The sequence below is a fragment of the Lytechinus pictus genome, chromosome 6 (genome assembly GCF_037042905.1).
Source record: "Lytechinus pictus isolate F3 Inbred chromosome 6, Lp3.0, whole genome shotgun sequence".
In the NCBI taxonomy this organism is placed as follows: Eukaryota; Metazoa; Echinodermata; class Echinoidea; order Temnopleuroida; family Toxopneustidae; genus Lytechinus; species Lytechinus pictus.
In genome coordinates, this window is record NC_087250.1 from 5,037,210 (window position 1) to 5,109,298 (window position 72,089).

Genomic DNA, 72,089 nt, shown 5'->3' on the forward strand with positions numbered 1-72,089 from the left:
AGCAGAGTCTCGAGAACACCTGTAATCTTACCAGATTGCGTAATATTTTTAAACAGACCTGTTCCGTTAAATTGCAGAAAATTCCTGTTTTATGAATTTACAGAATGATTCTGTTATTGCTTTCTGCAAATTTTTTTTTTCTTCTCTAAAATCAAGTTTTTTAAAAACAGTGTATGAAATTGGATGTAACCTGTGTAATGTCAATCGGAAGAAAATAAATGTTTACTTGAATTGAATTTAAAAACCTTTCTTTGCCCCATTTATGAAACCTTTTAACATTCCAACGTTCATCAACAAAGCAGAAAATGGTTCTAGGCAGTCCCTTTGACCCCCCCCCCCTAAATTTATCAATTTACTACAGACCAAGTAGGTCTTTGCACTCATCCACTTCTGGCTTCCTTGTAATTCCAAAAGTTTCAAGAACTTGAGGGGAAAGATCATTTGCTTTTGCATGCCCCACTTTGTGGAATAGCCTTCCCGAAGACATTAAAAAATGTACCTCTGTCGAAACTTTCAAAAATCTTCTAAAAACTATTTTTTCATTTAACTCTTAGCTCTTTATGCGCCTTGAGCACTCAGAGTGGATTTGGCGCTTTATAAGTCACATTATTATTATTATTATTAAAGAACACCTACGGGATTTATACATGAATAAAATGATGTGAAGAGCCCTTGCAATTGTGTATAGAGCTTTTTACACCAGCAGCACAATAGGTTGCATAATGGGTTCCACGACATTCGCTCCGGCGACAATTCCTCCAATCGAAAATCTGCACGTTCAGCCGAACCAAATACCTAACCTCCAAAACTATATAAACATTATAAATAAACTCCAATCCTTGTCAATACATTTTTCTGAACTGGTAAAATATCATTACAATCCTAACTCTAACCCTATACCCTCTGATATATTAAGATCGGAGCAAATGTCGCAGGATTATATGTCGTGTCACCTGACTGGTTAAACCGTACACAGGGGTCGCGGAACTGGGAGGGGGTGGGGGGTCTTCAGCCCCCCACACTTTTTTTTCCAAACCGTGTACAAAAACGTAAAAATGACCATCCGATTGTGATTTTTTGCATAGTCAGCCCCCCCCCTACTATCATAACCGTTCCACGTCCATTGCTACATGGTTTCTTGTAATCGTACTGCACAGGGAGGGTGTTAAATCCTTGACGTAATAATCATTTAGGTAGTCTGCAGGCCTGGGACAGACCCTTGCTTTTCAAAATTCACATAGTGCATAATGCAGAGTCTGAAGTAGTGACACTAGATTCACTACAGTTTGGAGTCTAGTCTTCACTCTAGACCTGGATTCGATTAAAGTGACAAATTTGAGACTGTACTTGTAAACTAACATGACCATTGTGCCCACTGAAACACAAATGTTAGAATGACGTATATACTTTATCAACTGAAAGTTTTAACAAACTATTTTACTGTTAATTAATCAAACGGAACATAATATACTTATACCTAGAGTGAATGATAGAAGAAATCCCTATGGCGACCCGAGAGTATGACTCCATCCCCCAAAACAAGAATAAAAACAAAAAATAGATAGATTAAAAATAAATACAATAAATATAAAAAAGTAAAAAAAAAATCAATAAAGAAAGAATAAAAAAAAAATTACCGCTTGAGAAAAATCATAATGCTGGGCACGGGGCTGTCTCCCAGGCCTGCCCAACCCCACCCTCCACCCTTCAGCGCTGCCCTTCTGTTTATCAGGCTAGCTATATCGAGTAGTGTATAGGGCCTATTTAGGGTAACATACAAGAATGATATAAACTTCAAGGGGCAAAAATCGTGTGATTCACTATTATAATGCAGAAATATATATTATCTATCATTTCCTTTGGAGATATTTGCACTGCACTTGTAAAATCTTAGACCCGCGGAAGTGTTTACTTGTTACAGCTCCTTGAAGATGAATTAATGATTTAATGTGATAAAACGCGGTAAAGGTTACCCATTGTTCACATTTAAAAGTAATACACTATATTCATAATTGATTATCTGTATCTGTCTTTCTGATCTATACTAGTGTCCCAAAAGTGAGATACTTTGAATAATGTGGAACCAATCAGTTAAAATCTCTCTCCCTCTCTCTATCTATCATTCCTTTCTTTGTTTCTTTCTTCTTTCTTTCTTTCTTTCTTTCCCTCCCTCTCTCGTACTTACTTTGTCCCCTAATTTTTCCTTTCATTTTTTCTTCTCTTTCCTCCTCCTCCTCCTACACCTCCTCTTTTTTATCTTCTTCTTCTTCCTTTTCTTCTTCCTCTTTCATCTGTCATTTATCAAAATGCTTTATATATTATTCATACCAACGTGTTTTCCTGGTTTTTTTTAATGAAATGTTCACTTTCTTGCTGGTGACTGAAATTCAATCAATAATTTTTAATGAAAAGTACGTTCAGTGAACTACAAAGTCAATCGCCTGTTTTTTTAAAATTAATTACGATTCAACCAATACAATGGTAATTAGGGAAGTCATATATGTTGATTTAATCTGATATGAAATTAGGCATGGATAATACATGGGTGTCTTTTTCAAGTATACATGGCAATTATCATGAGTACAATTAGGAACTGAAAAAAATCATATCCGAACGCTTCAGACGATCGTGTTGTCGAAAGACGAAGATTATTTTTAACCAACCCCAAAGTTGGGTAATACATGAACCTACAAAGAAAATCCAAAATCAATTTGGATTCAATTTCGTTTTAGATAACAATTAGTAGGTTCATTATAGGGTGGTTAAATAAGTCCGAGAGAGAGTAGAACAACTTTATACGAATCACATGTTACCATGCTCCCTCCCTTATCCAAATTTAAGAAGTCAAAAAGACAAATTCGTCAGACCCTTTACCCCCTCCCCACTGTAAAATATGTTGGGTAAATTTTTACCACCACGAGGGTTATTACGTGTCCAATCAATTTGGGGCGGTATCTTACCCAATGCGGGAAGCATCTTGCTGGTGTAGCGGTTCTGTCCATCCAGTGAGGTTAAACATTAAGCAGCAGTTACTTTAGAATGGGCAAACTGGATAAATAAAAATGCCCCAAAGAAATGCCCAATGTTGGTTGGACACATAATTATCCTCATGGAGAACTTTTACCCAATATTTTTTCAGAGTGCCCCCCCCCCGGGGAGGGGCAGTTGGATTTGAAAACGGTAAGTGTGGCGAGCGGCCACAAAATCTTAAACTATACCCATAGGAACTTAAATTGCTATGAAATTAGAGATCAACTTAAGAAAATAGTTAACCCTCTGCTAATGGGGTGCTTGGAAACTGGAAATTAATATTTAATGTGGATTTTCGAGAACTGAAATATGAAATAAGGGGCGATCGCCCCACCAATGAAAATATTGGAGGGGCAAACATATCGTTTTGCCCCCCCCCCCTCAATAATTCCGGATGTGCAAAAATAAAATAAGATTGTAATGTTACACAGAAATCGGCAAGCGAAATTGAAATACACAACTCGTTCTTTATTCAAAATCGTGCTCAAAATGTCCGCTTTATGCTTTATGCATTTTCACCGCTTCCCAGCTGAGTATTTTGCTTAAGAATATTCCAATTATCGGGCTTCGAACCCCGCTTAGAAAATAGGCTTTATTGTGCTTTTCACCTGCCTCGAGACCGTGACGTCACGTTGTGTAAGAAGCGTCGTGATTCCATAGGTTTGTACACAGAAAAAGTGGGTGATTTTTTTGCTTTCCAGATAACGCATTTCATTCTCTTCACTTCTATCACAGAGGGATATCACATATATTTTTACCCACAAGCTTGAATTTATGAAATCTACAGTTTTGAACTAGTTTTTGCCATATTTTATTTCCTGCTTATTTGGCGCAGATTTCAATTCTATCTGCATTTAGATTATGTATAACAACTTTTCCTGACATAGCAATTTAGGCCCAATAAGAGCCAAACAAAGAAATCACAAAAAAGGTAGTGAATAGTTGCAGGTTTACAAAAAATTGAACAGTGAATAATTTTGAGTGCCATTTTCATCTGAAAACGAAAAAAAATAATGGATTCATAACATGGAAATGGAATAAAATACCCAATGCTTTTGTACACAAACCTATGGAATCACAACCCTCCTGACACAACGTGACGTCATCATTTCCAGGCGACGTGGGGGTGCTCAATCGAAGCGTACTTTGGAGGAGCAGTTTCTTTGATTTTTATTTTATATTTTTAACTATTGGAAGGAGATATATGTAATATTTTTGGTATATTTGTATTGTATGAATCATTACCTTTATTTTGATATATGATTGTTTTTACACCGGTCAGGGTCTTTAAGATTTTCAGCTCGCGCTTCGCGCTCGCGTCATTTCTTTATAAAAACCCATACTTTTCATGATTAAATAGGTGAATAGAATGTCCCGTTTTCAGTTCTAAACCTCAAAAGAACTCCCGCTTCGATTTGCAAAACTTTTTTGTTGGATACAATCTTGTTGTTTATTAAAAACATCCAATAAACTGTCAATTTTTTCAGATGGAAATATCAAAATTTTCAGCTCATGCGCTTCGCGCTCGTATCTATTGTTCTTTTAGATACCCATCTTAATCATTGGTACCCAAAAATGCTTGGAATATCAAGCTTTTAGGTCAGTATACTAAAAAAAAATCAGCTTGGGAACTGCTGGCAAAACGTTGAAAGGGTGTCTTAAGGGTAGTACATACCCACACTGTCATCATACGTAATTGCCCCCCGCCCCTTTAACAGGCGATTTAGCTCTTCAAAAACTACTTAATAAAATCTTAGCTTGTTTAGTGTCGAGTACGTCACTATAATCAATTAATGAACCCCTGATCTCCTCACAGTCAGATAGGAGTTATCTTATCATTGCCGTGATTGGTGTCTGGTAAATAATATCAACCCTTAGAAGTGTACCCTGACCAGTCCCACCTCTCCCTCTGACTCCAACCCGACCGATAGTCTGTCATTGGTAATAACGTGGTAGAGTTGATCGGTGTGGATCCAGTTTGAGGGGTGTGACTGAATCTTGGTTGAGGGACCACCTACGCCCTGGAAGCTTCAAGGTACCTTGCATTTGGCGGTGTGCAGTGGATAGGTCTGGGTGTGTTATAGGCGTGCTCCCTGGAAGACGATTGTGGTCAAATCTTTGGTTAATTTCATCGAGAATTTAAGGTACATTTTTTTTCTGATTCTTATTCATTTTGATTTTATTTTGACATTTATCATGCTAGACATGCATGTTAAAACCACATACTGTATTATTGCTATCGTTCTCCTTATATGTTTTTATCCCCCATCCCCCGTCCCATCTCTTTTTCTGGTTTGAAATTGGTCAGAATTGAGAATAACTCCGTTTTTTTTTACCTCCATCGTGCAACATAAATAGCAGTAGTAACATCAGTCGTAATAGTAGTAGTAGGAGCAGCAACAGCAGCAGCAGTAGTAGTAGTAGTAGTAGTAGAAGTAGTAGTAGTAGTAGTAGTAGTAGAAGTAGTAGATGTAGAAGTAGTAGAAGTAGTAGTAGTAGTAGCAGTAGTAGCAGCAGGAGCAGTAGTAGAAGAAGTAGTAGTAGTAGTAGTAGTAGTAGTAGTAGTAGTAGAAGAAGTAGTAGTAGTAGTAGTAGTAGTAGTAGTAGTAATAGTAGTAATAGTAGTAGAAGCATCATAATGACTTCCTATTGTTATTGGGTCTTTTTCGGATCCTCTGTCTTTCCTCGGGTACGCAATTGCAATTCTATGTTTATTGTTAGCTTTCTTATTTGTCAACTCTTCGTTTTCATGATTCTGAATAACTTATTTATATTTTTTTAATTTTCAAGTTTACTAGCTTGAATCTATTGCTATGTACCTTTCAATTGTAGTTATTTCAAAGGAAGAACAACTAACTGTTAATCGAAAACCCTAGTTTTCAAAACAGGTTAAGAATAATAAAATAAAATTGTTATCACTTTTAGCATGCTTGAAATCACTGCATATCAGAGTGAAGGGATTCACATGTACCCCCTCCTTCCAGAATATCCGCTTAGATGCTGGTACTGGTTCGTTTTTCTCCACAATATGGTTTGAATGATTGATGATATTCCATTAAAGCCTTAGAAAATGCCATTCGGGATCCCGTTATTAAGTTACTTGATAGATAATCGATCATCTTAACCTTTGCACTCCTGGAGCCCGTTTCAGGAAACTTGTTATAATAACAATTTTGCGATAACAGTTAAAAGCTACGGAAATAATTCAATCTGATTGGCTGATAGTTAATTTGTTATAGAAATGGAGCATTTGTTATTATAACATGCCTTTGTGAAACGGGATCCTGTGCATACACCCGTTATGACCGTACCACAATATAGGCCTATACACTAAAATAAATACAGGAAGGATATGCATAGTCGATCAACAGCAAGAAGTAACGCACTTTTCTATTAAACTTAAAAACACTAAGTGTATATGCCTATACTGCTAAAACTCTGGTGTTGATTTAACACCGGCCCGGAATCTACATATATATGTCCATACCAGAGAAGGGTTAAACAACACCAGTTTCGTTTTGGTCTAACACCAGATAGGTGTTTATACAATACTAATTAGTATCAAAACAGTGTTGTTTCAATGCTTCTCTGGTGTGGACATAATAGTTTCCGGGGTGGTGTTAAAGCAACACCGGAGTTTTTGCAGTGTATATGCATGGACCTATTTCGTAATAGGTCCATGGTATATGCCTTATAATAACTTATTCAAAATTAGCTTTGTCGAAAAGGACATACATACTTGCCAACCCTAGATTTGCCAATGAAAGAGTAGAGATCTATAGATGAGGGTCGGGGGGGGGGGGGGGGTGTTGAGAGCGAGAGAGAGAGTATGTGTGAGGGGGAGAGAGGGAAAGAGGGATTCACGGATGAGTCGGAGGAGGATGTGATGTGATAAGGAAGAGTGTCGTGTTCCTTAAAAAATGAAAAATGAAAAAAAAAATGAATAACGAGTTCAACTAATGATACGCTACCCAGGGGTCGCGAAACGGGGGGGGGGGGGGGGGGGTTGCAGTGGGAGGGGCGTCGGCCCCCACATTTTTTTCACGAAATAAAATGACAGTCAAATTGCAATTTAATGCAAGTTCACCCCTCATCTATCTATTACCCTTTCCCTATCATTTCCATTTCAGAACTTTCATTCAAGACCGTGTCAAGATGACAGCCAAGATGGATGTTGCCGTTGTGAAGGATACCTTCACCGCTGCCAAATCAGGCAATGACGTCGACTTTGTACCCTTCCTGAAGGGCTATGACGAGATAGCAAGGTGACGTATACATGCATCTCAAAATGTAGCCCCCCCCCCCCCGACATAAAATAGGAAGTTCTCAATTCTGTTCAGTTCAGTTCAGTTCTCAGTTCACAGTTCTGTGTGCGCGCCCTTCTTGGCGACCCAGATTGGCTGGCTCCTCCAATGCGCCTTTGAATGTCTTTGACAGATATATGGCGCTATACAAATGCTGTGCATCATCATCATCATCTTCTCGATCCGTGATGTATGGAGTATTCAAGACTAGAGAAAATGTATTGAAAATGCCCGTCAAATGACAAGGAACAGTTTGGATGTTTTTGTCGAAAACTGGTAATCCGGAACAGCAGTTTCATCCGAAGCTTCGGAGCTGACGAGAAGTTGCAATTATGTCGTTTGTCCAGAGTCAAGGACGAAACAGCTGTTTTGATTCACCAATTTTCGACAAAGACTTCTTGAATGTTCTTTGTCATGTAGGGCATTTGACAATACATTTTCTTTGTTCTTGAACGCTCCGTAAATCGCGGAGCCTACCCCTCCATATTGAAGCCAACGCAAAGTAATCATGATAATTTCGGTAATTGTTATTTGTTTTAAAATGCGTAATAAATAAATAAATGCTAATTCGAAATAACGAGAAACTCCTCCAGAAACGTAAAATATCAACTCGACGTAATCATTGATGGTGAGGGTTCAACTATAGAGAAATGCACAATCAGTTTAAGGAACCAAAGTAATAAGCAATTATTCTATTTTTTTTTACATATTACAAAAATTATATTTGTCAGAAATGAACGAAAATAGTGATAAAACAGGGGCATTTAATAATACTAAAATCCATTAAATAACAAATATTGGGACACAGTAAAAACTGTGGTGATAAACGGTGTACATAGAGGACCACATCAGTTCACTTTCGGTTGTTACATTTACACTCTTTGGTGTTATGTTCAATCTCTAGGGTGTAATTTTAACACCTCAGGGTGTGGTCCTCTATTAACACCAACTGGTGTCAGTTTTAACACCACAGTTTTTTACAGTGGACCTATATCTTCTATAGATTTATTTCTGCTAGTCTTGTGTGAAGACCCACTTGATGATAAAAGTTTCAATCAGGGTCTGAGCCTTCAGACTACATGGTTTGGGACCTATCCGACCCATTATTTAATCATGATAATGAAATGCAAAGTTCAATAATCAGATAATTTTTTCATCAAACCTCTCACCTTCTTTCATATCTGCAAAGGTTTTTGTCGTTTGTTTACTCGTCGCAGAATAAAGAATTTCGCTTTATCACATGTGGGTGCGTCGTGGTCTAGTGGTTCTGACTCTCGCCTTTCATACAGAGGGGCGTGGGTTCGAATCCTAGCCATGGCGTGTTTTCTTTCAGCAAGAAATTTATCCACACTGTGCTGCACTCGACCCAGGTGGGGTAAATGGGTACTGGCAGGAAGTTATTCCTCAAAAAGCTGTGCGCACCGGAATCGGTAGACTAGCTTAGCCGGGGTAATATAGGAGCGCTTTAAGCTCCTAGCAAGGTGGATACGTACGCTATACAAATCCTATATTATCATTATTGTTGTTATTTCCATAGACATGATAGAACCAATCCATATGCGAGCTCAGTCTCCAACTAGTCTGCAAGGCACATACTCATATTTGACACCTTTACCAATAAGTACCATGTCTAGAGTAAAGACAAGATTTCAAACTCTCTTTCTAAGGCAGTCACACTACAAAGGGAATTTAGTCTCACTACTTCAGACTCTGCATAATGCACTATTCGAATTACGAAAACCAAAGGTCTGTACTTGCAGACCATCTCCTAAGGGGTCATCTACATTTCGCTTGCATGGGTGGGGTACGTCCTCTCTTGCCGATCCATTCTAGGTCCCGTCCAACAAAGAGTTGCGATTGATCCAATCAACCACAACTATGGAAAGCCAGCAAACTCAACATCTAAAATACATGTTTGTTCAAAATATTTCCTAGAAATGATGTATATTCATACATTCACTGTTTTCTGGACAATCCAGTATGCTTTTTTTTTTTTTTCAAAGGACATTGGGCAACTTTTCAAAAGGAAAAAAATATGACATTAATGGATTTCCATATACGTGAGATTGATCAGATCAATCGTAACTCTTTGTAAGACGGGGCACTGATCTACGAGGAACCATGGCTAAAAAATTGAAACAAAATGCAAAGTTGAATAAATCAACGTTCGGGGCCCCGTTCCACAAATGTCATTAAATAATCTCTACTTTAAAACAACAAATCTGATTGGTTCCTAGTCAGTCTACTGAGCAAAATGCGCATGCAACAATGCTCTTGATAGGCCATCTTATTCAGCGATTAATCGCTAACCTTTGTGTTACGGGACCCAGTAATTTACATCAAAACCCTCACCGTCTAGAGGTAGAGCGCCCACCTCATGAACGGTAGGTCGTGGGTTCGATCCCCACCCTAAGAAAATGGCACCTTCTGCCTTCAGTTGTCAGGCGCCCGACTTATAGAATGGAAAATGGTTAAAAATGCAGGACCCGCTGGGGGAACCGTTCATTAGAGCTTAAGTAGCTACACTGGATATACTTATAATCATTAAAATTATTTCGTTATCTTCGAAGGTTGTACGACAACATGGGCCAGGTCTTCTACTTCGCTTCCAAGGACATGCGATCACGGATCAAGGCAGTCAACAACCTCACCAAGGAGGATGGGTCCGTCTACACCGCGGTCGTCAAGGCGCTCGATCACGAGAAGGCTCAGGGGATCAAGAAGAAGACCAAGGGCGGGGCCACTGCGGCGTCGAAGGTCCTCCTGGAGATGCACTGGGATGTCGCCTTCTTCATCTTGATCATGAAGGTATATAGACATTTACTAGTCTGCAAGCACAGACCCTGATTGAAACTTTGATCAACAAGTGTGTCTCCATGCACGCAAAGACTAGCAGATACAAAACTGCTGAGCGAGAGGGCCTTCAGTACACAAGGCATGAGATTGAGAAGGCTGCACATTCAGACCCTTGACTCGAGTGAAGGGTTTGCACAGCAGACTACTTATGGTCTGGTGTGAAAACCCTTCAGGTCTGACTGTGCAGCTTATAATGCCCTGTGTAGGTCTACTGAAGGCCCTCTCGCTCAAGTTTTGTATGATTGTGCTATAGTCTTTGTGTGAAGAACATTTGTTGATCAAAGTTTCAATCAGGGTCTATGCCTACTGACTATATATTTACTCTCACCCCCACCCCCCCCCCAAAAAAAAGGTATTCACACTGCAAATATACTGTTCATTGTGGCATATCGCCTGTTACTTTACAGAAAATCACATCATAATAAAGGGTCAGCCGATCGCAATGTGGTCTGTCCTTATTAAGGTTTTCAGGTTTTAACGTAACACTTTAATCATATTATTATTATCATCATTATCATTATCTTTATTATTGTTATAATTATTATTATCATTATTATTAATATTATTATCAGTATGATTATTATTGTTAGTAGTAGTAGTAGTAGTAATGGTAGTACTACTAGTATTAGTAATAGTAGTAGTACTCGTAGTAGTAGTAGTAGTAGTAGTTAGTAGTAGTAGTAGTAGTTGTTGTAGTAGTAGTAGTAGTAGTAGTAGTAGTAGTAGTAGTAGTAGTAGTGGTAGTAGTATTAGTAGTAGTAGTAGTAGTAGTAGTAGTGGTAGTAGTATTAGTAGTAGTAGTAGTAGTAGTAGTAGTAGTAGTAGTAGTAGTATTAGTAGTAGTAATAGTAGTAGTAGTAGTAGTAGTTGTAATAGTAGTAGTAGTAGTAGTAGTAGTAGTAGTAGTAGTAGTAGTACTAGTACTATTACTATCATCATTGTTATTATTATTATTTACAGAGAATGGGAGAAGCCCAAGACGACACTAAGATGTCACAGCTTGCAAGGAAGGCCTACGATGATTCCCTCGCCCCTCACAACGCTCTGCCTATCAGAACCGCGGCCCGACTCGCCTGCAAGACCCTGCCAGTTAGGAAAGATTTCGTTGAGAAGTAAGTTATAGAGACTTAAATTATGCTACATTTACATCAGCGAAGCCGATTACAAACTGACTGGTGGTATAAAGTCTTTGAAAATAACGTAGTGGATCGGTAAATTGCCAGTTCGTCTACTGCCAACCCCCAAAATGCTCAAAAGAACCGTGGAAACTAAAACAGGAGCCCTGAAAATCCCAATTTATTTCCATGTTAAAGCTTATCCAATTTGCAAAATTAGGCAGTATAACGCTGTAAAAAAAGTAGCACCCGAAAATAGAATATGTATATATTTATGTTGCCTATTCTACCTTGTGCATTTACAACAAACATCCGATTCGTCAATTGCCAACTCGTCCACTCACCACATGTTCTACTATCATTTGGTCTAGTGCAATTCCGTCCATTAATGTTTCGTCCGACAACCATTCGGTCCATTACCCATTTGGTCCAATCATCACTTTGTCTAATCACCAGTTCGTCTATGACCAATTCGTCTCATGACAAGTTGGTCTGATATCCATTTCATTATCACTCATTTTGCACAATTAACACTAAGTCCAATTAGACCAAATGGCTATTGGACCAACTGGTTATTAAACGACATGGTGAGTGGAATAATTGGTTATTAGACCATGTAAATAGTGGTAGATCAATTGATAGTAGGCGAGTTTGCATCATGACGAATTGGCATTGGATGAATTTGAAATAAACCAGTGGATGGGGCCTGTAATACAAAGCTCAATTATCAATCATCGTAAAACATTTTCACGATTGATTGCATTGACTACAATGTACAATTAATCGTAAAAATCAAGCTTACAATTAATCACCAACCCTGGTCGGACAGGACCCGTCTTGCAAAGAGTTATTATTGATCCGATCAACCATATTGAAATCCATCAATGTCATTTTTTTCCCACAGGAAATGTTGACGATGTCCTTTGTAAACTAAAAGAATCTACCTTAAATTTCAGGAAAACCATGAAATAGATGAATATACATCACTTACGTATCGAAAAAATTTCGAACAAACATGCATTTTAGATAAGGACGTTGCTGGCTTTCCATAGAATCTGATGTAGTTGATCGGATCAATCGCAACGCTTTGTAAGACGGGGCCCTAGAGTCAGTTTTATGGGTGTGAGTGTCATTACGAAGTGGGACGGACCTTCTTGACAAGAGCTCTAATCGCCGCCCCAAAGCAACGTCCTCTCCCTTCTCATCCTAAATCTTTCTTTTCCATTTCCTTTAGAGGCCTCCCCCAATTTCAAGATCCAAGCTTAAGATGGCGGTCTCCCACTTTTCAAATGTATTATGTCGTTATATATATTTTTATGCTCATATTCATGTTTCAATAATTTAAAAAGTAATTTTCAGGTGTAAATATATCTTGATTTGTATAATGTTATGTTTGTACAATGTTAATCATTATCTTGTCTGCTTATTGTTATATTATATGTTGAAAAAACTTGTGTATACTATTGATACTTTAATGTGGAAACCAAATCTAATCAAACCCTGTCCATTATTTTTTTTACAGGTACCTGAAACAGAACACCGCCGAGGCCATTGCCCTCCTCCCATCAACGGTGGGGGCGCTACAGACGATCCACTCAACCATGGAGGCGGCATTCATCAAGAACGATCTCATGAAGGAAGCCGAGGCTGAAGCAGCAAAGAACAAGGCGGAGGACGCATCACAGCCAGTGGTCTAAAGGCGTTGAATAAGACCGGGGACAGTGACGTTCCCTAAGGAACACCTAAATGATTTCCGTGCAATGTTGTATTCGAAGATGCGAATCAAGTTATTTTGTAATATTTTAGAATATTTTATAAGGGAGGGATAATTCGTGTCCGTTTATTCGTACTGGATCTGATTATTGCTTACTGAAATTTGTATAGTTTGCATAGTATCACCAAATGGGAAAACATCAAGCCTTTCAACCATCGGTCTCTTATCATCTGAAGTGCTGATTTGCTTGGACCAACACAGTAATTCCCAACAGGTGTTCAATTCGTGGTGTTAGTTCGACACCCGTTGATGCTATTATCATGCCACTTTTTTATATTTTAGTACTCTTAAGTGTTAAATAATATGATCAAATCCGAGGGCTTAATATATGGGCATGATTCTTTGAAGAAACCGACTGATGTCAGTTTTAAGACCACGGTTTTTTTTTTTAAGTGTAAGTTTTTATGATTGTTTGGGATTTGTTTGCAGTTTGGTCCAGACTGATGTTAGGCATGTGATTGGTGCGGGTGTAATGGACAATGGAAGGCCTAGAGGATCATCTAAAAAAATACTCGAACGAATCTTTTCACTGTGGCAATCCTCAAGCTGGTTTGACAAGCATGACGGCGAAAGTAACGAAGGATGCACCATTAATGTTCAGTCTCCTTTCGCAATATTTGCACTTTGTTCATCATTAAGACAGACCGAATTTTAATACAGGTCATTATGACACATAGGCCTATTAAATTTTGTACGTTTACATATCAAAAAATAAAGATCGTTCTTGCCGCCCATATCAAGAGCTCGTGTATGAAGTCTCTCTTTGTTCTGTGTCACGTAAATATATATTAATCGCCGATTATGAATTATTGAAGGTATAAGCTTCTGAAATAGGACACTGTGCTAACGCCACCGGCACTCATCAACCACCCATTTCTCTCCCTCTCCCCTATCTCCCCAACTCCTTCATAGTGGGTCTTCCACAACGTTGCCAGAACTGGCAAAATTATGCTTTCTGGCATAATTTCGACCCTTTCAGCATAATTCATTATGCCTGGCATAATTCTGGCATAATTATACTTTTTTTCTGGCATAATTTCGACCCTTTCAGCATAATTTGGGGCATAATTATACTTTTTTAAGCAAAGAATGTGGCATAATAATAGCATATTTAGCATAATTTTGATCTATTTGAAGATTGAAGACCTTTTTTTTTTGCTTGTCAATTTTTTTTCTGGTACGAAATCCTTTATTTGTGATTGAAGACCCCCCCTGTGGAAAATCCTAGGGACCAAAACGGTTTGGCATAATTTTTCGCGATTTAGCATAATTTCGCTGCTCCTCTGGCATAATTGGATTTTTTTCACTGGCCACGCTGGTCTTCCATTTCCTTCCGGGGCTGCATGGGGAGGGGCACTGCCGTTACAAGGTGGCTACCATGCTCGTGAAATTTCAAAGCGGACCCTATCCTCCGATTACATCAGGGCCCCGTCTTACAAAGAGTTATATACGATTGATTCGATCAACCTCAAGTGTACGGAAATCCATCAATAACATATTTTTATGTTTAGGAAATTTGCACAATGTCCTTTTTAAACAAAGAGAAGCATACTGAATTGTCAAGAAATGGTGAATATATAATATACATCACATCTAGAAAATATTTTGAACAAACATGTATGTTAGATGTTGCTGGCTTTCCATATAGTTGTGGTTGATTGGATCAATCGCTACTCTTTGTAAAACGGTGCCCTGATTACCCTGAAAAAGAAGTTTGTCATGTATTTCTCACCATAAATAATGCTCAATTATTTAATTTTCATGACAGTGGTTAAAGGTATATAATAAATGATTTTAAAAGGGTGCAATAGGCACCCTTTTATTTGGTTATTGATTTTTGCCTTTTAGATACTTCTTTTCACTGTACGCGAGTACATCGCCCGATCTTGGAGAGCAACCCCTTTTATACGTTTTTTTGTAAAGGAGTATATTGTCAACGTTGTTATGGCAATGCCCATCTTGCCTTCCCCTGATTTTTCTCTCCTTCGCCCCCTCCCTCTCTCCATCTCCCTCCCCCTCTCTCAATCTCTCTTACTGTGTTTTTAATAATAATAATAACAACGCGCCTCGGAATAGAATATTTCTAGATAGATGGCGCTATATAAATGCCTATTATTATTATTTTTTCACTGCAAACAGCATTTCTCTCTCCTAACAAACCACCTCTTCCTCACTTCTTCCTTCTTTCCCCCTTCTCCCCCCTCTCTCTCTCCCTTTCAACAATCATTACAATTTTATCATGTTTATGTAAGTAATATTCCCTCTTCTAAAGTACCCTTAGAAAAGGTATTACCCCCCCCCCCCATTTCATGACTTCTTTCTCCTATCCGTTCAGGGGCCTGTTGCAAAAAGAGTTGCGTTTAAACGGAAGTCAAAACATCAAGCGCAAGTCGCGAATACGGGTGCTTCATGGGGGGGGGGGGGGTTGATTGCAACTCTTTCTGCAACGGGCCCCAGGTATATATAGAAAGAAAAAGGGGAATGAAATTGTATCTGGGGCGAGGTTTTCTTCCAACATTCATGACCTCATTCGTTTGCTTGCCTTATTGGCCCATTCTACAGTCTAGCCAACCAGGTCTAAACACCGGTGTTAATTTAACAACAGCCTGGTATCTACAGCATTGTATCTATATCTGTCTTTTCAGTCCACATCAGAGAGGTGTTGAAACAATATCTGGTTAGCGTTAGGCTTACACCAATGTAGCATTTAAAGGAGAATCCAACCCCCAAAAAACTTGCTTTTAGAGGAAAAAGGATAATCAGACAAGTTGATAAGTGAATATTTGAAAGATATCGGAAAAACAATAAGAAAGTTATGAAATTTTAAAAGTTGTGAATATTGGTAATCACTGTACCTACAGAGATTTCAAATTGGCAACAAATGTGATGTCATAGTGATGTAAGGCAAGGGCTACTCTTCCATGTACTCAAATACATATAATGACTAAAATTACATTTTTTTCAAATGTTTTACTTCAAATTACATTTTTCTTTTATGAGGACATAAAACAATGGCTACCTGGGCTATAATTAGATTACAGCCCTGCAGGTGAATAGGTACTTAGGAGAAAACCACAAATCACTGATAATAAAGTACATGGCGTATGGCGTTGTCCTTGCCCCTTGTCATAATTTACTTACCCAGTTGCCAAATTGAAATCTACATATACCCCTTTCGTAAACCCAATAAAACCTATCCTCCAATTAGCCGCCTAAGAGTAATGCGGATAATTCAATAAAAAATGCGTTCACAAACTCCGAAAATTATCCGCATTATTTTTACGAGCGCCCGTCCTGAAAAAGGTGGATAATCGTCATGACAACTGGACACGCCCCCTCCGATGCGGTTGTGTTGGAAAAGGGTGACCTTGTGACCGCACCATGGCAATTATCCGCATTATTTGGAAATACGTTCATAAACTCAAAATCTTGTCACGATGCCGCTATTATGCGGATAATAGCAGCATCAGAATAATGCGGATAACTCTTGTCCTCTTCTGATTTTACGACCAAATTATGCTGCTATTAGCCGCATAATTGGGTTTTATTGGGTTTATGAAAAGGGTAATAGTCTTAGAGATCTCAATTTTAAAACAGCCATAACTTTCTTCTTGTCGGATTTCTTTCAAACTTTCACTATTCTGTTTTATTTTTTTTCTCCTTCCAAACACAACATGTTGTGACCAAGGCTGGATTCCCCTTTAAGTAACACCAATTAGTGTTAAACCATTATCGGTTTAATTCTTAACTGGTGTCGTTTAAACGCTTCCCTGGACATGCTGGAGAGATCAGTGGTGTGGATCGATATAGGTACCAAGCTGGTGTTAAATTAACACTGACGTTTTTGCAATGTATAGTCAGTATGTCCACGAACATCAAAATACAGACAACATTGAAGAAACTGCTTCACAAAAGAATTAAAGTTGATTTTTTTTTCTTTTTAATGATAACGCAAAAACTTTATGAAGAATAATCTCCTCACTTTCAGCCAAATGAGAGAACATGGTTGAAGGCACGATCAAATATTTCTAAATGATGATTACGTTGAGTTAAGGAATATGCGACGGATACTAGAGCTAAATTTATAGAAAATAGAATAGTGCGAGAAAAAAGACGCATACAATTTTTTTTTTATAAAACAGGACAGCGATGGAGCAAAGCAACCGAGCTTGTCAGGGGTGCTTTGCATTTTCTGAAAAGAAACTGAAGGATATCGCGACACACTTTTGGTTGATTTTGCGTTTTTTAAATAAAAATGAGGGTTATCAATATTTCGGGGGGGGGGGGGGCAACTACCCCCTGCCTCCCTCCTGCGTACTGCCATACCATACCAACTGGCAATGGCAAAAAATTAAAACTTATGCTTTTAGTTCTACTTTCTTTTCTTAAAGGTAATGTATATTGGTCAACAATTTTATATATACAATCTTATTTCGACTACATGACTTAGAAATTTATTTTCTCAGAGGCATTACATTTTCTACAAGCTCTGCCTCTTTTTTAGTGATTTATTTATCGTGCTTTCTACATCATGTGTAATAAATCTATTTATTTTGTATATGTATCAAAGAATTATTGCCAATTTACTTCAATTTTTATGTACAATTTTTTTCTCTATGTTTTTGTATTGTATTCTTGAATTGTTCATTAGACATATGAGAAATAAAATACCCCTTGAACTGAAATAGTTTAAGGGAGCAACTGGTAATTTATTAAAGTGGAATGATGTGCGACCTGAAGGTGAGTTGTGTGTGTTTGGTAAGCTATCGATGAGGGCGCCCTCCCTCTCACATTGTGCCATCTTCCATGGGGTCATCATCACGAGGCCCGTGGTCTGGACCAGGGTTTGGTCCATGGTCTGGTCCGCCGTGTTCGCTGCTTCCACCATGTCCATGAGGGCGATCGTTATTCTCTCCAGAGTGTCCCGGTGGTCCATGGTGTGGTCCGTGTCCGTGGTGTGGTGGTCCATGATGCCCCTCGTTTTCGCTGCTACCACCATGATGCCCATGGTGGTCGTCGTTATTCTCCCCTGAGTGTCCCGGTGGACCACGGTTGAGGTGATGTTCTTCGCTGTTGCCCCCAGGGCCACCACTACCTGCAATTGCAAGTAAAAGTGAATTGAAAGTTTGTGATCATGAATAATACAGCTTTATAAACCCCAAAATAGAAGATTTACTTACTTACATGACAATCAAAATAATTACTTTGCGCAAATAAATGCCTTGATAATATTTCTATGGTAAAATAATAATATTATTATAGCATTTGTAAGGCGCCGAATATCTAGTTGCATATTCACTGGCGCTTTCTCACCGTGTCTTTAAGCCCAAGCTGCTTATGTATAAGGCGCTTCAAAAAATTACTCCTACCGGGAACCCATTTACTTCACCTGGGTTGAGTACAGCACGACGTGGGTTAATTTCTTGCCGAATAAAACTACGCCATGGCTGGGTATCGAATCCACAACCCTCTATTTCGAAGTCAGCATAACCCCAGTCAGCTTCTTACCATTTCTTGGAGGAGGTGGTCGCATTTCATCGCCATGGTCTGCCTGAAACTTATCCCAACGGTGATGACCTCCACCATACTACAATTAAAATAAATGAAGAGAGAGAGAGAGAGAGAGAGATAGAAATATTAAGTAGGTATTTTAATCTACATCATTCTTTCAAATACAGAAGTAGAACAAAAGAAAGCGGTCATGTTGTTGATTAACATAACATATATTGACATTCTCATGATACTGTAGGGCTGGCCTGCCTGCAATATTAATTGTTCAAATTTACTCTTTGTGTTATTCGTTCGAATCGAAACTGAAACATCATGATGTTATCAAATATGGAATTAAAAACAGGGGCTCTTGTTACAATGATGTCAATATAATAATATAGGGTATTTATATTGCGCACATATCCACCTTGTTAGGTGCTCAAGGCGCTCCTATATTACCCGGCTAAGCTAGGCGTTCATAGCGCACACAGCTTTTTAAGGAATTACTTCCTACCGGTACCAATTTACCTCACCTGGGTTGAGTGCAGCACATTGTGGATCAGTTTCTTGCTGAAGGAAATCACGCCATGGCTGGGATTCGAACCCACGACCCTCTGTTTCAAAGTCCGGGGACTAATCCATTGGGCCACAACGCTCCACAATAATACCATCACAATGGATCGTAAAACGTAATATATATGATCATAAGCATGTATATTCTCACAGAGAGAACAACAATATTTATGTAGGCAAAAAGGAATTATTAACATATGTTAATGTCCAATCGAACAATAAGTTAGTTGGTTGGAATGAAACAAAAAATATCACACAGACATGTCACTGATAATTCTATCAGTGAGTAAAGAAACATCTTCACTCTTGACCCCTCTCCCTTTTCTCTCGGCTAGCTCCTTCCCTTTCCCCACCCTCTCTCTCCCTCGCTGGATCCCTCCTCCCCCTCTCTCTGATCGGCCTCCCCCTCCCCCTTTCCTCCCCCTCACTGAGGCTGTTCTCACTACGTTCCTAAAACTAGTTTACTGGAAACTAGTTTACTGGAAACTAGTTTAGTGGAAACTAGTTTAACGCGTAGTGAGAACGGTCGAAGCGGTCTTGGAAGCGATCTTCCAAACCAGTTTGGAAAACCACCTCGCGATGTAGTTTTCAAGATCGCTTTGCCTTGTTAAACTGGTTTTAGCGTAAGTGAGGACACAACCGTTCTTCGGGAAGCGATCTTCGCACATTTTGAGCGCGCTACTCCACACGACAGGTGTAGAATGCCTATGCTGCGGTTTCGAATTTCGCGCGAAACGTGTCACCCCACTGAGAGCGTTTCCATAGCAACAAGAGCGCTTTACGTGAAGTGATTTTGAAAACCACTTTCGTGTGATCAAGTGGGAACGCTAGCAAAGCGATATTCCAAAGTGGTTTCCTGAATCGGTTTCCAGTAAACTAGTTTTAGAAAGCGTAACGAGAACGGCCTTTATTCTCCTCTCTCTCTCTCCCTCTCACCCTCTCACCCTCGGATCCCCTCTCCCCCTTTCTCTCTTCTTTGGCCATCCCTCCCCCATTTCTGCCCCTCCCGGTCCCTCTCTGTGCTTACCGAATTGCCACCAACCTCCCTTGACTAGCGCCCCCTCAGTCTCCTACATCTCACACCCTCACTCTCTCCTTAAGTTCTCCTCCCTCCCGCCCTAGCTCCCCCTCCTCCCAGTGGCGTAGCTAGGATTTTTTTCCCGGGGGGGCACTGGGGGGTCCTTGATTTTTCAGGGGGGGCACCGACCATTTTTCCGGTGTGTGCGTATGTGTCACAAGGGCGGATCCGACTTTCGTCAATAGGGGACGGGGCGCGAAATTATCTTCACCTATATCAGTCACTTCTTAGTTTTATTCTTATAAAACGACATAAACATGAAATAATCTGATAAGCCTTATGAAAAGTGCGAGCGCGAAGCGCGAGCGATTTTTTTTTTTTACTTTCATGTATTTTTAATCTAATTTTCTGGGCGATGTTATGTGTGATCCTGAACAAGATTCGTATGTAACTAGATGGGTACTGCGAACGCCAAGCGCGAACAGAAATTGTTATCAACTGTTCTAGCATTATCGAAAAGGGACCTGTTAAGAACTGCTTACAGTTACCCACGAAGACGGTATATATTTCAATAATGCGAGCGCGAAGCGCGAGCAATTTTTTTTTACATTCCGACCTAAAAAATGATCATTCTAAGCACTTTTTGTATTAATAAATGGGATAGGTATGTAACTAAAAAATTGATGCGAGCGCGAAGCGCGAGAGGAAGAAATTGAGATTTTAGACCTAAAAGCGGGACACTCTATTCACATTTTGTAAATCATAAATAGGATATAGTCAATGGGGTATCATTAATAATGCGATCGTGAAGCGTGAGCAGACAATTATTGATATTCTGATGTGAAACTGGATAATTTAAGTACATGTACATTTTAAATAAAGAACATGCAGGCTATCGCGCATGTTGTAGATTTAGACCTAGAATCTGGGCATTCTGAATACATTTGTTTAATGGAACATTATGGAATACACGTAGACAATATGAACTTCGCAAATCAAACAATGTGACCAAGCAGCTTGAGCTTAAAATGCTGATATATGTAGACCATAAAACGGACATTTTACAGAGCACTTATTTGTAAATGAAAAAAAAAATAATAAAAGCTTGATGTCCGAGCTAAAATATGTGTTGCATATTGACTTCAAAACTTGCTCCATATCAGCCTATTGAGCAAGATATGAATCTCATCGAACAGGCACTTCTGGCGCGAAGCGCCAGCAAAAATTTTATATAGTAACATGAAAAGATTTGTTTTTTAATTACATTATTTAATTCACTCGTCTTTCTCCTCTTATTTTCTTCTTCTTTTTTTTTCTTCTGTCTTTCTTCTTCTTTTCCTTTTTTTTTTCCTTTTTTCTTTTCTTCTTTCTCCCTTTTTTAATTTTTTTTTGCTCTGCCATTTTTTTCTGGGGGGGCACCTGGGGGGGCACACCAAATCTCAGGGGGGGCACGTGCCCCCCCAGGCCCCCCCGTAGCTACGCCACTGCCTCCTCCGCTCACAGATGTGCTTACCGAATTGCCACCAACCTCCCTTGACTAGCGCCCCCTCAGTCTCCTACATCTCACCCCCTCACTCTCTCCTTCTTCGCATCCCTCCCTCCACCCCGCCCTAGCTCCGCCTACCCCGCTCACAGATGTGCTTACCGAATTGCCGCCAACCTCCCCTGACTAGCACCCCTCGGTCTCTTACATCTCACCCCCTCACTCTCTCCTTCCCATCCCACCCTCCCGCCCTAGCCCCTCCCCCACACACAAAATTGCTTACCGAATTGCCACACCAGCCTCCCCTGACCAGCATCCTGTGAGTGAAGAAACCGATGCATCCCACAAGGAGCAGTGCTGTCACCACACCCATGGTGATCTTCTGCCATCGCTTCAGGGAACTACAGCAGCCTCCTCTAGCGCCCTCTCGCGTCTGGACGGCGAGTTCATTTTCGAGCTTGTCTGTCGGGATTGGTACCTGTAAAACGATATGGATATTTATAATTTGGTTTATATCTATATAGGGGCCGCGCGGAAGGGTTTCGAAAGTGAGGGGGGGGGGGGGCTGACCATGTAAATCAGATGGTCATTAATTTACGCTTTTGTATACACGGTTTTGAAAAGAAGTGGGAGCCCCCTGCCCGGTTCTGCAGCCCCGTCTGTTACGATCTAGGGACACCAATTAAGTTTGTCAGTTTGGACACCGAGTTTACAGTGAACCTGTAGAAAAAAAAAATCCGTTGTCATAAAAGACGGAGGCCATATATTCAATGCCAATAATAAGACGAATACTCTGCCATATATTTACCAATTCAAGCCACCCATACAATGGTACTGGAGTAAATTCAATTAAAACTGAATCATAATACTGTATATTATAATATCTAATTGAGTGAAATTTCACTCGCTTTCCACTCCCTTGGTGGTAACTACGACAAGGATCACTCAATATGGAGTGAATTTACAATGAACACGTGAACATTTCATACATATTACACTTTAAAAAGGGTGACATTCACTCACAATAAGTGCAAGTCACTCTCAATCCAGTTCATATCATTCACTCCCTCTGATGAGTAAATTACTAATACTTGGCGTTTTTTTAAGTAGGTGTACAACTACACAGAGACGGAACTAGGTAATGAGTTAGAGGGGGGGGGGGGGGGGGCTCACCTAAATGACGTCATTTTCTCTCTCAGTAGAATACCAATATATTTCAATTTCAATTGAAATGTCGCCTGGTAGTATAAATTACAAGGATATTGGTGGGTTTTTTTTATATTTTAAATAAACTGAGTAGAATTGGCTGGCAGTGGCGTACAGATGGGAGGGAACTCTTGCTGTTCGCTCACTCGCAAGTTTTGTTTTTAAAGAAATTTTTCCCGATACAACCGACGAATCTGGTTCATTATTCATGGTGCCCGATGGATCCGACTACCCGTCAATAATTATCACAGAAATCCGGTGTGCCTCAGTGCCGGATCGAGAAGGGGGGGGGGGGGGAGGGGCGGGGACTGAGAGGGGCACTTATACCAAGACCTCAGCAGCAGATTTTTTTTCCTCGAAGGGCTCGTCAAAAAAAATTCCGACAAATGGTGGTAACTTTTAACGCCTTTTTTTTTTTGCTTTTCAATTCCTTTCCTTCAGTAAGCGGACTATACATCACCGCGTTGACACGGATATCCGTCACTCGGCCAACATACGCACATGTGAGGTATGAAAAAGGGAATTCGCATCCTGCAGGGCACTGAACTTCACTTTGCTTATTTGGCCATCGTTATTTCGAAATTCCAAGTAGGGGTGAATCGATTCGGGTTTATAATATACAAGGAAAGGGTGGCAGTAGTGGCACAGAAAACTGTCATCAATTCGATATCTTTCATTTTTTGTCTTTAATTCTTTCTCTCTATAAAACATGACAGGCAAATGGTAAAAAGAAAAAGAAGACACAAACTAAAAATCGGTCACTTTCTCTTTCTGTATCTAAAATAAATGACAGGTGAAAAGATAAAAAGAAAAGTCTCTTTACTTCAAAAGGGATCGAATTTCATCCTCTCTTCATAAGGGAGGGTGCACAGCAGGTGCAGTTCCCTTTTCTCTAGGAATGTTAAAAATATAGATGAGCCCCCCCCCCCCCCTCTCCACAAAGGGCATTCACAATAGAAGAGCATTTTTACCTCCAAAAAATAAACTTAACATGCACCTCCCCTTTCTGGTTCTTGCCTGCACAGACACAAGATACTAAAGGGTATTCTTATAGTTTGCAAAATATAGGTCACATTGAGAGCCCGCCCCCCCCCCCTTCCTGGCATACAGTATCTACGCCTAAAATTTCGAGTTGGGCTATTGTACATCGTTTAACCTTTCAATGACGAGTATAGCTCAAAATGATAATAAATTCCATTTATTGTAAAGAAAAAAAATCAAAATAGCGTAATTTGTTCCTTGTACCAACCATGGGTCTCTCCGCCACTGAAAAAGAAAAATGAAAAAAAAAATTACGGCCACATATCTGATCATACTGAGCGACCTTTCCTAAACGCCTTATATCGCTACAAGATTGGTTTTGTTTTTCTCTCTTTTTCGATCTTTTGATATATGTTTTTTTTTCTAAATAACTTGTTTTTGCAGAAGGAGAGGGGTCATTTTGTTTACGTCAAGAGTCTGACTACCCCCCATAAAATACCCCAAATATGCAAAACAAAATAATTAAAACCAATTTAGGTCCGCCATGAACGCAAGATACTCCACAACCTATCATAATATGTATACTACAGATTATTAATACAGTAACAGAACGGTATAGAGTACAGTTACATAAAACAAGCTGTGATAGTGTAATGATTACATTATGGTACAAAATATTTAACATGGTTATAAAAAGCAGACATAAATGTAAAATTGGATGAACAACAACAACAAAATAAATTATGAAGATCATTTCCTCGGAGATTAAGTATCCGAAGGCCCTGTTTTTACTTTTGGAGGGGCCAGACATGACGTATAGGGCAAAATTTCTCAAAAGCTGCCCAAAATTAAACTTTTTAAAACAAATTCTTGATATGTGATATATTTTGGCATAATAATCACAAAACAATATCATATTTCATCCCGTTTTCCTTCCTCTTTCTTTCTTTTCCTCCCTTTTCCTTGGTAGTTAACATTTTTGGTTTTTCTTTGTTTTTTTAAGGGGGGGGGGGAGGGTCCATGGCTCAAGCCCCCCCCCCCCCCCGTTCATCTGTGCGTTAGTGTTAAGTATGATTTATAAATCATGTCTAGATGAAATTGTATAAACGAAACATCCAGTATGCACTTACATGCGATATGTATGCGATTACATCCTTCCTTTTCATATACATGATATATCACTATTTAATCAAAACCGCAGTTCCGTATACAATTTAGGTATACATGTCCTACTTAAAAAAACAACAACAAGCCTAAAATGTTTTTTCCACACACGAGTCTTGTTATGTTATTGTAGACAAATAGAGATAAGTAAGATATGAAAATATAAAAATATTACCTCAGTTTGACCAGCTTCCTTCGCCTTCTCTGCCGCTTTCTGCTGGGCTGGGTCAATGGCAAAAACACTTGGTTTTACCATCGTGTTATATTATAAAATATACACCTTATAATGAAATGCAATGTATATAATTCCTTATATGTTCCTATATGTTCCTCTGAGTGAATGTAATACGCATAAGCAATACGACCGGTGAGTTTCATCTACGTGCGAACCTACTCCTCGATATAACATGGATTGAAAAATCGACAATTAGCAAATATTGTCTGAATACGTCATAATAACACTGAAGTGGTTCCAAGTAAAATCGTTATTCGTCTCTCAAGTCGTTCGTGGCAATTGAATTAAAGAAACGTTTTCCTTGATCTATTAATTGTGATTATAATTGATCACCTCAGTTCTACATTTCATTACTTTTGATTCGTTGTTAATTCATTGATGACTTTATTTTATGTGGAATTGAAAATAAAACTCAATACATTACGAAAGAGATGAAAGTGTATAAATCCGTTTCTGTATTTGAAGTTACTGGACGAAAATATTGGGAAACGATTCAACAAAATAGACCCGTTCGTATAGTTACTTCATGGACAATTTTGGTCAAATGACCTTTCATTTCTTTCATTATGATAGGCAGATTTCAAAGAAAGATATTACGTAAGCATGCCTTACATAGCAGGATGAAGAAATTGAATAAACCAGGTGACTAGAATAGCACACCAATGAACACTTAATGAAGGTAATTGGGCCCATTTGATGGTATTTCTTTATTCATGATCTGGTGAGATAAAGTTGTAAATTGTAATATTAGTTTTGATACATTTTGTTGTGCAAAGTATTTCTATTTCTATTTCCTTTATACTTCATATTTCCTTTCTCTTAACCGCTTAGAGGCAACTTGTTTGAGTTTTAAATGAAAAAGAATAAATTCAATCAATCAATCAATCAATCAATCATTTAAATTACCTTCCATGTGGAAGCAATTAAGGCAGCTCCCCTGCAAACTCATAAAAGTTGCAATACGTAAGCCCCACCGCATCACCCCCTAGAAAATCTGCAAAACCATATAGGCCTATAAATTGAGTAAACAAAATGAGCAAACAATGAAATTTTAAGATGGTTTCCCCGATTTTCATATTTTAATATCGTATTCGTGTTCACTCTAAAAACAAATCAGGCAAAAATTACAGTTAATAGGGTCAGCTGGGTGCAACTGTTATTTTATTCACATTTGACTATTTTCTATAGTCGTATTTTACTAGAACATAGTTATTGCTGACTAGAATATAATTCAGAAATATAACTATGACATATCAGTTGCACCTATTGCGCTGACTATTATATGGTCTAGTCAATTTGATTGAGTTGTTTTAAGAGTGTAGGCTACACTTCATCACGTCCCTCCTTCTACAACCCACCCACCCCCCCCCCCCCGGCCATTCCCATCCCATATTTTTCTCTTTTGAAAACCCATCTAGAATGTCTAGTCTCACAAACCTCAAACGTTTTGATGTAAGGCTATATCATCAATGCCATTTCACACTCTGTCTATGGTATTACCATAACAATTGCCGTGGCGCTCCGAACCAACCGAAGCCTGGCACAGATCTGCACGACATTATTAAATGCCTGGGAATTCATATTATATACATCGCATACAGAAATATTGTTTGTTCTTGAAGCCGGGCGGAGGGTGGTACGTAATATCGATCGTATACATTATGTTTGCTTCCAGAAGGAGAACGAGAATGATAATAATAAAAAAATGAAATGAAAATAAATAAAAATGAAAGAAGAATTGTCTGCCTATTGTTCTGTCACGAGCGGACCAATGGGCACGATCGTTTGTCGCCGTGTATCTTTTTTTTTCTTCCTGGTAGTTTATGATAGAGAGAAGGCGAAGTGCATAAATATAGTTGTTTATATTTTATTCGATTTGTAAGTTTATATGAAGTTCAAGGTGGCAGCCAATGTTATTGTGTGCCCCCCCTTGCAAAAGTTTAGATATATCTATGACGTCATGACCTCTTAATAGATAGGAATATAATGAGTTCGAAATCATTCTTTCTCCGTGCATTTCGTATGGGGTTAGTTTTCAGTCAGTTAAAGACCACCACTGATATTGAAGGGTTCTCCCGGGGGGGGGGGGGGGGGGGGGCGGGCGGTACTCATACGAAATAAGGCATACGGGGATGTGCCGCTGGAATGGGTCGCTTTTTTGGAAGAAATCCCTAAACATGGGGTATGGTTTTTATGCTAGAAAAATCCCTTAACATTTGCCCCCAATTTTTAGATAATGGCCTTAAACATTGGTCCCTTGCCCCAATTTTTAGATACTGGCCTTAAACATGGGTCAAAATATAAAGAATATGGGTCCATATTCTATTTATATGTTATATATTGGGTTTGTAACTTTGTGTTTCACTGTAATTGTACACTTAAGTGTTTGTTTTGTAAAATTGAAAATGATCCAATATGTGTGGATTTAAATCAATAAATTTTGAAACATGAAACTTCTCCTCCAGTTTTGGGTGATAACCTTTTTTTTTTCTTCTTTTTTTGCTAGGCAAATTTTGGGGCCCGCCCCCCCCCCCCCCCCTTGGCGGAGCAAAAAAAGAAAAAAAAGGAAAGAAAGAAGGAATAAAGGAGGAAAAAGAGAGGAGAAAAAGAAGAGAAGGACGACGAGTGCATAAAATAAGATGAGGGGAAGACTTGGAAAATAAAAAAAAATCTTTCGTGCCACCATATAAAATTTTCGCTCGCGCTTCGCGCTCGCATTGCCTGTTAGGTGATTTACATATCTTGTCCAATATGGAGCTCGAATGTCAAATTAGAAAGTCAATATATAAAACATTTCACCTCGGAAATCGAACTTTCATTATTTTGTGTGATTTACAAATTGATTTTTAAAAAGTGCTCTGTAAAAATGTCAGTTTTATGGTCTGAATATTAACATTTGCTGCTTGCGCTGCGCGCTCGCAAATTTTGATTTATCAGGTACCTATTATTTTCGTGTATTTCATAAAGTTTTTAAAATGTCCCTTTTCAGGTCTGATTGTTAAGACGTATCAGCTAGCGCGCTGCACGCTCGCATTTTGATTGGCGAGTTATATATGTTTCAATATTTACTATACAACAAACTACTTAAAATCCCCTTTTCATGACAGTTTATCAAAAATTTCATTTCGCGATTTGCGCTCGCATTAATGGCTAAAAATATATTAACTTATGCATTCTATTCATAATTACAAAAGTGAAATGTCCAGTTTTTATGCCATAATATCATCAGATTTCGCGCCCTCATTAGGCATTAATAAATATGATATTAATTTAATAATCAAATTGTCCGTTTTGTTTCATCTCGCTTAGCAAGACGAATAGGAAGATAGTCATCATTTTCATATGATTGAATGTCGTGAGGACGACAAAACTCAGAGTAATCATAATAAAAATAGCAGCTCTTTTTTAAGTGCGATCCATATCCACCTTACAATATTTCTACAAAGTGCTTGAAATATAAAGCTGAAATTGACTCTTTTTTCAGATCGGAATATCAAAGTTTCATGATTTTCATGATTAAAGATGTATTTAGAATGCCTAGATTCTAGGTCTGAATATGAAACACGCGCGCGCATGTCTATTCAGATACTAAACTTGTTCCCTATTTAAATCATTATCCAGTTTCAGATCACAATATCAAAAATTTTCTGCTCGCGCTTTGTGCTCGCATTATTAATGTAGGAAGACCCCATATTACTCATCCTTTTCATGATTTACAAAACATGAACAGAGTGGCCCATTTTTAGGTCTAAATCTCGATTTTTTTTTGCTCGCGCTTTGCGCTCGCATCAATTATTAAATTATATAGCTATCCTGTTTACGATTACAAAACATTCTTTCTTTAGAAAGTTCAAATTTTTCAGCTCGCGCTTCGCGCTCGCATTTTTTGATCGTTGAAAATGTAACGCCTTCATGGCTAAGTGCAAGCTGTCCTTAACAGTTACCTTTCCAACAGGTACCAGTTCAAAACGTATATAAAAATTTTCTGCTCGCGCTTTGCGCTCGCATTATTAATACTCATCCTTTTCATGATTTACAAAACACGAATAGAGTGTCTCGTTCAGTAAATATTATAGGACTAAATCTCGAAATTTTCTGCTCGCGCTCCGCGCTCGCATCAATTGTTTACTTATATACCTATTCTGCTTGAGTTACAAAAAGTGCTTAGAATTTCCATTCTTTAGGTGAAAATGTCAAAAAAAATTTGCTCGCGCTTCGCGCTCGCATTGTTTGATTGTTAAATGCTACTTTAACAGGTATCTTTTCCATCAGTTCATTTCTGCTCGCGCTTTGCGTTCGTAGTAATTATTAAGTTGCATACACATCTTTTACAGGATAACAAACATTGCCCAGAATGTACAAATTTTAGGGAAAAAAATACATAAAATTTCCAAAAAAATTAGCTCGCGCTTCGCGCTCGCATCATATAAATAAGGATTATGATATTACATATTAATTTATAAGAATAAAGCTATAAGAAGTGACCAATGAGGACTACCCCTTCAAATAAACAAACAAAAATCATCTTCGAGCTGCGGATCGGGGAAAATATGGCTGAAACTAATTTCCGCCCCCCCCCCCCCATTGGCGAAGGCTGGATCCGCCCTGTGTCCCCCCTACCTTTTGGGAGATATTTCCGCCCCTGGACATAGGTGAAAACAATGTTACAAATTTATGACTTAATCTCAGAACGGATGGTTGTGTGCAAAGGGTTCTATGACCTTTTCTCTGGCGACAATTGCTCCGCTGTATATTTCACTCATTAATCGAATGACCAAATTCAACATTGGATTTAAAACTATACCCTATCCTAATTAAGGCTTAACCTAACATAAAACCATATTGGAACCCTATAGCCTGTATATCTTACCGGGATATCTTAAGAGGAAAAAAAGCCCGGCCGGAGCAATAGAGCAAGTGTTGTGTCAACCCGTTAAAAATGCTTGCCGGAGGGAGGGATAGAAGGGGGGGAGAAACATGGGCGGAAATTCCAGGGGGGGGGGGGCCGACGCGTCCCTCCTACAGAGTCCTACTAAAAATAGTAGGGAGGGGGACTAAAAATAGTAGGGAGGGGGACACAATATCAAATGTCTGTCCTACTATTTTTGGTCTTGTATGATGGAAAGAAATGCATCATTCAAAATCGCAATAAAAATCTATTTTGGACGAGATGACCTTACTTTTGGGGTGATAACCTTTTTTTTTTGCTTGTGAAATTTATTTTGGTCGAAACGACCTTACATTTTGGGTGATAACCTTTTTTTTTTTTTTTTTTTTTTTTGCTTGTCAGATTTTCCAGCCCCTGGTCCGCCTACCTTTGGGGAGAGATTTCCGCCCTTGGGGAGAAAGGAGGGGGGAAGTAAGTTGCCTAACCATGATGCATGTTTAATGTCTCTCGCGTTCGAAATGTCTACAGGACCATGAGGAGAGCAGAAATTTGACATCACTAGGACAAATTTTGCTGGCCTATTACTGGGCCTGCAATACCTGGCAATTCATCAAGGAAAAAGAAGACACCTGTAGGCTATACCCTTACTCTAGCTTCAGCACAGCTCCTCACAATTATATACTGATTTGGTGAGCGAGCTCCAAAATATGAAATATAAATTTTGCGAGCTCAAAGCATGAGCTGAACTGTTCTGACAACCTGTAATAGGTCATGTCAATTAGCACAGTATGCCCAATAATAAACAAACTATTAAGCAAATAATGCGATCGCGAAACCCCGCAGGAAGCGCGGGTTTATCTTTTTATATTCTGACACGAAAAAGGGGCATTGCTATTTCAATCATCGATTGAATCCTTGAAGTAAATATATTATAAGCCTATCACTACACAAATAATGCAAGCGCGAAGCGCGTTTTTTAAAATCAGATTGAAATAATTATATTCACGCTTTTGTGGTGAAAATGGTCCTTATACACGACACTGTCTATCGGCCAATTAATTTCTTTCACTGCTTCTTCTGATGCCATTCTTTTCGATCTCTTTAAATTTTCTCCTTGCTCGTTTCCTTCTACTTTTCCTTTTGTTTTCTCCTACTTTCCTTTATGGTCTCTGTATATTATTTAGCCTGCAGGGGTATAGTCCTTCGAGGACGTCGCCACATTATATGCAGCGCACCCTGGATATGAGGGTGACAAGCCCCCCCCCCCCCCGAAAAAAATAGTAAGAAGAATAAAGAATAAATAAGTAAAATAAAATATAAATAAATAAATTACAAAAAGAATGAAATAAATAAATGAATGAATGAATAAATAAAATATATAAAGAATAAATAGCACAATAAAAATCGATCCGAGTGCCCTGGGCTACGCACGGCCTCTTTTTCCCCTCCTCATTTCATATTTAAATTTCCCTTCAACATTTCCTTCTATCTTCTATCTTATTATGGAGAATGAGAAACCGGACATATTATGGACAAAAATAATAATTATAAAAACTGTAGTATGTTCTCAATTTGTTTACATTTGGACTTGTCTTCCAGTTCCAAAGAATATCATGACCACACTTAATAAATTGATAGATAGTTTTCTATGGGGTTAAAAAAAGATAAAGGTCAAGGGTGCCGCGATTGTTGCTCGTGCTCCAGTAAATTGGGGTTTAGATATGGTAAACCTATACGAACCATTCATTTTTTATCGTTACAATTATCATGGTTCTCAAAATATTTTAAAGGCCGTGATATATGTCACAATGGAGACTTTTCAAATCCTGGATAAGTCTCATCGGAGATGTACCAGAAGTTTTAAAAATGAACTATTCAAGCAAGGATATATGTTTTTTTATGTACGAAGTTTAAATTACCAGAGTTTTATGTCAATCTACTTGTGCACTGGATAATTAATTTTTATAACGTTAAAAACGTGTCCAATCAAATATCATGGAACAACAGAAACATTAAACACGGAAATGGCCTCTTATTTTATAAAGAATGGAGAGTTAACGGAACAGAAAAAGTCGGTGACTTTTGAAAGATGGGCAATGGATATCGTGTGACTCATTACAAAGACATGCAGTTGGGCACAAATTCATTGTTAGTCACTTTCAACTTTTCTAAATTGAAAAAAGGCAATTCCTAAAGTATGGGTAAACTAAATAAGAAATACAGATTACACCAAAGATGAAACAGAAATTGAACCAGAAACATTTAATATATCATTTGGTGATTTCATTAAAAGTTTGTCACATGAAAGCAGAACATTTTATGAATCATAACAAGAGACCCCCTGCCAATAGTATTATGATTGGAAGCACGAATTAGATTTTAAGTTGAAAAATGATAAGAGATAAAATAAACATGATAAAGTATATAGCCTATTTTAAAATACTGCACAAGTATTTTACCTTTTGAAGATAATCATTTTAAATGGATTTAGATCTTGTCGACTAATATTTGCTCACTTTACAACGAACCTGAATCATCTACTCACATTTCTATAAAAAAAATGTCACCTAGTAGCTTATTTGGGGAAAAGGGTTAATTAGCAAATTAATTTTAGATTGGTTTCTAAAAGACATTTATTTAAAAGAAAAAATATTGTAATTGGTTTTAATATCAGTGAGTCTAAATTTAATTTGATTAACATATTACTTTAGTGCACACACAATATGAAATTTACAAGGTATTACTTTAGAAATAATTTTTGTAATAGTCATTCCATTTGGATGGTATTTAAATATGATTTCAGGTATATTATGTTGAGTGGAAATAAAAAAATAAGAAAGAGAAGAACTTGATATATGTTTCTGTTCTAGATATTCTTACTCTTTTGCATCTGTATATTTCCACCTTTTTTGTTTTACACCGGTTGATTATTTTTTCTATACATGTGATTATATTGTTATATTGATTTTATGAAATAAAGTACCCCAGAAGAGGAAAAAAAAAATATATAATTACCGGTATTTATCTTGCGTCAATGAAACATTTTTTTTAGCTGGCTACAGTCAGCGTTCCATATAGTTAACGAAGAACAACAATAACATTTCACATTTGTCACGCGTTGAAACTAAGCTGAAGTCTCGCCTTTCTTCGGTTTTTTGCTTTGCATGGAACTGTAAGTTTGTCCTTAGTAACATGACTTATCCAGGTAAGCAGAGTGTTGAATTCGAGCTAACTTCCTTCTCCAGATAAGTGTTTTGATATGTTTTTTTGACATTGTGGAGCTAGTGAGTCGACTCTAGCTGGAGACTGCAGGGAAGGCTTCTCGCCATCTTACTCTTAGCGAGCTCCGGCGCCGCCTCCGGGGCCTTTTTTACTGTGCAGCCGTAGCGCCCCCAACAGTGGCTCTACGGCCTGTACGGGTGCTCCCGCCGCGGTGGCAGGGCCAGCTTGCCTGCCTGGGGCTGGGTGTAGGCCGCCTCCTGCTGACCTAGCCTGGAGGCTCCTGGAGAGTAAAAATCAGTGTAAGATGGTGGTCCCCAAGTCTGCACACCATGCGCACCTAACGATTTGTGTTAAGATTTATTTTAACATGAATTTCTTTTTATTTCACAAAATCTTTTAGTTGATATTTATGATAATGTTCCTTACATCGATCATTAATGAGTTAGTGTGACAAATAAAAATTTGAAAGAAATATATGATTTTCTTGGGAAAAACCTTGGGCAGTCATTTTCAGATTGAACAAAAAAATGGTGCCCCATGTCTGCGCACCCATTCACTTTGCATGCGATTCAGGGATTTTGATGAGAAAGGCTGCATTTTGACTATTTGAGGCCGTCACAAGAAATGCCCAAATTTCATTATTTTTCCACCATTGTGAGTCGGACTTTGTAACTAATATCTGTCTATGCATTAGATGTGTAAAGTTTGTGTTCGTTGCGTATCTTTTACTAGAATCGCGCTGATACGCGTATGCGCAGACAAGGGGGACTGCGCAGACTTAGTGAGTTAGGGGAACTTGCCATACTACATGTTACAGCACGCAGGCACAGACACAGAATGAGAAATTTAATACCCTAGATAGGAAGACAACATACAAGATTGACCTGGAAACTTGTCTGCAGAAACAACTGTATTTTTCCAGTAGATCCGGTATAAAGGTATAAAGATATACGGTACACGTTACTCAAGGCTTGACATTAGCGGTGGCCCGGGGCCACCAGAAATTCACCTCAGGCAACCATTATTGAAAAAAATTTGAGTTTTGGTGGACCGAATCAGGCAACTGATAATTTTCAAAGTAGCGCAATTTTTCTCCCGATTTTGCACGCATTTATCAACTTTCTACAGTTCAAATTGCAACAGGGTGACCAGACGTCCCGTATTTACCGGGATCGTCCCGTATTTTGCTCCTTTGTCCCGGCGTCCCGACAAACCCTTCCCGGGACGCCTAGTTGTCCCGTATTTCATAATATTGAACAAAATGTATTTAATACATTTAAAAGTGACGAATTTCCATCGAATAAGCAACAGATGACGAAGCAGAGACAACAATAAAATCTATAACTGTAAATTTTTGCAAGTTCTGCAGTGATTTTCTTGCTAACCCAATACATTGCGAACGAACTGGCCTCCTGCCAGTGTGTGGCAGGCTACTAGCTAGGCATGGATCGGCGCAGATTCTCAGTGGTGCAAACAATCTCACATGATAAACTGTTTTTCCACCAAATTAATCACAAAATCGGCGGGAAAATAATTTTTATAATTATATTATGGATTATCAGATTGCTGATTTGGAGATGTAATCGGAGGAACAAGTTATTGTGTTTTCATAACTAGATCTATAGTTGTTTCAGCTTTCGCTTTGATTCTTGGTGTGTATGATGCCGCGATGTTTCATCTAAATTTTAAGTTAGACTATAAACTGTATTTCACTTTAAAATTTTATTCATTTCTATAAAATTTTAGTTTTTTTATTTCTAAAATATATTTAAAAAACAAAAAAAAAACATGATTTTTGTTAGATGATTGGATTTGTTTTGTTTGCTTAAAGTTTGAACTTTTTTTCTTCTTCCTTTCTTTTCTATCCTTCATTGTTCATCCTTCTATCCTTCCTGCTTGCCCTTTTTGTTCCATCTTTCTTTATTTCCTATATTTCTTTCCTGACCCTTTCTCTTTCTCTCTATGTTCATTTTCTTTCTTTCCTTCTTTCTGTTACTTTCCTTCTTTATTAATATCCGTTTTTATTTGCTTCATTCTTTCTTTCCTTAAACTTTTCTTTGCTTCCTTCTCCCTTCCTCTCCCTTTTCTTTTTGTTCTTTCTCTTCCAATATTTTCTCTGTTTTCATTCATTCCTCCCTTCATTCTTCCCTCCCTTTCTTTCTTCCTTCCTTTCATTCTTTGTTTTATTTTTTCCTTCTAATTCTTCCCCTTATTCTTTTTTTCCTTCCTTCCTAATTCCTTTCTGTTTTTCTTCTTTGTTTCTTTCAAAGAATGAAGGACACATTTTTCTTCCCTTCATTCTTTCTTTCCTCATCCTTTTTTCTTACTTTTTTCCTTTCTCTCCTTTATTTTGTCTTTGAGCTCCACACATTTGTTCATCTTCCCTTACTTTCTTTTTCTTTCTGTATTTATTTCAAAGAATAATGGAAACATTTTTTTCTCTCTCTTATTCTTCCTTTCATCCACATTTTATTCTAACTTTCTTTTATTTTTCCCTTCATTTTTTTCCCTCTCAATTCATCTCTTTTCTTTCGTATTTACTTTCTCTCCTTCATTCTTTTGTTCACCCTCCCTTCCAATTCTTAAGTTTTTTTTCACAAGTCTAACACTGTGTAGCCTTCTTTGTTTGTCGATTGTCCCGTATTTCATTTTGTGAAATCTGGTCACCCTGAATTGCAAGCCAATTCGCCATGCGCCCTTTTTGTTAATCTACACACAAATACACACACACAAAGATTGCATAGTCATGACAGTATGTAGGCCTACCGCTATAGCATACAGTAACTATTATCCAGCATGCATGAAACCACTGCTGCACTGCAGCTAGCTGTGCGCTAGCTGCGGCTAGCCTCTTGTCGAGGCCCTGTCGGCTGCTTTCCGAGCGAACATGGCGAAGCAAGGGAGAGAGCTGTCGGCTGCTTTCCGAGCGAACATGGCGAAGCAAGGGAGAGAGCGAAGCATGAGCAGTGCCAACTTACATTTAAAAAAAATACTTGCATCGGCCGATAAATATCATGAATCGTAAAATACTTGCATCGGCCGATAAATATCATAAATCGTATGATATTTATCGGCCGATGCAACTACAGTATTTTACGATTCATGATATACGATTTATGATATTTATCGGTCGATGCAAGTATTTCACGATTCATGATATTTATCGGCGGATGCAAGTATTTTACGATTCATGATATTTATAGGCCGATGCAAATATTTTTTTAATCTAAGTTGGCACTGCTCATGATATTGTCGCCCTATACAAGTGTTGTACATGTATCTAGGTTACGATAACAAAGACGGCAAAATGGCGACAATAACAGAGCTCCTGTTCTTAATTATTTTTATCATTTGTCTAATTAAAAAAAAAATGAATGCACAACCATCAGTACGTGCGGGGGGCAAATAGACTTTTAGCCCATTTCTATAAGTTTGGGCTCAAAACCTTAAAGCCTATCTATAGGAGACTGACTTTTACTCTCCAGGAGCCTACAGGCTATGCTGACCTGCAGTTGCCCTGGCTTGGCCTGACTTGTTTGCAAAGTAAGACAGTCTTTAGACTTGCCTCCTACCAGGGCTGCCAATTCTCATTAATTTCGAGCGAGACTCGCCCATTTTGTCCTTTCTCACCCATTTCATGCTTTTATTCAGTAGAAATTAAAAAATGTCGTCTAGACTCACAGACTAGTGCGAAAAGGATTTACAGATATGAGAGAGTATATGTTTAGCTTTAAGTTGATACTGTACCAATTTCATGACGATATCTCTCTGTTCAACTGAGATATCGTATGTTCACCCGTATGAAAAGTGTAACAACACCACCTTTTTGTTGGGGCGAGTTCAAGACACATAGCCATCTTCACACAAGAAACACAATGCAAAGGAAGTCAATGGGGGAGATTATGTCATTATCTAAAGAAACAAGTCAGAAAATGCTTCAGACTCAGAGATTTATCTCCAATAAAAAGTATGTAATGAAAGCTTGCAATTTCCCCCTTCTCAATTTTCCCATTTGCAGTGTTAGTCTGAGTTTTGGACAGGGGACTGCAATGGCCACCAAACCAGATTCGGTCCAGGGATTGCACTGTCCAATGTGTCTCGATGTCATCAGGGACGCTACCATTCTCTGCTGTGGACATTCCTTTTGCAGGGACTGCCTGGAAGCATATGACAAACAGCACAAGGACCTGAAGCACATTGTCTGTCCAGTCTGCAGGAAGTCCACCAAGCTTGACAAGGACCGGATCGCGGGATTAACGCCCAACTTCCTGGCCAAGGGACTTGAGGATATCCTGAAGGTCGAAGACAGCGGAGAAAGTATTGAAGACGCATATTCCAAATTCTGTCCTTTTCACAGTGACATCTACCAAGATATATACTGTCAGGCTTGTACTAAGTTCATCTGTCTCTCATGTTTTATTGACTCTCATCAAGGTCATAAGATTAAGAAAAAGGAGGAGCTTGAGCGGGAGTTAAAGATCAGAAAAGAAGCTGTTCTGCAGAGAAGCGAGATAAGAAAGACCCAACTTGAGAAACACTTGAGTGAAGCTGACCAACAAAGAGAGCAACTGAAATCCCACCTGGGTAGTTTGGAGATGAAAGTCATGGATGCCTTTGCCATCAAAGTTGATATTCTTCAGCGAAATAAAGAAGAGTTGCTAGAAAAGATAACAGGTCTCAAAGTAACTTCTGACAGGGTGTTCGGGCATTGCACTTCTCAGTGGAGGGAAGTGATCGACAGGATAGACCAGTCTAGCAAACTTTTGATAAGTCATTCAAAGAAGCATCTTGATCCAAATGTGATTGAAGGGGACAATCTTAAATGCGATGATCTAGAAAAAGCATTGGCTAAAACTACAGATGAGGAAACTTTAGTTTGTGCAGCACAATTATTGAAAGATGTAGAGGCCGTACAATTCAGTCCTGCTGATGATAAGCTTCTTGACCTAGGCTGTATGGATTCTGGTCAGAAGGACAATTTGAATGGCAGTCAGAACATGAATGTGGCTTCTTTAGTATCTGAAGAGTCCAGTGTTCCGCAGGCTAGCAGCACAGAAACCTTGATTCTCCATCTGAATCCCGTGACAGAAGGAAAGCTTCTTTTTGCCACAGAAGGAAAGGGAACAAGGAAACGTAGGAGGAACAGGAAAAGAGTTCAGCAAGCTACAAGCATTGATTCCCCATTTCCAGAATATGCACGGCTTTCAAAGTCTGTAAAAATTGTTATGGCCAGTGGCTTCTCTTTCCAGGAAGGTCGCTTGTTTGGACTTGCAGCTCTGACAAAAGATTCAGTTGTTCTCGGTTATGCCATGGACCGAAAGGGTTGTGACCGCTACACTCTCTCTGGTAATGAGTCTCCATACTTTGGCAGTCAGGTAGGCGAGGTCTATGATGTAGCATTACTGTCTGATGGTCGGACCATCATCTCAAAGCACGGAAATGAGTTCTTTCTATACAGCTCCTGTTCCAGTAATGGAGTTAGATTTACTTTGAAGCAACCTGATGGGGGATTCGTCCGAGTATGCACTGATATTCATGATAACATCTATGCTGTCAACATCAATCGCGAGATCTGCATCTTCCGCGCCAGTGATGCTAAACCACAGAAAGTGATTCCCACCGGGGGAATCCAGCCAAAGCAGATCAGCGTTACCAAGACTGGCATAATGATCACCACTACCGGAGACATCCAACCTAGCACGGTCACAGTCTTTGACCAGGAAGGGCGTGCCGGAACCTCCATCGTTGCTACAAAGAACTTTGAGTATGTGTACGCCACAGTGGACAGCCAGGACCGCGTCTTGGTAGCCAAGGTGCACAGTGGTTCAGACAAGATCGATCTAACCAGGTACAGGTTGCAGGGTCTCCAGCTCGTAAAGGAAGTGATCTTTGCTCCTGTTACAATGTCCTGTCCAATCTATTCCAGTATGTTCTTGAGTTCATTCTTCTATATTGTCAGCCTTAGCCCGGCCATGGTTGCAGTTGCGACCAGGCACCATCTCTACTTCATAGAGCTTCAAGCCTAGCTATAGTGTGTTCTGGTTGACTGTCACCTTGTCAACCTAATGGTATTCTCCACTCATTCCAACAAAAGCTTTTCCAAACGGACCAATGGTATTTCATTGGAAATAACATAATAGCTTTTGTCGGTCTAGAGTCTGTTTCATCTGTATGACGGTAGCATAGCGCCAACCATTGGGTTGCTGGACATAACGACCCACCAACAATTGTTTCTTCATGCTAGCATATTCTAGGTAAAGTGTGTCCTACCTTGTATTCCAAGGACTGTGTCTTATCTTTTCCTCTATGTCTGCTCTCTACCAAATTGTTCCTAATGTTGAATGTCGCACCAAGTAGAGTGACTTCAAACCAACCGATGGGATGTCTTTGGTAATAACTGACAGGCTTTGTCAGTCTGGGCCCTGTCTTACAATGAGTTACGATTGATTCAATCAATCTCAACTGTATGGATATCCATCCACTCCATATTTTTTTCTTCAGGAAATCAGCTCAATCTCCTTAGTAAACAAAGAATCACATTGAATCTTGAAGAGAATGATGAATGTATCAACATACATCATATCTAGAAATTATTTTGAAAACAAATTTACATTTTAGATGTTGACTTTGCTGGCCGTCAATAATTGTAGTTGATTGGAAAAAAAAACTCCCTACAGCCACATCCTAAACAGAACTGGTTTGAGAAGTAGAGATGTTTTAAGTTGTTGGAGACTGAATGATTTTGCTTGCTATAACACATGTTTCCATGGACTCCAGACAGTCTAATAAAAGGGGCTTCTCTACACTCTATTTCCCTTTAATCGGAAACCAATCTTTTAGGTTGAAGTTAGAAACCAATCGAAATTCAGATATTAAAAAAGAGATTGATATTTAATAATCCATTAGATAAGTAGGTTTCTCTACCATCTGTTCCATTGATTGGAAACCAATCTATAAGATTAAAATTTGAAACTAATCCAAAATTAGATTGAGAAAGAGATATTTAAATCCATTAGATAATTAGGTTTCTCTACCCTCTGTTCCAATGATTGGATACCAATCTGTAAAGTTGAAATTTGAAACCAATCTAAAATCAGATTGAGAAAGAGATATTTGATCCATTAGATAATTAGGTTTCTCTGCCCTCTGTTCCAATGATCGGAAACCAATCTATAAGGTTGAAATTGAAAACCAATCCAAAATCGGATTGAGAAAGAGATATTTAATCCATTAGATAATTAGGTTTCTCTACCCTCTGTTCCATTGATTGGAAACCAATCGATAAAGTTGAAATTGGAAACCAATCCAAAATCAGATTGAGAAAGGGATTGATGATTAATCCATTAAATCATTATGTTTGTACATCTTTATTTGATTGGAAACCAATTTGTGTAAGGCTGAAGTTGATATCAAATCTATTAAATTGAGATGTTAAATTTAATTTTGGCTTGGTCCTACATTCCAATATGAAGAGAGTGGTATTAATGTAACCATGTAGTCCATGAAGCAGTGCTTTAGTTGAAAAAACATTACTTTTTCATTTCATCTCGTCTTTATTAACTTTAATTTAAAGCTATCTGGTTTTATTGTATTTTATTTTCATTTATTTTTGTTTGTAGCAGGTTAAACGGCAGTTTCATCACATTGTAAAAAAAAAAAAAAAGACACATGATTATTGGTTTAGAAAAGATGATTTTTGTTGATTTGTTTCACTTATGATAGTACTTAATATTTTCATGAATCTACAGTTGTGCTCAAAAGTTGGTGAACCCCAAGGCCACCAGAAAATGCACCCTTTCATGCCGTGTGTTGAATGTAGACAACAACAATATAATCACTAGCGTACCTACGGGGGGGGGGGGCAGAGGGGGCAGAATATATCCCTGCCCCCCTGACGAGTCTTGTAGACTGGTACGAAATCCTTTATTTGTGGTTGAAGACCTTTTTTTTTTGGGGGGGGGGGGGTTGTCAAATTTTTTGGTGGACGAATTTGCCCCCCCCCCCCTGTGGAAAATCCTACGTACGCCACTGAATATAATGTTTGGCAAGCCCGGAGAAACAAGCCTTATTTGAATGTAATATTTTATCACCTGACTTCACGGCTAAATACCTAAAACATGACGTAACTTGAATACGTTGAATTATTATAATTTTCTGGTGGGGTTCACAAACTTTTGAGCACCTCTGTATATAGTTCATCTAGCTGATCGTTGTATAATTGTTCAAGAAAGAACATTTGTGTTCATTGTTTACTAGAATGAAAAAAAGTAATTTTCAGTACTTTTCTGAATATTTTATACGTTTATTTCTACATGAGAGAAATGTTTTGTTCTGTATATTAAAGAAAACCTTAACAAGCAAAACATGAAGTATTGATTCTTTCAATTTGTTGTTCTTACTCAGTCTTTATTTATTTCTGTTGTGAGAAATACTCGACCAGGGGAGCATTTCATGATCATTTTGTTGTCCGACAATATCTGACAACTTTCCTTGATTTTGATTGGCTGAGAAGCACTATTACTATCAGGGGCGGATCCAGGATTTTCCAAAGGGGGGGGGGGCAAATTTTTCAAAGAAAAATTTGACAAGCAAAAAAATAAAAAAAATGTTTTCAACCAGACATTAAGGATATTTCGTACCCGAAAAAATTTGACAAGCAAAAAAAAAAAAAAAGGTCTTCAATTTCAAAAGAGGGGGCACACCTCTGTTTTAATGGCATTTTTACATAAATTTTAATTTTGCTTTTCAAAAAGGGGGGGGGGCAAGGGCCGCCTGTGCCCCCCCCCCCCTGCATCCACCGGTGATTACTCTTGAAACTGTCAGATAAAACGTCCGATGAGACCAGGGGCGGATCCAGGATTTTCCAAAGGGGGGGGGGGGCACATTTTCCCGAGGAAAAATCTGACAAGGCAAAAAAAAAAGTCCTCGCTTTCAAAGGGGGAGGGGCACACTTGTGCTTTAACGCATTTTTACATTGCAAATTCTAATTGTGCCTCTCAAGGGGGGTGGGCACGAGCCAGTTGTGCCCCCTCCCCCGTGGATCCGCCTGTGAATGGATGAGACATTTCATGAAACGCTTCCCCGAGTCTTGATTATGAAGAGCTATATCAATGGTGACCAGGGGCGGATCCAGGATTTTCCAAAAGGGGAGGGGGGCACATTTTTCCGAGCAAAAAGTTGACAAGCAAAAAAAAGTATTCACTTTCAGGGGAAGGGAGGCACACTTCTGTTTTAATGGCATTTTTAAATTACAAATTTTAATTTTGCTTCTCAAGGGGGGGGGAACGGGCCGGCTGTGCCCATCTAAGGATCCGCCAGTGATGGTAACTTTGGCATTATTGCAACTACCATGGTGACGGGGCTCAGCAGCCAATCACTATCAAGTTTCCCATGTTGGAGAGTTAACAATAGTAGTAATGTTCCATAGTTATGACGTTGCGTAACGGATCCCAGTATTCAGTGGCGGACCGTGACCCGGAGGAAACAAAGCATTGGAGGGGCACAGCGTTGTTCACAAACAATACAGTGCCCCTCCAAAGCTTTGTTACCTCCGGGTCACGGTCCGCCACTGCCAGTATTCATAGCAGAAACATTGCCAAAACAGAAGGGTTTAACACAAATTTTGTGCGCAGATACATGTAATATATTCTGTTAATGTGTAGCAATAATAAGTGGCCCCTAAAGTTCTGGGGGCCGGGGGGGGGGGGGGGCGGAAGAAGAAACAGATAAATCTGCACCTGGCATACTGATCAGATTAGACCATGCAATTTAATTCTAAAGCACAAATTAAGTTGCTATACTGACCCCCCCCCCCTCCTCTGGCAAAACTCATTTTCTTTTTTCGTCTTTAATTTTCACCTTTTTTCCGTCGGTAGTAGTCGGTGAACAATGTATAATTTTTCTTCATAAATTATGGCACATTCAGTTTTATGAATGGCTTTTGGGGAGCCATTCTTTTCAGTAACTATGAAACACAGAATTTGCACTGAACGAACATGGACCCCCCCCCCCTTTATGGATTAAAAAATTGCCAATGAATTCATTTAGGGGTATTGTCCGGGTATTTAGGGGGATGAAGTGGTGCGCATGGGCGACCCTAAGATGCCATTTTATCGATAGAATAATAAGGATATTGTAAGCTTGGCATATGATCGACCCTGGCTTCTCCTTTTGATATTCTTCTTTCTTCCATGTTTGCGCTTTATTTTGTCCTTATTTATTTTTATTCATTCCTATAGGAGGGAGGGGGTGTGCCCCCCTGTCTACCCATAGCGGCATCGCCTCTTTGCTTGCAGTACGTACTTTCTCGCATATGCCCGTTTAGTTCTATCGAAAATGTTTGTTTTTACCCTCTGATTTTTCCTGTGCCTTTATGTACCATAATTATTTTGGTTTTGTATTAATCCCGGATGAAAAGGGGAATTTCAATAGCGCCATCTACGTTTGTATCCATATATTGGAAATCCGAGCAAGTTGCTTTTCAAACTTGTCTCGTATTTGGTGAATAATAAAGATTCCCAAAATGCGTGTTATTAATCTACCTTTGCCGCTCTCAGCCCAGGTAATGCAACACAAATTGCTTGGATAGCCGCAGCGTGTCACTCGAAATTATGGACTCGCCCTTTTAGATGAAAATATCAATTTGAATATTATTTCTATTGTCATGATTTTCTTTCAACAGCATCATCATTTTCTTACTGGTTATGAACATGTCATGTTCACACTGTTTTTAAACATTTTATACACAATTCGATCACACATGTGGAACACTTGCAGGATCATGTTCCCACGGTCAAAATGCTCGAACAGGGTATACCATTCAATATGTTATTTACAGAGTCCGCTATATGAACAATGTGTGTCAAATTATCTTGAATTTGAGCATTTTATCATAGGATCACAGGCACTTTTTCACACAGACCTGTGCGCGCACTGTCAACACACACTGCAAAAACTCCGGTGTTGATTTAACACCAGCCCGGAATCTATATATGTCCACACCAGAAAAGTATTGAAGCAACACCAGTTTGGAATCAAACCGATGCTGTTTTAATACTAATTGATGTTGTATAAAAACTTATCTGGTGTTAGACCAAAACGAAACTGGAGTTGCTTAACACTTCTCTGGTGTGGACATATGTAGATCCCTGGCTGGTGTTAATTAAATAAACACCAGAGTTTTTGCAGTGCACACACTGCCTTGTAATGCGGCCGTTTCTCCATTTATGCCATTTGTAATCTGTAAACCTTTCATAAATATACCTCTTTTCACAAAAAGATCACTCCCTCACCCACCCCCTCCTCCCACTCCCCCTCCCCCACATCCTACACCAACGTCATCACAACATTCAAATAAGTAAGTCGACAGAGGAGGGCGTTTGTTTCGACACCGAGAAATTATTGATACAGATGAATGTGTATTCATGGCATTCCAGATAAATATTTTACCTCGATACAATCATTACCTTGTCAAGCTCGCAACACATCACCGCCGGAGATGACGCCCAGAAAGTGATGGTGGCTCTGATGAATGAAACTTGGCCTTGTCGTGGAAACTATTGATTTTGGTATTGGAAGACACCAAGGATCATTTTTTTAAACTTTGAATTCGGATTTTTAATATGGATTATCAGTTGTATATAATCTCTTTACTGCGGTAAGTATCTTTTTTAATACAGCCATCGTACTTTTAAGGCTGCGAAGGAGCTAGGTGTTTATTTATTTTCTTTATTTTTTCTATTAATATTGATAGTGCATACTTTCTCATTTTCTTCTGTAACCTATACTGGAAAGTTTAACGCCTTATACAACCTATCAACTTATATACATAGCCAGTATTCACTTTAAATCGCAGAGATTTGAAATAATTCCAGTTGAAGTATATAATTATGGATCAATCGAATTCTGGATTTAGTTTGAATCCTACAGATTACTTTTTAAATATCAAAGGATTTGAATTCAATTCCATCGAGATTTAAAACAGTATTATTTTTCAAGAATTCAAGCTAAATCTGGATTAAGTTTGAATCCTACGTACAGTTGTTTAAATCTGAAATCATTGAAATTCAATTCCCCGAGATTTAAAACTAAATTTTTAGCATTCAAACTATATCCATAATTCGATTTGTCCCTAACTCCAGTCCATCTTGATTTATTTCATATCCCTGCAATTTAGAGTTTTGGTTATATCTGAAATAACCTAATTATGTGTAACATTTGAGCAGCAATGTTCTATTGTTATTGCTCAAAAGTTGAATATTGTTGTTCGGACTTTTAAAATATTTGGTTATAAAATTTTCTTCAACCTGTAACTTCATACAGTAACTCAGTTTATATAACATCTATACAGGATTAATTTCTTGTTTATAGTTGTCAAATAATATGAAAAAGGGAGTACACTGTACATAACGCTGTTTACTATATAAAACTTATCCTAGATATTTACACGCTTGAAACAAGTATTTGAAATCTAACAAACGTTTAAAGGAAACCAAAACCCAAGAAGAGAAGCAATCTTATGGGAAAGAGTAAAATGAGAGGATCAATTTAAAACAAGTTTTACAAAATCGCGGGTTATGAAGTAAGCGAGTTATGGACGTTTAAAAGAGTCTTGTTGTACTTTCTATAGGATCCTCAAATTGGCAAACAGGCTTCAAAATGGCTGATTTTGTGCACAACTCTCCATTTGTTTTGTACACAAATTTTCAGATTTTCCCCTTTATTTTACATATTTCAAATAATCTCCTCCTGACCGTGACATATGTGGGGTGAATCATATTTCCCCTTAACATAATTATGTTGTGCTCAGAAGGAGGCAAGATGCAATTTGAAAGATAATTAGGAATATCTGAAAATTTGTGTACAAAACAAAAGGAGAGTAGTCCACAAAATCAGCCATTTTGAAGCACGTTTGCCAATTTGAGGATCCCATAGAAAGTACAACAAGAGTTTTTAAACGCCCATGCATAACTTGCTTATTTCATAACCGATTTTGATGAAACTTGTTTTAAATTGTTCCTCTCATTTTACTCTTTCCAATAAAATTGCTTCTCCTCTTGGGTTTTGGTTTCTTTTTTAAATTGAATTATCAATACATTAAAAGCATGGTTGTTCAAATTGTTACACAACTACAACTGTAAGGTTCATAATTTAGTAAACAACGTTGTATGAAATTTAAACAACATTTTTAACGTGTACATCCAATGATGCGTATTTCCCATGGGCGGCAGTCATACATGGATACACCACGTTTTGTTTTATGTTTGTCATCGAAAACAATCATTCAGAATACACATTTTGAATGGGAAATTCACCCTGACAAAAAGTTTACTTAAAAGCAGAACAAATGAAAACTATTGATGAAGGTTTAAGGAAAATCCATCCAGTATTAAGAAAGTTACTTTTATTTTGTGACGTCATATGCAAGCATGCAGCTTCCCATGATTTATCGTGTGGTAAAAAAAATCAATGAACTGTAATTAAAAAAAAATATATATATATAGAAAAAAGGTATATTTTAATATAGGCCTACTTCCAGCATATTAACATACAAATCTTTTCCCATATAAGCTACTACAAGAAAACCAGTTTTTGGTCATCAGGAACCATTATAAATATGATAAAATAAAAATTCATGTTGTTTCACATTTCATAAAAATATGTTCGGCAGCTTCTCGTATATGAAGTCACAACAAACACATGAAATTCCAATAACTTTCTTGCTGAATGAAAACACGCCATGGCTGGGAATCGAACCCGCGTCCCTCAGATTGAAAGACGATCTCGAGTCTTAACCACTACTCCGCGACGCCTCCACACTGCCAAAATGCCTAGTTGGTCTGATTTTTACTCCATCTACCTATTATTTCTTATCTTGGTCATATCAAAATTTTAAAGTAGCCTTAAAGACTAAGTGGTGTTAGACCAATAAAGTGAATATTAGATGAAAATGGTACAGAGCTAGCCTAACTGGAAAGTGAAACTAGGCTAAATGGTAATAAGAAGAAAAGAATTAGAAGAATGGAATCATGTTATTCTCCATAAAGGATATTCCATTTTCACTGGTTTAGACAGATATACAATGTATATAAAAACATAAAATGATTATTACATGGCAACGGAAGGAAATCATTTCATTCCAGGTTAACATTGTTCACATAAAATATACAACACACTAGAATAAGACTTATCATTATAGACGAAATGGTTGGTAGATAAACCGCACTGTAAAAAGGGACGCCTCTTTGTTTTTATTCCTTTATTTTTCAAAAAAAGATGTAACTTTTAAGAGACACCAGACCTTTTCACACGTGAATCTTGAATCATCATTGTAATGACTGCAATTATTCGTCTTTAGAATCATCGGACCTTTCACACGCTCACTCGAAAACTGATCTGTGTGAAACTTTTTTTTTTCTTTTTAACCCTTCCTCAGGGTTCCTTTATTGAAATCACTATAATACATATTTTTCGACAATACATAACTGACTAATTAAGACAGTATTTGACACATAATTTAAATATGTACAATACAATATTCCATGAAATTGTCGTAACATTTGTATAAAACTTAACTGGAATTCACCTCCGGAGTAGAATTTGAATTCGTGATTGTGATTAGCGTTCGTGATTCTAATCATGTTCTGGTTTGGTTTCACACGTGCTAAAAATTCGGCATTAGCCTTATTTATCACCAGAATCATCACGATTTTTTATTTAAAGGGCGGCATGATTCCGTTTAACATTCAAATTAAGTCTTCCGTCGCTCCCGTCACTAGAGTCTACCGCATTTTCATTCGTAGTTAAACCACAACTTTCGACCAGAGTTTAACCTGTGTGTTGGCTCAGTTGGTAGAGAGTCCGTCTCACAACCGGAAAGTCGGGGATTCGGTTACATTTCGTAATTCCGAAGGTTCTTTATTCCGAAGGTTCGTAATTCCGAAACACGCAAATTGCCTATACCTCGATGTTCGTTAATCCGAAAACGTAAAAGGGTTCGTTAATCCGAACATTTGTGGCGTTGTTCCGAAGGTTCGTTATTCCGAAGTTTCGATAATCCAAAAACAAAATAAGGTTCGATGTTCCGAAGGTTCGTTAATTCGAAAACGAAATAAGGTCCGTTGGTCCGAAGGTTCGTTAGTCCGAAAACGAAATAAGGTTAGTTAATCATTTAGTTTTCGGACTAACGAACCTTCGGAATTACGAACCTCATTTCTTGTTCGGATTAACGAACCTTCGGAATAACGAACCTCATTTCGTTTTCGGACTAACGCACTTTCGGAATTACGAACCTTCGGAAATACGAACCTTCGGAATAACGAACCTTCGGAATATCCGAACCTTCGGAATAACGAAGCTTCGAAATTACGAATGTATGCGGGGGATTCAAACCCCGGCCGCTTCAGACCAAAAGACGTTGAAAGATGGGAGTTGCTGCTACCCTGTTTGGCGTCCAACGATTAAAGGGATAGAGCCTAGTCGTTCTAAACTTGAAGCTGCGCAGCGGCTGCCGGGCCCATGATCAATTGGGCAAAGCAAATGTTTGGAGTATTTAACTTCATGTCTATTTCGAACAATAAAATATGGATTTTATCTTTAACGATTCAAATTTAACCCGAGTTCAGAATACGGGCCGAAGTGATTAAAACCACAATCACCCCTTCACTTCGGATCGAGGGCCGCACTAACGGTGATAAAATGTAAACAATTCGCAAACAATGATGTTATTTTTGCTTTTTTGCTAGCTTGTTATTTGTGTTTGTTTTGTTCAGAGTATACGAAGACTGTAGAACGTGGAACGTTTCCAAAAAAAAAAAAAACTAACAACGAGGAGCATTTTGTTTAACACCTAAAAGTGCTTTTAGTGGCATTTCTTTCTCAAAGAATGGGTGTATGAGTGTGTGGACGTGTGTGTAGGGTAAGGTAGAATGTGTGTATGTGTGTATATTAGTTTATTCTCTCGTGGGGTATAAATCAGATATATATATATTTGGCAGGAGTTTCTGCATTTAATGTAGAGTCAAAATAAATTTACAATACATAATCATAATCATAAGTAGTACATAGCAATGTGACAAATTTATAACAGAGTAATAAAACAATTGACATAATAAATAAAATTTGAGCATAAGACAGAGTAATGAAAACATAAATGCAGTGGCAAACTATATATGCAAAATAAATGCCCGAGTAATAGCAGCCAAAGGGGGAAAGGGCTTCATGAAAACCAATTACATTGCATAGTCTATATATGGAAGAAAAAATCTGATGTCACAAATCATCAGTAAATGAGAATGAAGAAAAATGAAGAAATGTAGTGTGCGTGTGTGTGCAAGTGGATGAACGTGCAGGTGTGATATTTAAGAATACTTCGATAAAAGATACTTTTTTTAATGAAGCTTTAAAAGAAAAGATAGATGCAGTGAGTATAATATCGTTGGGCAAATCATTCCAAATATCATGCAGGGCCGCGATGTCTTATCGTTTTGTGCGCTAATATTGTTTCCGGGTTTGTTACTGTGAATGTTTGATGAGTGGTGTAGAATATGAATGAATGTTGGTGTTGTAAACGAAAATATCTTGAAAGGGTATATATTTAATTGACAATTTATACATAAAAATGGCAGTTTGGAAAGTATGAATGTCATGAATTTTGAATGTTTTAAGGTTCCGAAAAATTGGATCAGTATGTGGTAATAAATGCGAGTGGTAACAAATACGGAGTGCTTTCTTTTGGAGGCGCAGAATTTAGTCTATTTTCGTTTTGTTGCTATTACCCCACAATATATTGCAATATGATAATATATGTGACAAAATAAAGGAATTGTACAGCATAAAAGGTGATCTGTGGGAAAGAAAATATTTCAGTTTAAATAGTATGCCAATACATCTGGCAACGAGTGTGCTAACATAACGAATGTGGCTAATCAAGGTTATGCTTATTTACTTTTAGGACTGACTTTTAACGTCACCATCCAAAAGAAGTGACCGGGTCTCAAACCTCGAACTTTTGAATAATTAGTTCCCCCCCACATTGCTTGCATTGCAAGTACACTGTAAAAAAAAAATCTTTGAATCAGTAGTTAACACTTAATGTATTTAAGTAGAATTTACAATTTGTAATTATTTTTCGTTGTTTTTAATTAGTTTCAACTTGTCTTTTAATTTACTTGATTTACTTGATTTATTTGGGTTCAATATACATTTAAGAAAATTCACGTATTGATAGCTTGCTTTGATTGAGTAAATCTAACTCAATTAGGCAAAGATGATTGTTACTTATAAAATCATGTTGAATGTACTTATATTTTTCAATTAACGCCATATTTAAATAATGCATGAATATTCATTAGAGCAAGTAAATGTGTTTTTTTTTAAATAACTGTCATATCTATTTGTGTTTGAAATTGTTTTGGATAAGGGTGTGCTAACTATTGTATTCTTTTGTTGAATCAATAAAAAGGCAATATTAAATAGTCATTTAGCAGAAAATTATTCTCACTGTTTTATTTGTAAGAATGAAACGATCGCGTATAAATATAAATGTCAGTACCTATACATGTACAGGTAAGTGACAATTCACAAAGTCTAATATTTGGATAAAACATGTCTAAAATGAAAATGATGCCACCAAAAGTGGGACGATGGGGGAGCGGACTTTCGAATCACGAAAGTCAACTCCCCCATTTGATATTTTCAAATATTTTGTTGATTGTTTTACTTAATTGAATTAAGTTATTGTAACTTAATTTTCTTGAGTAAAATGGAAGCAAAGAAAATAAGTAAATTTTACTTAAAACTGCCAAAGTCATAAATACTTGAAAAAAATTAAGGGAATTTTTTGCCACAATTTTATTAAGTAATTTCTACTAATTTTTTTTTACAGTGTATGGTCTTATTGACTGAGATGCATGCATGGACACAAAACATGACTAATGGGGCGTTGCAAGAAACTTGCGATCAATTGAAAGTCTATTTTCGTTCCAGAAATCAAGCAAATGCCGTGCAATTAATTGCAAAGTTGTGATTGATTGTTAATCTGCTCCATGAAACAAGAAGTGTAATCTGATTTGCTAAAGTTAAAAGTGATAGATCAACTGTATAATTGCAACAGAATATTTGCAATTGATTGCAAATATTTTCTTGCAACACCCCCCCTAGCAACACAGATATGACAGAGACAACACAATGTTCAGATGATCCCCCGCTTATCGGGACATTCCCAGAGATCTGTGTGTAGCTGTGTGAGTGTTTCAGTCAATCAAATTTTATATTTTTTTATTTCCTGTAGCTTCTTTGTGATCATGATTAAGCTAATCACTTAAACATGCCTGTGAAAAATATGTGTGTTTAATCCATGGGCGGAAATCTGTCCCGAAAGGTAGGGGGGACAATTAACATGGGCGGATCCAGCCTTCGCCAATGGGGGGGGGGCGATTTTTTTTTCCAGCCATATGTTAATCCCCCATCGGCCGCTCGAAGATGATTTTTGTTTGTTTCATTAAAGGAGTAGTCCTCATGGCCACTTTTCAGCTTTATTCTTATAATTCAACATAAATATATAATATCATAATCCTTATCTATGTAATGCGAGCGAGAAGCGCGAGCAATTTTTTTTTTTTTTGGGGGGATTTTATGTATTTTTTCCTAAAATTTGAACATTCTGGGCAATGTTTGTTATCCTGAAAAAGATGTATATGCAACTAAATAATTACTTCAAACGCGAAGTGCGAGCAGATGGAAACTGATGGAAAAGGTTAGCCATGAGTACGTTACATATTTCAACAATCAAATAATGCGAGCGCGAAGCGCGAGCTTAAATTTATTTGAAATTTTTGCCTAAAGAATGGAAATTCTAAGCACTTTTTGTAACTGAAACATATAATAGGTATATAACTAAACAATTGATGCGAACGCGAAGCGCGAGCGGAAAATTTTGAGATTTAGACCTAAGAACGAGACACTCTATTCATGTTTGTAAATCATGAAAATGATGAGTAATTGAGGGCCTTCCTTATACCCGGTCCTTACATTAATGCGAGTGCAAAGTGCTGCCATGAAATGTTTTTTTTTTATTTGAACTTATCGAAAAGGTACTTGTTAAGGATTGCTTGCACTTAGCCATGAGGACGTTACATATTTCAACAATCAATAATGCTAGCGCGAATCGCGAGCTGAAAATTGTTGACATTTCTACAAAAAGAATCGAAAATTTTAATCAATTTTCGTAATCGTGAACAGGGTAGCTATATAACTAACCGATTGATGCAAGCGAAGCGCGAGCAGAAAAATTCGAGATTTAGACCTAAAAACGGGACACTCTATTCATGTTTTGTAAATCATGAAAAGGATGAATAATAGGGGATCTTTCTACATTAATAATGTGAGCACAAAGCGCGAGCAGAAAATTTTTGATATTGTGATCTGAAACTGGATAATGATTTCAATAGAGAACAAGTTGAATATATGAATAAACATGCGCGTGTTTCAGATTTAGACCTAGAATTTAGGCATTCTATACCTATTTTATCATGAAAAATCTGAAAAAGAGTCCATTTCAGCTATATATTTCAAGCTCTTTGTAGGAAAATTGTGAGGTGGATATGGATCGCACTTAATAAAGAGCTGATATTTTTCATTGTCATTCGAGTTTTGACATAGGACCGGGACATCCTTAATTGGGACATGTCATATGAATATCTTCCTATTCCTCTTGCTAAGCGCGAGATGAAACAAAAGGGACAATTTAATTGTTAAATTATTAATATCTTATTTATTAATGCCTAATGAGGGCGAAAAATCTGATGATATTATGGCCTGAAAACTGGACATTTCAAGCAATTTTGTAATTATGAATAGAATGCATCAGTCAAAATATTTTTTAACCATTAATGCGAGCGCAAATCGCGAGCCAAAATCTTTGATAAACTGTCATGAAAACCAATATTGAGACATACATAAATCGCCAATTAAAATGCGAGCGAGTAGCCAGCGCTATCTGATACGTTTTGACAATCAGACTTGATTTCTTTTTCAAACTAAATGGAATACACAAAATAATAGGTACTTAATTCGAAATTTGCGAGCGCTCAGTGCGAGCAGAAAATGTCAATATTCAGACCATGAAGCTGTCACTTTTACAAAGCACTTTTTAAAAGTCAGTTTGTAAATCACACAAAATAATGAAAGTTCGATTTCCGAGGTGAAATGTGTTATGTATATTGACTTCCAAACTTGATATTTAAGCTCCATATTGAAAAATCACCTGACAGGCAATGCGAGCGCGAGCGAAAATTTCATATAGTGACATGAAAGATTCTTTTTATTTTCCAAGTCTTCCCCTCATCTTATTTTAGTCTCTCTGGAAAATTTGACAAGCCCCGCCCAAAAAAGAAGGTTTTTACCCAAAATGTAAGGTCATTTAGTCCAAAATAAATGTATTATTTCGAATGTGAATGATGCATATTTCTCCATCATAAAATACCAAAAATAGTAGGGGGGACATTTGATATTGTGTCCCCCTACTATTTTTGGTAGGGGGGACACGTCCCCCCTGTCCCCCCTGGGATTTCCGCCCATGGTTTAATCCCATCTCATTTGAATTGCTCTTTCTTTTGCCATTTCGTAACTTTGGATTCTGAAACCAAGTGATGCGAGGGGCTAACCATAGCCGCTCTTTGATTTAAACAATCTGTAAATAATGACATGTGCTTAGTAGGCTTATACACTCTTATTATTATGGGCAACATACTGTCCACACAACAATTGGTTAAAACTTTTTCCACTGAAGCTCGCCTGTGTGAAAATATTGTTCATTTTGACTGAGTGAAATTTGGGCAGTGCCCTTGTAAATTTTGCAACAAAGTCTTAAGCAACAAGGACTAATAATAAACTAAGTGTGCACTCCCAATTCGTCCTCGGGTGGTTCCTGATAGGGACGTTGGGGAGTAAAGAAGATTAGTTTCTTTTTAGAACCCAGTTTACAAAAACTTTCACATCTGTACAGGGTAGCCATTTAGCACCAGTGGCAAAGGACGTTGGGTCGCAGTGGGATTAATTCGAACACACGACCCTCTGATTACAAGTCGAGAGTCAAAACCACTACACCACAGCTCTTCCACTTAACTAAAACGAACTCATGCACATAACGAATTCGCTCCTATATTAGACTAAATTTACGGTACTCCAAAAAAGAGTATCTATTCATACCATATGTTGACTGTCAATATTTTCCTGGGGTATGGGATGTTTTAAAACAGACAGGGGCGGATCCATGATTTTTTTGAAGGGGGCGAAGTCCTGACGGGGGGTCAGAAAAATTTGGAAAAATTAAACCCCTTATATGCGATTTCAGCGTTTCTGAGGTCATTCACTCTATGTTAAAATATTTATTCCATGAGTAAAATGTGCGTTTTGATGACCTAAACATCACGCTAGGGGCTTGACTGAAATTAAAAAAAATGAGATTGTGGCACGCATATACACAGTACACAAAGGGGTGGATCAAAGATTTTCCAAAGGGGGGCACATTTTCCCAAGGAAAAGTTGTACAAGCAAAAAAAAAAGTTTTCAGCAAAAATAAGGACATTTCGTTCACGAAAAATTTGACAAGCAAAAAAAAAGTTTTCACTTTCAAAAGGAAGTGGGGGCACACTTCTGTTTTAATGAGTATTTTACATTACTAATTTTAATTGTGCCTCTCAAGGGGAGGGGGGGGGGGGCACTGGCCGGCTTTGTCCTGGGCTATAGGCTATCTATTACAATGCAATGCATAGTTGGCAGCCGCCAGTTCTTCATTGATATTGATCTAGTCTAGGTGATTGGTGAAAATAATGTTCAGAAAATGGTACCAGCATGAAAATTGGCACAAAGGTAAATTAAGTTATCCTAAACATTTCTAGCAGGGGGTGCCAACGTGAGTTTCCCAAATATAGAAACGGTTACTAGGTAACATATTTACCTTAGTAACTGAGCTTTATTGGGCTTGATGAACAGTTTGAGAAACAATATGTCACATACATTTTAATCTTCAGCATATATCTTTGTATCACATATGTTTTCATCCATTTATTCATAGCAACAGTTGCTAAGGGGCCTTTTTCGATAGCAACAATTGTTTATCATAGTTCAGATCATTATAATTTACTCAGAAGAGCTCAGAAATTAATTTTGGCCCGTAGATTCCTTATGTGATGAAAGTTTCCATAGGTAGACCCAATGAGCACCAAAGCAACGGTTGCTAGGTAATATCTTTCCTCAATAACCAATACTTATAGGGTGTTTTTATGATCATTACGATTTCTATGAGCCACCACATCTTTTCTATCTAAGCATGAATACATTAATCACAACAACCCAGGAACATATGCCATTTTAACCCGCCAACGATAAAATACCAGCTGCTAAGTAACATGTTTTCTGCAACCGATTGTTAAAGGCCGTATGATAAGATTATTAATGCGTTTAAGGGGTACTAATACTAGTAGATGTTTAAATACGTAAAACCTTGCACAAATTAAACTACCTCATGATATGGTTTACATTTCCAAAAACGATGACTATGGGTTCCATATCATTGGCATTGTAATATTTGTTGCATGTTAGAAAACTCACCTTAAAACCGACCTTTCTCCACAATTATTAGGGATTAACCTAGAAACATAATTATGTAAAAGATCAATCATTGATTAAATGATTTGATGTCTTTCATAGTAAAGGGTTATCTGTTAACATTTGTTATCACTATATAGTTACATGCTTATCAATGAATGATAATAGACCTCATGATTACTTTATCTGAGCGATTGACAATACAGGTAGAATTGATCGACACTTGCATCATCGAGAAGCTTCATCGAGAATCAAAAGTCTAGAAACCGTTGACATTCTGTAAATTTCCAAGGGGGCCCTGTATACCTAAAAACGCCCTTACAAAGAAGAACGGTTACAAGAGCTCACCAGGAGGTCATGGGTTCTTACAACTTAAACTTCTCTGATCTTGGAGAGGTGAAAGAATGACTGCCGAATAATTAATTCAGGCAACTAAGTTTAAAATCATTTCAAACACCAAAATCTCGCCAGAATGTAATTTCCAGATGAGTGCTTGCATGGATACCGTTTTATTCCTTGCTAACAGTAGTCGGTCGCTTGAAAGGCCTTGGTTTTACCACTCCTTTCTGTAGCCTGCAATGAAGATATTAGTTCTCCATGCTGTTCCCGGACCTAATTCTACGTGCAGGAGTTGATTTTGACTTGTCAGTTCCGTCTCCAGGTGTTTTGACTTGGATCAATCCTGCGCAGCTCCGGGATCTATCATGAAGTGAAAGATCTGTTAGAGATGATTCGGATCATTGAGTTCCGTTTCCAGGCGTGTTGGCCTGGATCCTGCAGCTACATGATCTATCGTGTGTTCTGCAGAAGTTAATTTGGACCTGTTAGTTCCGATGCCAGGTGTTTTCACCCGGACCAATCCTGCAGCTCTGGGATCTATCATGACGTAAAAGATCTTGCCAGAGTTGATTTAGACCGGTCAGTTCCATTTCGAGGCATGTTGGCCTGGATCCTGCAGCTATATGATTGATATATCTCGACTCAATCCTGCAGAAGTTGATTTGGACCTGTCTATTCTGTTTCCAGGTGTTTGACCTGGATCAGTCCTGCAGCTCCAGGATTTATCATCACGTCAAAGATCTTGCAAAAGTTGATTTTGACTGGTCAGGTCTGTTTCAGGCGTGTTGACCTGGATCCTGCAACTCCGTGATCTATCATGATTTGAAAACTCTTGCAGAAGTTGATTTTGACCTGTCAGTTCCGATTGCAGGTGTTTTGACTGGGATCATGCAGCTTCAAGATCTATCATGACTTAAACGATCTTGCAGGACTATGAGCAGCTGACTTTGTCACATACATGTGAAGCACTTGTAATATCAGGTTGGCTGGACGTGATCCATACTAGGCCACAGAACAGTATCATTAAGTTCTGATATGCTTCTTTCTTCCATATGACTCCAATACTTCTTGGCATGTCCGAATCAGAAAGAAATGATTCTGCTGGTGGCACTATCATTTTGTCTCGCAATATAATGTCCTTATGGGGAGGAATGCTTCTTACACTTCGATCGATGAAAAATCCATCTTCCCATTGAATAGCGTGATGACTGTAACTTTCTTGATGTATTCCTCTGTTGCCTCTAATACTCTTTGTCGAGTTTAATGCATGCTTCGCAGTGGCTTTGCTTTCCCCTACTTATAGTTAACCAAGAAAGTCTTGGATTTTTGGACAAATATATGCCCAAACTTGTGCGACACATTAAATGTACGTTCGATTAATTCGCCACAATCGTATTTGAAGTCCCAAACTATTGGAAAATGTACAGTCCCAGGTAACAATATAGTGTTGGACCAACGTTGGATCAACGTTGGGAATTTTTTTCCCAACGTTGCCTCAACGTTGGCAGGCAAACGTTGCATCATCGATATAAGTGCACGCGCATACATCGTCAGACCAACAACATTTCCAACGTCAGTTCAACGTTGTTCAGCAACAATGTTCCAACGCTGGCAACGTTGATCCAATGTTGGCTAAATAGTCAAATACAACATTGCTACAACGTTGGTAAGCAACGTTGCATCTTCGATAGAAGTGCACGTCCATACATCGTCAGACCAACAACATTTCCAACGTCAGTTCAACGTTGTCCACCACCAATGCTCCAACGTTGGTATAATGTCGGCTGAGTCATCAATAACAGCGTTGCTGCAACGTTGATGGGCAACGTTGAAGCAGCGATGGACGTGCACGTGCATACATCGTCAGTCCAACTATGTTTACAACGTTGGTTCAACGCTGTCCAGCAACAATGCTCCAACGTTGTCTGGCAACATTGTTACAACGTTGTCACAACGTTGCTCCAACATTGCTCCAACGTTATTCCAACGTATGGCAGTAATTAACAAAACATTAATTGGTTTCAAGGTGAAGTCCACCATTACAACTCTACACTCTAATCTTTATCATCATGTCTTATCCTATCCTAAAATCCTACATCCTAATCCTAATCCTATTCCTATCATCCTACACCTATCCACTAAATCTTGTCATTGACTCTTATATATAGAGCAACTTTGCTATACTTGGCAGAATACAGTTAATATCATTTTCCACACTTAACCTTGAAAATTTCACTTAGAATAATATATTTTGATTATAAATGATATGGTAATGGAGCCACATACTTTTCTGAAACTTTTCATGGTGGAAATATTGAATAAACATAAATACTCTAATTATTATAGCAATATTACCTAAAATTTTGGTCATTTACTGATGTAATGAATATTCATGAGTGCATAATCATTATGTCCAGATGAGGCAGGTATGGCAGCGTTGGTCCAATGTTGGTCCAACGTTGGGTGACGTTGATCCAACGTTGGTCTAATATTGGTCCAATGTTGATGGAAAGTTGATTCAACTTTAGTCCAATGTTAGTCCAACGTTGGCGTAAACGTTGATTCAATGTTTGTCTAATATTGGTTAAATGTTGTTGTAACGTTGATCCTTTGTTGGTCTAATTTTAAACAAATCCAGCGATGCGCCATCTCCATCAAACAGTTTTCAACACTGTGCCATCATCATCTGTAACCTGTTCATGATTCTGTCAAAAAACATTACAACTATTATTACAGCTATTCATTTCTTTTCATTCTTTCTGTTACAAGTCTCTTCATATAATTAAGAGGAATCAAGAGAATTACGTGTGATATTTATTGAGGCCTTTGTAGCATTCAAACTTTTTTGACATCCTCTTTTTCTCAAACATGACTAATACCAAAAAAACATATGCATATGTAATAAGAATTAAGATTAAGCTACTGCCTACTGTAACTAAAGAGCGCCTCTTTTTTATTAAGATAGAAGTCAACTGATATCTCAATATGCATGGCCTAGTCTTGCTCGTGCCATAACTCTTAAATGATATTTCAGCGTCAAGTGTAAACATGCCTCACGTAGCAACTACATGTTTGACTGCAGTTGGAAAACACTCGGTCCAGGCTAGGCCAGGCAGGACCGACCAGGTCAATTCAAGGCAGCGTATAATAAATAAGGCAGGAATGCCAGGTAGCAAGTCATTTGGTTATTTCAAGTACGGTGTACAGTGTTGAGAGCGCGAAAGGGCTGCTGAACTGAGCTCCAACACCAAGCGTAATATTATTATTCATTGAAATGTATTAAAACTCTAATGATTTGCTCTCATCTTAAATGTAAAAGATAATTTTATGGAGATGGTTCGTCGTGTTTGCCCCCTGTTCGTGAGCTACATTCCATCAACTCCAACACTGAACTTTAAATCACGATTCTCCCAATCGATCCCTGGGGGTCGGTGTTGCTGAATGGGGAAATTGCACGTAGATCATCAACACTGTGCAGCCGCAGTGCCGTGTTGGGTTCAGCAGATGACAATCAACACCAGCCTTCAACACAAACTGCCGGAAATACACCATATTTTCCGAGGTCAATCTCAACACCAGCCTGATTCAACTTCAAGTACGGTATTGTCACAACACCAAAACCAGATTTCAACACTGTACTTGAAATTATTGAAATCACCCAATGACTGTTGCCTTGCCCTTGGTATCGCATACTCGTTCCCACTCACACGTATTGCGAGGTTAGTATTAGTCACTCACACAAGTACGAGGTAAGTTAGTATGTTATATACTGAGCAGTGACTGGTGTTAAGTACTTACACTAAAATACTAGCGTCGGACAGTACGCGCACGGAAGCTGACTCCGGGATCTTTCGGAGGGGATCAACGGTTGCAGTTACCGATTATCTGCAAGTGCAAAGAAAATCCACTGTAGATTGTAGGTCCTAAATATGCAGCTTATAAGTACTGTTCCAGATCACTAGATATTCAGGAATTTAATTGTCTATATCCAGTCCAAATTCTGCCAGATTCTTCAAGTTCAAAATTGAAGGAAGCAGACTACACAGAAGGAGCCGACGTCGCGACTAATTCTGCGCATCAGAATAGTATGGTATTTTTAAATAGGCACATTTGATGCTTGTATTTCCTTCTTCAATTTCTTCTAGTTATGTGACGGTATAGGCCTATATATATCTCGTACTTATTGTGAGAGGCCTAGCCAGCTGCTAAGGACGAGGTCGTTTCTGGAAATTCTGGTCTTGAACTACATTATTTTGTTTTCTTGTTTTTCTCCTTTATTTTCTATATTAAAGGACAAGTCCACCCCAACAAAAAATTGATTTGAATAAGTAGAGAAAATCAAACTAGCATAACACTGAAAATTTCATCAAAATCGGATGTGAAATAAGAAAGTTATGGCATTTTAAAGTTTCGCTTATTTTTCACAAAACAGTGATATGCACAACTCAGTGACATGCAAATGAGTCAGTCGATGATGTCTATCACTCACTATTTCTTTTGATTTTTATTGTTTGAATTATAAAATATTTAATTTTTTACAGATTTGACCATAGGGACTGACTTGACTGAACCATAAAGTATTAAACAATGCTAATTCCACATGTTCAGGGAGGAATTAATCACTGTTTCACTTGACAATGAGGAGAAAATTAGAATATTTCATATCTCATATAATAAAATACAAAAGAAATAGTAAGTGGATGACATCATCAGTCTCCTAATTTGCATACCGACCAGGATGTGCATATAACTGTTTTGTGATATTAAGCGAAACTTTAAAATGTCATAACTTCATTATTTTACATCCGATTTTGATGAAATTTTCAGTGCTATGCCTGTTGGATTATTATCTTTTTATTCAAATCAATTTTTGTTGGGATGGACTTGTCCTTTAATCGACACATTTGCATCAATCCCCCGGTGCATGCAGCCTCTTTATTCTACCCCATCTTTATTTTTGTTTTCCCCTTAGCTTTAGTTCCTCTTTCCCTTCTCATTATTTTCCTTCTCTCTCGATTTCTTTTCCCCTTATTGCTGGGGGATACCAAGCAGCGGCGTAACAGGGGTCGGTGGCCAGGGGGGGGCAAGAGCCAAAATTTTCCCGGGAATATCATGGAACAGGCAATGGCGTCTTAAGGCAAAAATTTTGAGGGGGCGATATGGCGTATCGGGCAAATATATATATATATAAGCGAGCGAGCGAGCAAATTTTTTTTGACATTTTTATTGCAAAAATCAAATTTTGTGATAGATTTTGACATAATGTTAAAAAGATGATATCTTATTCACCCTCCTCTCTTTCATTTTTTCTCTGTTTTTTGTACGCCACGGTGAGCAGGATTTTTGTTATGATTGTGAGCATCAGGGCGAAGCTCTATATGCTCGAGGGGGCTGAGTATGGCGCTTCTGGCAAGAAGTAGCTTAATATAGGTCCCGAGCGAGCGAAGCGAGCGAGATAAAAAATCACCTTTTCATGAGAATCTAACATGAAGATAGATTTTAACGTGATATTCAGAAAAATATAATACACTTTCCTTTCTTTCCTCATTTTTTTTTTGTTGTTGTAGAACTTTGGGGGCCATGGTCCAAACTCATCCATATAACAGTGCTTTATGGGTGGGGTCCAGGGCAGAGCCCCGGAACCTCTTGATATCAAAGCCATTTTAAACCTTACAGATGGCCACTTATTTTAATCAAATTGCGTGTATATTTACATAGATTTAACACAACACATAAATTCAATGCAGTTGTGTATCGTAATCATCCAAATATTGTGAGGGGCACACCATAGCAAATGTGGGAAAATTTGTAAAAAGTCACCAGCGAGCGAAGCGAGCCAGAAAAAAAAGGCCTGTTAAAATGAAATTCTAATTATGTGATAGATTTTTACATCATTTTAGCAAATATCATGTCATATATTTTTTTCATTCATCTCATTTCGCTGCCTCCTTTATTTTCTTTTATTTCCCCTTGGCTGTGGAACCACCCCCGGTACGCCAGTGCTTCAACGTAAAGCTTAATGCAGGAAGGGTCCATATAGGGGCCCGTTATAGAACCCATTAAAGGTTACAGATGAAGAGCCCCCACTGCACGGGGTCTTGACTCTTATTTGGAGATTTAGCAAGTTTATGATAGACTTTCATACGACATTATGCTATATACCATCCATTTTTCTTCCCGCTCATTATCTCAATCCTCGGCAGCCCGGTAGTGTACGTTATCTTGTCCCTGTTCTTTATTTTCCAATTTAGATTTTGGCTAATTCCATTTTGCCTTTATTTCCCGCTTTTGTTTGCCTTTTTGTCATCTTTAATTTATTTCCCTGTCTTACTAATCATGCTAATGTATTTGTATATCGGGGCGAACTGTTCTTTCTCACTTGTTGTTTTTTCCTTCCTTTTCCCGTTATCTTTCCGTTTTCCTTTTTTTTATGTTTTTTCTTAGTTTTCTTTTCCCTTTTCCTTTCCCCTTTCCCTTTTTTTCTTTCCTTTCCCTTTCCCTTTCCCCCTTTTTTTCTTCTTTTTCCCGTTTTTTTTAATTTTCCCGGTGAGCTCCGCCAGGGGGGGCAGCTTGCCCCCCCTGCCCCCCCGCCTGTTACGCCACTGATACCAAGGGTGACATGGATAGACAAGCAAACTTACTTGATCGACCCCCCCCCCCTTGGCCCCATTGGAAATTATGCGAGTAGTCGTCTGTATATCAATTCTCCAATGAACCAGTTTCTCAAGTTCTCAACACTGAGTATATTATGCCGGGATATTATATGTTGACTGTCAAATTAATATCCAACAAACTATAGTGTCCAACATTGTGTCAATGTTAACTGTCAACAACTCTCTAATAAACTATTCCAATTACGCTGTCCACGTTGTGCCATTGTCCGTTGTTCAACAACTCTCCATCAAACTAGTTTCCACCTTTGTCAACGTTGTGCCATTGTCGACTGTCCAACAAATCTCCAAGCAAATAGTTTCCAACGTTGTTCCGTTGTCGGTTGTTCAGCAACTCTCCATCGAACTAGTTTCCGACGTAGTCAACGCTGACATGTGCCTTTGTTGGCTGATGTTCAACAACTATCCAATCAAACACATTTCCAACGTTGTGACGTTGTTGGCTGTCCAACAAATCTCCAACACACTAGTTTCCAATGTTGTGCCATTGTCCGTTGTTCAACAACTTTCCAACGTTGTGTCATCGTCGACTATCCTACTATTCTCCAACCTACCAGTTTCCAACGTTGTGCCTGTGTCAGTTGTTCAACAACTTTCCGGCTTTATCAACGTTGTGTCATGGTCTACTATCTAACTAATCTGACTAATCTAACTAATGTGCCATCGTCGACTATCCAAAAAATCTCCATCGAACTAGTTTCTAGCTTTGACAACGTTGTGCCATAGTTGGTTGTTCAACATTTTTCCATCGAACTAGTTTCCAACGTTGCCAACCTTGTATCATCGTCGACTATCCAACTAATCTCCAACCTACTAGTTTCCAACGTTTTGCCATTGTCGACCTTCCAACAAATCTCCAACAAACTAGTTTCCAACTTTGTCAACGTTGTCTCATTGTCGGTTGATCAACAACTTTCCATCGAACTGGTTTCCAACGTTGCCAACGTTGTGTAATTGTTGGCTGTTCAGCAACTATCCAATTAAACATGTTTCCATCGTTGTGCCATTGTCGACTGTCCAACAACTCTCCAACTAACAAGTTTCCAACGTTGCCAACGTCGTGTAATTGTTGATTGTTCAACAACTTTCTTGCGAACTAGTTTCCAACGTTGCCAACGTTGTGCCTTTGCTGGCTGTTCAACAACTATCCAATCAAACGTGTCTCCAACGTTGTGACATTGTCGACTGTCCAACAACTCTCCAACTTACTAGTTTCCAACGTTGTGCCATTGTCGACCGTCCAACAAACTAGTTTCCAACTTTGTCAACGTTGTGCCATTGTCGGTTGTTCAACAACTTTCCAGCAAACTAGTTTCCAACGTTGCCAACGTTGTGCCTTTGCTGGCTGTTCAACAACTATCCAATCAAACGTGTTTCCAACGTTGTGACATTGTCGACTGTCCAACAACTCTCCAACTAACAAGTTTCCAACGTTGCCAACGTCGTGTTATTGTTGATTGTCCATCATCTTTCCATCAAACTAGTTTCCAACGTCGATTCAACGTTAATCCATCAAGTTTTTCCAACGTCCAACGACTTACAAGTTTCCAACGTAGAGCCAACGTTGGCTTGTTACCTGGGGTTGTACATTATTTGTCTTCATCGTCTAGAAATCACTTAAAATATCGGTAACTTATGCAAATGACTCTACTGCCCAGCATTATAGTCAAATTAAAAAGATACATACAGTGGCAACTCTTATACTAGATGCTGAAATATAATGGGCAATGAAAGAAGTAATCTCAAGCAGGTTTGAAGCTAAACCAACACCTTAACACTGCTTTCAATTCTACAACCATACCTTTGATGACCTAGTACAACATACAATTTATTGCAGTCTACTGCTTCATCTACATGATTTGTAGAATGCGGCGTTAGTAATTAGTGTCAATAAGGCCTACAGAGATCTTCATTTCTCTCAAAAGATTTTGTTGTGTAATCACCAAATGTACTGCTTCGTTACATATTCACAAGTAGTGCATGTCCAGTCAACGATGCTTAGGGCTGTTTCAGGTCTGCTGTCCTTAATGCTATACAGGGAACATACAGTCAATGATGCTTGAGGCTGTTTCAGGTCTACTGTACATGCTATACAAGTCAGTCAATAATATCAAAACCTTACTGACAAGAAGGTGTCACTATGTGGGCATTGCTCGACATTACATCCCAATGAAGCTTTGTCATTTGGGAGAAAAATTGACAAGCAAAAAAAAAAAAAAAAAGTTCTTCAAGTTCAAAGGAGGGGGCCGTCAGGGGGTCGTCAGGGATCAGTTGTGACTCGTCAGGGGGGGGGGGCAGTCTGCCCCCCCTTAGGTACGCTAGTGGCGTAACCCGATTTTCAACCAATGAAATGTGCGAATAGTGACTTGGTTTTTACGGTAAAACGCAATTCTGTAGACTGAGGTGGTAGAGGTGTGTGGATCAGTGGATAAGTCACCGGACTTTGAACCGAAAGGTCCGGGGTTTGAATCCCATCACAGCTCTCGCGTCCTTTGGCAAGACACTTATCTACATTTGGCACTCTCCACCCAGGTGTAGTGAATGGGTACCCGGTAGGAAGGAATTCCTTGAATGCACGAGCGTCCGATCAGGATATAGCCGTGCTAATTAAATGATTAAAGGGGAATCCAACCCAAATAAAAACTTGTTTTTATAAGGAAAATAAAAATCAGACAAGTTGATAGGTGAAAGTTTGAACAATATTGGACAAACAACAAGAAAGTTATGCATTTTTAAAAGTTGTGAATATTGGTAATCCCTATACCCATGGAGACTTCAAATTGGCCGCATAGGGGATGTCATAGTGATGGAAGGCAAGGACTACTCTTCCAAGTACTCCAATACATATTATGGCTAAAATGTCATTTTCCCCAAAAAGTTTTATTTCAAATTATATTTTTCTTTCATGAGGACATAAAACAATATACTACCTGGGTTATATTTAGATTACTGCCCCGGGGGAATGGGTACTCAGGATAAAACCACAAATCCCTGATAATAAAGTACATGGCCTATGGGAAAATTGTCCTTGCCCTTGTCATAATTTACTGATCCAGTTGCCAATTTGAAATCTACATAGTATTAGTGATCTCAATTTTAAAGCAGCTATAACTTTCTTATTGCTTGTCCGATTTCTTTCAAACTTTCACCATTCTGTTTAATTGATTTTTCTCCTTCCCAACACAACATTAATGGCCAAGGCTGGATTCCCCTTTAAGCCGGGGTAATAGTATGCAACGTTTAGAAACATTTGTATTAAGCGCTATATAAATGTTGCATATAATTGTTTTTTAATATTATTTTTTTTTGTGGATAGGCTCCAAGCATTAATCTCCTTCAGAAAGACACAAATTCATTAATATTATGCTGCACCCAACTAAGGAAAGGTAAATCGAAACGACATAAATTAAAGACGTACTCCAGTCTGAAAATAATATGATTCGTCTGAGATGAGGCAAAATCAGACAAACAATACAACAAGAAATGGACAAGGAATAACAAAGTTATGAAATTTTAAAGCTTTGCATTATTTCGGTAAAACAGATCTTTGTATATCCTCATGAATATACACAACGAGCAACATGTCAGATCCCTACTTATTTCAAATCAAATCGTGTCCACCAGGAAAAAAAAAATGGATTGACAATGGATCTAATGCATAAGATATGATAATAATAATCCGCTTTTATATAGGGCTTAATACATCGGAACGGCGCGTCGTTCCGACGTATTAAGCGATGTATTAAGCGACGGATTAATTAAGCGACGCGTCTCAGCGCTTTTACCCCGGTCATCGGATTCAATCAGTCATTCCCGCACACAATGTGTGCACATCCTCCACTCCCTGGGGAGTATTCCAGTAAGTCGCCGGTGAGGCGCACACAGTACTGGACAAGCTACAATGACTATCACATCCTATCGGGTACCCATTTAGCACCTGGGTCGAGAGTGGCAAAGTGTAGATTAATGCCTTGCCAAAGGACGACAGACCGTGGTGGGATCCGAACACACGACCCTCTGTTTACAAGGCGAGAGTCAGAACCACTACACCACGGCTCCTTCAGGATACACCACTACACCACGGCTCCAAGATATTTATTACTGCAACTTATAATGTTAGAAGGGAAACATGTCATACACACATAATATCAAATAACTGTGATTTCATATGATAACATTAGAGAAAAGAATATGTGGACATAACATTATTAGCCTATATTGCGCATTCATCACGGCGTGCATATAACTAATTAGAAATTACTAACTTTTAAATTCGTCACCTCCTCATTTGTTACCATTTTTTGAAGAAATTTTCAGTGTTTTGCTGTTTTTTGTTGGAAATGAAATGAATGAATGAACAAAGGAGACGAAGATTGAAACATGTAATTAATTAAGAGAGCAGCATTAATAGTACATGAAATCCTATTAAACACATATGATATTGATAACCGCTTTGGCTCGTGTTCAAGGTCACTGCACTCTTATGAACAATCGAGTGAAAGCGTAGCCAGGAACATTGTATCCAAGCCATTGACGAGCCGATACAAAGGGGAGTCATAAGCGAACAAAATTAAATGGTACTTGGAGCCCAAATTACCACATTGAAAGTAAAATTATACGAGCAAAACACCGATCTCATCAAAATCGGATCATTCATTTGATTGCATGGTTGTGGAGGCCTATTATTTCGGTGAAACAGTTATTATGTCTGCATGAATAATGAATAGACAGACGAGTTGACGATTCCACGCCCCTCCATAGTCGTATGCAGCATAGGGGTAAGGGGCAGTCTCCCCCCTGAAATTATGAAAACTTACATTTTACTGAACATTTTCACAAATTTCACCACTTATCCTGAAAAAAAAAATCTAGACAATAATAGTTTGTCATTCTCGGGGCTAGAAATCGGATTAATGTCATATAATGAAATTTTAGTCCCTCTCCCCACCAGAAAAAAAAGGGTGAGATGACACCAACCATCTTTTTATTTTATTTTTTTTTGTATTTTTTAATTTTTTTAATTTTTTAATTTTTTAATTTTTTTTTTTTAATGTTATAATTTGTATTTTCCCCTTTTATGTTCAATGTTTATATCTGGTATTCAGTATTTATTACATCATGTATTTTACAATATCATATATATATTAAAGGTCAAGTCCAACCCAGAAAAATGTTAATTTGAATAGATAGAGAAAAATCAAACAAGCATTATGCTGAAAAATTCATCAAAATCGGATGTAAAATTTCAAAGTTTCGCTTATTGTTCACAAAACAGTAATATGCAGAACTCAGTGACATGCAAATGAGACAGTCGATGATGTCCCTCACTCACTATTTCTTTTCTTTTTTATTGTTTGAATTATACAATATTTCATTTTTTACAAATTTGACAATAAGGACCAACTTGATTGAACCATATAATATTAAACAATGCTAATTGCACATGTTCAGGGAGGAATTAATCGTTGTTTCACACGACAACAGGGAGAAAATTGGAATATTTCATATTTCACATAATAAAATACAAAAGAAATAGTGAGTGGATGACGTCATCAGTCTCCTCATTTGCATACCAACCAGGATGTGCATATAACTGTTTTGTGAAATTAAGTGAAACTTTAAAATGTCATAACGTTCTTATTTTACATCCGATTTTGATGAAATTTTCAGTGTTACGTTTGTTGAATTTTTCTCTTTTTATTCAAATCAACTTTTTGTTGGGGTGGACTTGTCCTTTAAGTTTCCAGATTCTGTAAAGGTGGCAGCGCTAATAAGGCTTTCCCTTTCTAGTTGCCTCCTCATTCATTTATAAATCATGTACACTCTTTTCTTTTTATTCAACTGTTTCCCAGATTTTATCATTGTAATATTTGCAATTTCCCATGTAATTTATGTAAACTTTGTATGTACCTTGTATTTGTTTTTATGATGAATGGAATAAATGCTATCAAATCAAATCAAAATCAAAACCACTTGTGTCGATCTGTGACGTCATACATGTCATACTATTCAAGTGGGGGGAATGAAACAATAGAATCACCCCCTTGAACAACAGGTTCACAACACAAATCGACACCTATGACACCAACAACGGTTTCCTAATTCTTGCAGCAATAATCATGATAATGACAATACTTGATGATATTAATAATCCTAATGATAACAATGATATTCAAAACGAAGGCGAGCGAAGGGTTGATATAACCAAATAAGACGAAGGAACAGTGAGCAATGGTTTGATATGGCGTGCGATTAGAAACGAAGACGAGGGAATAGATCAGGCAATCTTGATGATATTAATTATACTAAGGATAACAATGATGATCAAATAATAGTAGTACTAATTATGATATTACTAATGATAAACAGAATTAGATCAATAATAAAAATCTGATTAAAGGTATTGTTTAACTTTGTGAGCAGCCGATTTAAAAAATTCTCAAACCAAGATGTAACATGTGTACAAGTGCATGTATTAGAACTAATAAACCCTGAAAACAACCATTATTGAGAATGAAAAGCTAAAACTACAAGGCAAACCCCGATTTTGTAAATAGGCGTCTTATAGACGCCTAAATAGTACACATAAGTGTATGGGATGAAATTAAGATGGTGTTTTCGGTCACTTTATATTTCAATTTTTGAAGCACTAAATAATTATTTTCGAACGCAATTTTTTCTGGGCTTCATTTTTGTAACATATCACAGACACAGGTGACAAGTGTGAACTTCTAGCTCAGATTTTTAAAAAGTCAAACCAATGTTAACCAATCACTTTAACAATAAAATACATTTTAAAAGAAACGAATAATACGGGTTATTCTCATGGTGTCGTTGGGAATGGAACAAGCGCGCAGTTATCACCCTCAAACTGATAATCAAATCACATTTATTATCAACTACAAGGGAACAATGTGTCATGATTTTTCGCCGCAAGCAAGGATAATCTCATTGATGCTAATGAAGAGCTGACGACAACGAGGCCATCGTAATTAACTCTTCAAAATATTTCATAAATCTGAATGAAATCTATTTGTAAAAGCCCTTCGATTCATCGCAACAATAATTTTTGTTTCCGCCTCTTCAATGATGAAAATACGACTCTACCTTCAAAATAGTTGAAATTGGTTGTGGAATGTCATTTCCTCTCTTGAAACAGAATGAACACGTGAATTTAGACATTATCCATGTTATTAAGGAGTAAATTCAAGAGTGTGTGATATATAACATTTAACTCTATAATCAGACTGGATTCATCCTAATATCACCAGTTGTCTACATATTTTTACTTCACATTTTTCTCATTTGAAGAGAGAGGTTGGTGGGGGAAAGAAAGGAGGGTGAGGGAAAGAAGAGAGAGAGAGAGGGGAGAGTGGGGGGGGGGGTGATAAGTATCTTTCAATAATGAAACATTATTTCAGCGAATTTAAAGGTTTACCCTGACAAAAAAAGTTTATTGTAAAAAAAAAACAGAAACAAACAATAGAAAAATCCATAAAAGAATTAAAAAGTTATTAGAATTTTTATTATTTGATTTGTGGCGTCATAGGCGAGCAGCATTTCTACATAGCGGATGGAAAAAACAAAATCAATAATATGTCATTTTCTCAGAAAATTGAAAATGGTTTTTAAGGTACCTTTTGTATATCAGTAGGCAAATCATTTTATACCCAATCATGAAATTCATAGATTTTATATGACATAACATATGTGGCAGCTGCTCGTTTATGACGTCACAATTCCAAACCTTAAAGTTCTAATAATTTTTTTATAATCGTTAGGGGGTTTTCCTCAAACCTTCACCAATATTTTTTAAATATTTTTCTTTCTGCTATTCATACATCAGACTTTTCTTCATGGTGAAATTCCCCTTTAATAATATGAATGGGTTTGTCTGTGGTTTATAATCCTATTCATGAAGAGTGCCAATAATCATCGCTTAGATAATAGGCTACATTAATACTAAGGAAAATATAATAATGATACCGATACAAAAGAAAAGAATTATATATATATATATATATATTACACCCGAATTAAAATACAAATTACACATTATTTTCTCTATAATATTGTATACAAGGTAAAACGCGGTAACTAAACGATGGTGTTCGGGTCTCTATCTCTTGTTATTTTAAGAATGGTTCGTATTTATTTACTCTAACTCTATAGAGACAGTTAGCACAATAAATATAGATCGCATAACGAGTATGAGGGTCAAATCTCAAACATGAAGGCCGAGTTAGCGAAACTGTTATCATTATAGAACATCTTGCCAAGTTCAATGCGCTCCTCCGGCGAGTGATTTAACGCTGCATTTATGACCGCATCAGCGTGGGGCCTAGAAAAGCAGTTGCCCTCCCTCCTCAGAAATTTTGAAAACTTACATTTTGTTTCCTACCCCTCCCCCCCCCCCACACACACACAAAATCCTTCGATTTCGATCCATAAGATACACCACATATGAAAAGCTTGGTCGCTGTGCTCCCACGGTTTCAAGTTTCTTCGACTCCCCCCCCCCCCCCCGAAGAATAAATAGCCTCAAAATTGTTGCTCTATCCGTTTCTTTTGTTAAATATCGACGGTACTACGTGGATACCGCGAAAGATCAGCCGTTCGACTGAAGAGGAAAAATAATGAATTAAAAAAATAGTTAAAAAAAATTATCGCAATCAATATCTGTTGGGTGGAGCTATGCTCCGGCGCTTCACTATTGTCCTGCCTCCAGTGGCATTGAGTGACATATGCTGTTATTTCCCATGCGCCTAACAAAACATATCACACCCATTAATTCGGGCATGTGTATCAAGTTTAAAGGCCCCCGCACACCTAACCGAATTGCCTGAAATATGCCTTGCGATGGCTGGCGAAAGGCATTTTTATAAAAAATCGTTTTCAATGGTAACTGATAGTAAATCATATTTACCCTTCGTTTTGGGGTTCGTACATCTTCTGAACTAACAGCTGCGATTATTCCAATTCGCGCGAAAATTTTGAACATGTTTAAAATTTCCCGACGAATTGAAAAATCGTTGGTCATCTGTTTGAATTCGCATCTCTTGCGGTAATCGTTCGTTCATCGTTCGTGTGTTTTTGTCGCGCATAGTCCCTCTTCGCGCTTTTGCCAAAGTG

General features: G+C 38.0%; 3 protein-coding genes across 4 annotated transcripts; 2 read left to right on the forward strand and 1 right to left on the reverse strand.

Annotated features, from left to right (window-relative positions):
- Window positions 1-4,800: 4,800 nt before the first annotated feature.
- LOC129263026 (uncharacterized) lies at window positions 4,801-13,819 on the forward strand. Its single transcript, XM_054900964.2, has 5 exons — window positions 4,801-5,174; window positions 7,161-7,295; window positions 9,905-10,142; window positions 11,151-11,302; window positions 12,828-13,819. Exons 2-5 carry the CDS (start codon window positions 7,186-7,188, stop codon window positions 13,000-13,002), a joined length of 675 nt encoding a protein of 224 aa, XP_054756939.2. The 5' UTR covers window positions 4,801-5,174; window positions 7,161-7,185; the 3' UTR covers window positions 13,003-13,819.
- A 3,177-nt stretch (window positions 13,820-16,996) lies between these two features.
- Window positions 16,997-25,472, reverse strand: LOC129263027 (serine/threonine-protein phosphatase 1 regulatory subunit 10-like). The gene is made up of 4 exons (XM_054900965.2): window positions 25,170-25,472; window positions 21,927-22,121; window positions 18,588-18,666; window positions 16,997-18,174 (listed from the first exon to the last, which is right to left on the reverse strand). The coding sequence occupies exons 1-4, from the start codon at window positions 25,248-25,250 to the stop codon at window positions 17,867-17,869; spliced, it is 663 nt and encodes a 220-aa protein (XP_054756940.2). The 5' UTR covers window positions 25,251-25,472; the 3' UTR covers window positions 16,997-17,866.
- A 7,703-nt stretch (window positions 25,473-33,175) lies between these two features.
- LOC129263893 (E3 ubiquitin-protein ligase TRIM31-like) lies at window positions 33,176-41,056 on the forward strand. Of its 2 annotated transcripts, none has more exons than XM_054901809.2 (2): window positions 33,176-33,322; window positions 37,358-41,056. In XM_054901809.2, exon 2 carries the CDS (start codon window positions 37,389-37,391, stop codon window positions 39,363-39,365), a length of 1,977 nt encoding a protein of 658 aa, XP_054757784.1. In that variant the 5' UTR covers window positions 33,176-33,322; window positions 37,358-37,388; the 3' UTR covers window positions 39,366-41,056. The 2 variants fall into 2 exon arrangements, with proteins under 2 accessions (XP_054757784.1, XP_063956820.1); XM_064100750.1 differs by having other exon boundaries at window positions 33,198-33,289; window positions 37,358-40,987.
- The last annotated feature ends 31,033 nt before the right edge of the window (window positions 41,057-72,089 follow it).

Coding starts and splice junctions, on each gene's coding strand:
- LOC129263026 (XM_054900964.2), top strand. CDS start 7,186: ATGACAGCCAAGATGGATGTTGCCGTTGTGAAGGATACCTTCACCGCT. Junction 10,143..11,150: donor TCTTCATCTTGATCATGAAG/GTATATAGACAT, acceptor TATTATTTACAG/AGAATGGGAGAAGCCCAAGA. Junction 11,303..12,827: donor AGGAAAGATTTCGTTGAGAA/GTAAGTTATAGA, acceptor TTTTTTTTACAG/GTACCTGAAACAGAACACCG.
- LOC129263027 (XM_054900965.2), bottom strand. CDS start 25,250: ATGGTAAAACCAAGTGTTTTTGCCATTGACCCAGCCCAGCAGAAAGCG. Junction 18,667..21,926: donor GAGGCTGGTGTGGCAATTCG/GTAAGCAATTTT, acceptor TTTTAATTGTAG/TATGGTGGAGGTCATCACCG. Junction 18,175..18,587: donor ACCACCTCCTCCAAGAAATG/GTAAGAAGCTGA, acceptor TTGCAATTGCAG/GTAGTGGTGGCCCTGGGGGC.